The 72,089-nt window shown below is 33.0% G+C and overlaps 3 protein-coding genes, 2 long non-coding RNA genes and 1 other non-coding gene across 10 annotated transcripts in view; 3 read left to right on the forward strand and 3 right to left on the reverse strand.

The window, feature by feature from the left end:
• The first annotated feature begins 24,607 nt into the window (after window positions 1-24,607).
• Window positions 24,608-26,356, forward strand: LOC105803888 (LOB domain-containing protein 36). Its single transcript, XM_012636311.2, has 2 exons — window positions 24,608-24,960; window positions 25,248-26,356. The coding sequence occupies exon 2, from the start codon at window positions 25,272-25,274 to the stop codon at window positions 26,193-26,195; it is 924 nt and encodes a 307-aa protein (XP_012491765.1). The 5' UTR covers window positions 24,608-24,960; window positions 25,248-25,271; the 3' UTR covers window positions 26,196-26,356.
• Window positions 26,357-27,883: 1,527 nt separating this feature from the next.
• On the reverse strand, window positions 27,884-32,403 carry LOC105803887 (uncharacterized). The gene is made up of 10 exons (XM_012636308.2): window positions 32,310-32,403; window positions 32,117-32,202; window positions 31,910-32,011; window positions 31,666-31,711; window positions 31,447-31,522; window positions 30,474-30,837; window positions 29,954-30,203; window positions 29,385-29,627; window positions 29,142-29,261; window positions 27,884-28,745 (listed from the first exon to the last, which is right to left on the reverse strand). The coding sequence occupies exons 2-10, from the start codon at window positions 32,186-32,188 to the stop codon at window positions 28,297-28,299; spliced, it is 1,722 nt and encodes a 573-aa protein (XP_012491762.1). The 5' UTR covers window positions 32,189-32,202; window positions 32,310-32,403; the 3' UTR covers window positions 27,884-28,296.
• A 9,620-nt stretch (window positions 32,404-42,023) lies between these two features.
• On the reverse strand, window positions 42,024-46,791 carry LOC105803885 (upstream activation factor subunit UAF30). Of its 5 annotated transcripts, XM_012636302.2 has the most exons (8): window positions 46,648-46,791; window positions 46,200-46,540; window positions 44,258-44,372; window positions 43,975-44,149; window positions 43,584-43,631; window positions 43,265-43,312; window positions 42,599-42,762; window positions 42,024-42,439 (listed from the first exon to the last, which is right to left on the reverse strand). In XM_012636302.2, exons 2-8 carry the CDS (start codon window positions 46,523-46,525, stop codon window positions 42,320-42,322), a joined length of 996 nt encoding a protein of 331 aa, XP_012491756.1. In that variant the 5' UTR covers window positions 46,526-46,540; window positions 46,648-46,791; the 3' UTR covers window positions 42,024-42,319. The 5 variants fall into 5 exon arrangements, with proteins under 5 accessions (XP_012491756.1, XP_052480044.1, XP_052480045.1 ...); XM_052624084.1 differs by having other exon boundaries at window positions 42,024-42,455; window positions 46,200-46,732; XM_052624085.1 differs by having other exon boundaries at window positions 42,024-42,432; window positions 46,200-46,731.
• A 775-nt stretch (window positions 46,792-47,566) lies between these two features.
• Window positions 47,567-50,275, reverse strand: LOC128034896 (uncharacterized). The gene is made up of 2 exons (XR_008191067.1): window positions 50,015-50,275; window positions 47,567-48,022 (listed from the first exon to the last, which is right to left on the reverse strand). It is a non-coding gene; the product is annotated as an uncharacterized LOC128034896 (long non-coding RNA).
• A 3,886-nt stretch (window positions 50,276-54,161) lies between these two features.
• Window positions 54,162-54,268, forward strand: LOC128035088 (small nucleolar RNA R71). The gene has a single exon (XR_008191492.1). It is a non-coding gene; the product is annotated as a small nucleolar RNA R71 (small nucleolar RNA).
• A 16,216-nt stretch (window positions 54,269-70,484) lies between these two features.
• LOC105801533 (uncharacterized) overlaps window positions 70,485-72,089 on the forward strand; it is a 1,614-nt gene continuing 9 nt past the window's right edge. The window contains exons 1-4 of the long non-coding RNA XR_001135977.2: window positions 70,485-70,663; window positions 70,757-70,829; window positions 70,938-71,291; window positions 71,396-72,089. The exon at window positions 71,396-72,089 is cut by the window's right edge and continues 9 nt beyond it. This is a non-coding gene — a long non-coding RNA (uncharacterized LOC105801533). The remainder of the gene's footprint in view (window positions 70,664-70,756; window positions 70,830-70,937; window positions 71,292-71,395) is intronic.

Here is a 72,089-nt window from a genome sequence, read left to right on the forward strand (position 1 = left end):
TTTACATTAGTATTGTTGAATCACATGCGTAGAAACCAAAAGCTTCCTAGTCCAAATATACTAATTAGTTAGCATGACCAGTTAGATCATCCCGATCAATAATGATGCGAAAAAATGAGAATTTAGATTAAGCTTATTAAAGAACCCGAAGATTCTATAACTTAAAGATCTTTTTAAGTGTTGTTTGTTTTTAAAGAATATGAATTAATAAAACTCCACTAACAAAATTTGAAATTGAATCTCTATCATTTCTACAAGAAACATTGGCCCATTTATCCAACAAGTGAATATTTTCGATATATTTTGGTGGATAAAAAAACAAATTAATCACATGTGAGTTATTAACTCGCAACTTGTAGTAAGAAAAATTACTTGTTTAACGATTTGCTGGTGAGTTTATTTCTCAGGCGTTAAATGATTATTATATGCTAGATTGCATTTTGAATAACTATCACAAAGCCTGTTACTTATATGTAAAAAATGATTAGCAAAATTAATTATTAAATGCCTCCAGATAGTAGCTAAATCGTTATTTTTGAGAACAAAACTTTTTTATATATGTATAAGGATATGATATTTTACTTGAACCGATACTTGTACACATCATATCAATAAGTTATGATAAATACTCTCCATTACAATTGGCTTTTGGTCAGAAGCTAAATACAACCTATTTTAGAAGTTTTGAGTATGCAGTATATGTTCAAATTGTTCCACCACAAAGTCGTGAAATGGGTATTCAAAAAATGTAGGAAATATATAATAATTATGAATCTCCTTGTATTATTAAATATTTTGAATTGGAGATTCAATTATAGTATGATTTGGTGATTACAACTTTAATTTGACAAGTTTCCCCAACATTAAGGGGAGAGAAACGATAATAGTTGAATGAACCAAATTACTTAGAATAATTATCATTATCCAGATTCTTATAGAAATTAATTTGAACCAGAAGTTCAAAAAGATAATTCACTTATGCAAGTTAACTGCCAGGTGTATTTACTGACCTGATAAGAATAATCAAGTATTATATACTAGTTGATATTTTAAAGACCCAGTAGGACAACATGTTAGAATAACTGGAAGTATTTCATGCGTGAAGCATGGTAATTTGATTGGTTGAAAAGATAAAAATTCTCGTAAAAGAAAATAAAAATAGAGATGGTCATATAGTGGAGGCGAGTGCTTCAAAAGAGACCCAAGACATGACTAATTATTAAAACTCCAAAAGAGATTCAAGTACTTGAAATTGAAGATGGAGATAGTGAAAATAAAAAGATCTTGATAAATTACGTCAATAGGAGAAAAATATAGATGGTCATATTGTGGAGGCGAGTGCTTCAAAAGAGACCCAAGACATAACTAATTATTAAAACTCCAAAAGAGATTCAAGTACTTGAAACGGAATATGGAGATAGTGAAAATAAAAAGATCTTGATAAATTATGTCAATAGAAGAAAATATGGAACCCCGAAAAAACTTGTTAACAAAATTTTTTCAATATTGATATAGTGAAATACAATGAGGATCTTGAATATATCAAGAAATATAAACATGGAATAGATTGGGAAAAATAGAAAGACACAATCTAAGTATAATTAAATTTGTGAAATTTCTAGACCAACAATCCAAATGTTTAACGGTTCAAAGCAGTGAGATACAAATGAAGTAGTTTTGTGAAAACAAAATAAGAAATATGAAGTTTTCGCTAAGTCTTGGCATTGATTATGAAAAGATATTCTTTGTGATGGACTATAGTTTTCATTTAATAGCTTGTTATTTAATAGCACATTTGAAGCATGAAAAGTTAAAAAAAATTATTTGTACTAAGTCCTCATCGTAATATTCTCTCACACAATTTTAATTGAGAACTCAATATACATATTCAATACTAAATTATCACTTTACCATTTCTTATATTACTAAAATACCTTTAATTACATATTCACTACTAAATTCAATATACATATTCAATAATTTAATAATATCTTATTTAATTATTTCATATTGAAATTTAAATACTCAAATATTCAAATTAAAATAAATTAACTTGAATTTAATTAACTTACCTATTTATTCAACCTTTCTCTTCACTTTCCCAAGCTTTCCCTTCACACTCATCTACACCTAAGTTGTTTCCATGATTGAAAATATTTCCATAGCACTCTAGGATATTAAATTAGGCTATGGTTTTAAGGAAAAACTCAAGAAAATTGCATGAGAGATTTTCTTTTCTTTTTTTTCTGTTTTTCCTTTTTCTTTTTTTTCTTGCCCTCTTTCTTTCCTTTCTTTCCCTTTTATTTGCTTCCCCAAGCTACTACCCTTCAACCTTCCAATTGCATAGAAAATTATTAACTATTCTTTTTTTTTCAATTTGGTCCATTTATTCCATCATCCAATCAAATTTCAACACTTTTCAACATTAATTTCCATAAGTTTCCACAAACTTTCCACCTTATCAGCTATGGGAATTTCATCCCATCATTATGTCTCCAATATCAATTAAATAAGGAAAATTTCCATTCAAGTTCCGCTTCCATAAAATGGGAAAATTGCACATTAGTCATTGTACTTTTCCACTTTATTCAATTTAATTCATATCACAAGTTTCTAACTCCACATATCAATAAATATCCATATCACATTAATAAAAAATATATTCAATTTCAACTCCTTTCCAATAATGGTCAATTTGTAATTTTAGTCCTACAACTTTAAAAATTACATTTTAGTCCTTACTAAATTTCATTATTCATACTTTCTCTCAAAATACTTAATTCACCTTTAAAATACTTATCTTTTCTCAAATACTAAAATTTTGGGGTATTACATAATTACCTTGTGCTACCACACTTATGTATTAATTCATTAGTTAAACTTCTTTTTCTCTTAAATGTAATGCCTAGAAGCAATGCCCATTAGTGTCTAGCACTGCTTACCTTAGAAACTTGTCATGTTTAAGTTGAAAAATTATGGCAACAAAAATCTTTGGGATATGATTCTAACAGATACTTTGGGCGGCAACAAGCCCGTATTTGATATCCAAACTACTTAGTGCAACATATCTTCAAAATTGGTTTGGATGGAATCAAGGCAATCGACTTCCCAAAACTTGGAAGTATATCCTAAATATTCTAGACTTATCCTAAGCCCATTGAAGATATTATTTATGCTTATTATCTTGCTAGTTTAATGGGAAGATTGTTTGTAATTGATGTAGTATGTTAGCAAGTCTCGATTCATTATAAATTGAGGAGACTTGTATATTGTAACCTCCCTAACCCGGTCCAGAAGTTATGGTTGGGTTCTAAAGGCCACAATGGCCATCGACATGCCCCAGTAAGAAAAACGATCAGATTCTTAGAAAATTTATTCTTTAAAATACTTTTGCTTACATTTTTCTGAAAATCGGTAGTGAGCATCTCTTTATCTTATAAAAAAATTAGTTCGGAGTTTCGAAAACCAGTTTTCCAATGGGAAAACTTGATGTGTTGAATTTGTTAGTAAATCCACAATTTATAATTTAAACGTGACTTGTTATTAAGTCGGTCCAGTTGTTTAACGTCCATGAATGAAAATACTAAAAATATCACAAAATCAAATCTCATGCAACAATTTGTAAAATAAATTATTACAAGCCAAATAAATAAAAATATAAAATGAAAATACTTTATTTAGCAAAATCGAGACGAGACCTCCAAATTTCCAAATCCTAGCCCCAACCTTAAGGATTATCTAAAAAAGGTTAAACTAATGGGATGAGCTTTACAGTCTTAGTAAAAGTTTTAATCATAAGTAAACAGTGTATCAAGACCATGCAATCATGCTTGCACACAGCTAAAAACAATAGCAGTCACCAATCAATATATTTTCAGAGATTACAGAATGATGAAATTCCAGAATTTAAATACATGATCATGAATGACAAAGCAATTCCTACCCATCCATCTACTATACATCATATCAGAAGAAGTCGTAGCTCATTGTGGTTTAACCACCAGTAATAGTAGATAACCGTAGTTATACTACCAGTTAGATTTTGTGGATAAACCACCAAAATAGTGTTGCAGACGAACCACCAAAACTTCGAAAAAAACTCATAAAAGAATTACGAATTTACAACTAGAACTCAACAAATCTCCTCTATCTCTGATCAACCCAATCCGAACACAATGCATAATTTCATTTTTATCATAATAGCATAATCAAATATGGTGCATTACAAAAGCAAGTCATATCATGCAATCAATAAATCAAAATAGTGTCATGCTTTACAGTCATGCCAACAACAGATACAAAAAATAACAACATGCTTATCAAGCATGCAATAAGACAGAATAGTGGGCATGCATTCATACATTCATTAAAACATGTGATGTCATTATAGTGGGCATGCATGTTCAAACATAGCCAATAGACAATTCAACCAACTTTTTAAAATACATGTAAACATATTCGGTCAACTATACTTACTTGAGCATAATCGGCCAACCATTGAAACAACCACACACACTAGACATGCAAGTAAACACATCCCACACTTCACACTTGGCTAGTTAAGTAACCACCTTCACATGTGACCAAGCATCTAAAGATGCTCTTACGCATTTGGACCCTATTGAACCAATTAACACATTCGAGCATAGGCTAATTAGTCATTTAAGCATTCAACCATAAGCAAAAAGGACCATTAACACATAAAAATAATAAAGACACACACATACACCATTTACATTAGATTAAATCCCATACCTTGTTTCGTTGATCGAAAACACTAACAATTGACCAGAGCACCACTACAACTCGAATTCACCTTAGATCCTTCTTGATCTAAAACTCGGACATGATAAACATATAATAAAATGATTAAAAAACAACTAAAGAAACCCTTATTCATTCGGCCAACAAAGATTAAAAGAAGATAAGTATAATCCAATTTTAATGCATCAACTTAATCTACCAGAGATCAGAAATGATGCGACAATTGAGATTTGAGCAATCAATACATTCGGCCAAGGAAAAATGGGTGTAAAAATTCCAAAAACAAATAAAAGGAAGAAAATGAGGAGATGAGGGCTTCATTGGACGACAAAACAAGTGAGGAAAATACTGTGTAGGGAGCAATGAGAGAAAAACGGCTAGGGTGGATAAATGGGTAGTAGAGAGGCGGAAAAGATGATAAAAAATGGCAACAATGTTCAACTATTCAACGAATAATGTTAATGGAAATAATGGAGAAAAAGATTAGTAGAAGGCTATAGGAGTTGCGGCACAATGGAGAAACAAAAAATGAGTGAGCAAAGAAAGGTGATATGCGTCAAGGATGAAGCAAAAATTAGTACCAGTTTTTCAACAATGATGGAAAAATCAATAGAAAGGATGAAGAAAGAAAGAATGTGAGTAACAAAAATGGGTGAACAGAGGGGCGACAGAAATGAAAAATAAAACTAGTGTTTAAGGGCTTCAACAATGGTGATAAAGGGAAGAAAAATGAAAGAAATAGAAAGGGGAAATAAAAGGGGCGAAAAAGAAAGGAAAAAGAGTGAAAAAAACCTCAACAAAAATTTAGTTTAATCTCTTTTATAAAAAACTGATAGCCTTTTTGATAAATTAGATAAACATTTTTTATTCAAGTTAATCAGGAGATTTTAATGTTTGATTCAGACTCAAATCTAAACAGATTGGCTAGAATATGGACGACACAAAGCTCAACTGAAAAAATACGAGCCAGGGGAATCAAACTCCGGACTCAAATCCAATTACACTATCTCCTTACTCACTCTTAACCATTAAACCAATAGCTCACTCTTATTATAAACGCACGAACAAAACCTTAAAAGTCATGGCGTGAGAACTTTCAAGTCACTAACCTAATTTCTTTTAACTCAATTTTTGGGATGTGACATATGTAATGTACTAGACTGAAAACACTAATTCTTGTTCATTGAGTAACATTTTTTACGAGTGCATTGAGTGGAAAATCAAATGTGCTACTTGGTTAATGTCTTAAGTTTTCAGGGGGGAAACTTAGAAGAGAATTGTCTAAATCTTAGGTACAAAAACAAATAGTCTAATATGGTGAGTGTTCGAGGTTGAAATCACTTGTTGTACAAGTTGCTAAGATAGTGAATCATCTCTATAAGAAAGGTCCTACAAACATAGGGAAACCAAATTGTGTAAACATATCATGTGTTCTTTGTTTTTCTACCTTGTTTATACACAATGCCAGAAGTTGTTGGCACTTGTCTTATCACTGCTTTTAGCATTGCTTCAATTTGCTTACAATTATCATGTGAGAACTTTCAATTGGTATTAGAGCCTCTCACTAAACAGATTTAGTGGATTTCTTGGTGTTGATATTGTTGAAAAATTTTGGTTCAAAAACAGTTTTCTTGCACAACAAAAAATAAAAATTTTAAAAATTGACTCGGTTTGTGATATCTATGGCTATAAATCCTGAATAAAATTCTCACCTGTGTTTTTCGATAGGCGAATCCTTTTCTTTCCCGAGTTTCAACCAAACAATCTTCTCCGCTATTCTGTACCACGATCTACTTCGAGTTTGGGCTTAATCCAATCGAATGAAACACAACCAAAAATATTTTCTTTACTTTCGGTGGGAAAGTAAATCTCTCTTAAATAGAAATTGGTAGAATTGCAATTCCTAAAAAATAGAACTTATTCTTAAAATAAATTTTCACTACTTTCTGTCAGAATAGAAATACTAAAAACTTCAGAGAATCTTGTGTTTTTCTTTTTTTGTTGGTGTGATTTGAAGCCTACTAGTTCCATCTATTTATAGATAGAGTTGCTAGAATCCTGCTTGAAGTGGTAGAATACAAATAATAATACTTTGATAGAAAAAATCTTCAAGTGATGCATGTTGAGGATAAATGGCTATTCATGTTATTGTGCTTGTGATTTATATCATGTATGCTAACATGTTTGGTGCAAATGCTTAGGCTTTGGCCAAGCTTTGGTTGGATTATGTCATGTTAAACTTAATTATTATGTGATGAAATGGTAAGTTAAGTTATACGTTATACGAACTTACTAAGCATTTATGCTTACTCTATGTTATTTTCCATTTTTTTAGTGAATTGGAAGCTCACTCGGGTTGGAAGCTTGTCGGAGTTTTATCACACTATCCATCGACTAAATTGATAGATTTTTGTATTTCTAAGTTTTGGTTATAATGACATGTATAGGTGTTATGGTTGATGTTTTAGCCATTATGTTTTGGCTTGTAATTATGATATTTTGAATTATTGAAATGGTTGATATGTTGATATATGTATGTGGCCTTATGATGGCTGATTTTATATTCTTTATGATGCTTAGATGATGGAAGTTGAACATGGTCATTTTGGTGTTAAATGTTAAATGGCAAATTTGGTACTTTTAGTGTGAATTTGATAGGTAAACAAAGTGGTAAGTTTTGGCATAAACTTAGTTATAAGTTGGTTGAACTTTTGGTTAAACTATGCATATGATTATACAAGTTTAATTGTTATTATTGAGATGTCTTTTGGGCATATTAGTTGTACGCACATGTTCCTTAATTGGATAGCTTGATTATATGTGGAAAATTTGTTGTAGGTGTGTACATGTTTGGGCAAGAAAATTGGATTGGAAATGACCTATTTTTCATCCACACAACCAGAGACACGGGTGTGTGTCTGAGCCGTATGTGACACATGGCCTTGAAACACGACAGTGTATCCCTTGTAGCTTACAAAGGGTTGCATGTCAGGCATTTACACGGCCTGGCCCATGGGTGTGTGAGGCCATTTTGAAGGTACACGGCCTAGCACACAGGCATGTGGCTTGGTCGTGTAACCCAAGTTAGAGAGTTACACGGGCGCAAACACGGGTTGGGACACGGCCGTGTGTCCCTATTTAGAATGTCCACAAGCCTGAGACACGAGCGTGTGTCTCAGCCGTGTGACCCCTACAGTTTGAAATTTTTCATATTGTTCCTAAAATTATATATGTTTCTGATTTAGTCTCAATTTGTTTCTAATGTGTTTTTAGGGCCTTGAGGACTCGTATAAGGGACAATATGTATGTTATTGATTGATTTTGCTATGGTTCATGTTGTGAATTAAATTTTTTTAAGTTTTGATAGTTTTGAAATGTAAACTCCAGTAATGCTCTGTAACCCTATTTTGATGACGGATACAAGTTAAGGGTGTTACATTTATAGTAATACTAGGGTTTTTCGTCCCATGTATTCCATATAAGGGGAGTTAGGCCTCTCCTGTACTAGGTTCAATTATATGTGGTTCTTATACTTTAACCTAGAACTTTATAATTTATTCCAATCGGTACATGTTTTTTCTATTTCCAAAATTAAATATTATTTGCTCATTTAATTTAAATAAATTAATTTCTCAATTAAATAATTTTCTCAATGCAATTCTAATTCTGTGAAAATCATGACAACTTTACCTTAAAAGAATTTATGAGAAAATATGATTAAGAAGCTTGGAATGGAATGAGCCAAGCCTACAAGCACCCAAAATGTCTCTAAGTGAAAAGATCAACAGATGTAGGAGAAACGCCCACTTCCCCTAGCACTTATAGGATTATGATTGGAAGCTTATTATATCTGACTCCTAGTAAGCTTGATATGAGCTTTAGTGTGGGTAAGTTTTCTCGATACCAATCTAATTCCAATGAGCCACATGTCAAATCTTTAAAACACATCATAAAAAATGTTCTTGGTATAGTTGATTTTGGTATATGGATGTCTACAGATAATACTTTGAGCTTAGTCGGGTATAGTGATGTAGACTTGGCAGGAAATATACATTATCAAAAGAGCATTTTTTGGGGATTTTTTATGTTGGATCAGTTATTGCATCCTGGTGTAGCAAGAAGAAAACATCAATCACTCTTTCAACAGCTGAGGCAAAGTATATTGCACCAGGAAATTGTCATGCTCAACTTCTTTGGATGAAGCAAATGATGTCGGACATTAGATTGGCAGTACTAGTGGCTCGGCCTACAATGACAAATCAAATGAAATGAACATATCGAAGAATTATGTGATGCGTTCAAGGAATAAGCACATTGACATTCAACACCATTTAATTCATGAACTTGTGAAGAGTGGAACAGTCGAATTGCACTATGTAAATACTAAAAATCAACTTGATGGTTTGTTAACAAAGGCCCTGGATGTAGGCTCGAAGCATTGAGGAACTTGGTTGGTGTGTTCTGAATCTAACGCTGGGAACTCATCTTAGAAGGCATCTGTACGATGAATTTTTGATGTTGTTTTACTGGTTTGAAGACCGATGGTTCTAGTTGGTTCTCTTCCACACACTATTGTTATTTTTTTAGGGAAAGTATAATGGTAGAGATTAGGTTGCATTTTCTTGGATGGAAATTAAATAGGGGTGGTGATATAAGGAAACCATGCTCTATAAATACCTTGGTTGAATTACAACCTCTCACAAACACTTCTATATGATTTTTTAGTAACCTAGCTTTTCACAGTTCTTGAGTGTCCAGTCTCTTCTATTCTAAATATCTTGTTGTTTCTTAAAGTTTCTGCATCACTTCCTATGAAAGGTATGAGAAGGCACAACAAGCCCGGCAAACGGGGGAGTCCTCTCAACATCCTGAAACCTCTATTGAGACTCTAATACCAAAACTAGTTGCCACTGTTGCTGACACAAGTTAAGTAAAAATATCTAAAGCATTGTCCCAACGTTCCAATCCATTTTCTACTGTTGATGAAGAATTAGTCAAAAAGATGCTCCTAAAGTAAGTAAGTAAGGGTTCGTAAACCTTAACCTTGATTCTAAGCCTTTTACTGACATCAAGAAGGAAACAGTTGAAATCAATGATCTCCTGACAAATCCATTTAGGAAACTATTTGATAAGGTAACTCTGATATTGCTCCAATTGATAATGTTGGAAATTCTGTTACAAAGGAAGAAACATGTTCTTCTTCCTTCATTGATGATCTTATCAATAATATTTCTGAGCCTGTAACTAATCCCACTATTTTTTAGAACTTTACGGTTGAACCAGTCGACATTCCTAAAGCCGATGAAGATGAAGTTGCGGTTACAAGAGTGTCCACTAGTCCAAGAATTGATCCTGTCACTGCCCCCATTGGAACGAAAAGACTCAATCAATGTTGACCAAAGAAATTGAAGAACAACATCTCAAAGAAAATAGAAATGTTGTCCTAAAAAGGGGGAAAGAAACTTTGTTCTATTCGGCCTTAAAAAAGAGGTTAAGTTTGGTCTTAGACCTTCTTCTTAGACTGAGTTTGATAATAATGTACCCTTCAAAAAGTGGTACTCTTGAAGGGATGGATCACACCAAGAGACCCAACATTCCTTTGTCTCTACTGGCCATGAAATTTTCTACCAAGAAAGCTTCTATTGATCCTCAGTCCCAAGAAGAAGACACCCTGTTGAAGAAGAATGATCGAGCTTTTCTCTCTACCACTTGCACAAACAGGTATTTTCTCTTTGCTAAGAAAATTTTTATAAAATAAAAAATATAAATGAGAGAAGCTTTGGTGATAAGGGTATTTATGTTATTCTGGAAAAAATGACCTATTTTTGCTTATTTCTTTTATTTAACCGTATGTAAAACATGTTGCTTATGAGTTTATGAAAACCTCCTCAAGTTTTTCAATGATCCTTTTAGCAAACTGAACCACAAAGCATATGTTCGAAGTAAGTGGTACAAGTTTTGTCCTAAGCAAATCAAAGAGCTTTTGGTTCAACACTATTATACTAAACTTGTGCTAGCAACTGAAAAATTATTTAAGAAAGCCTGCAGAGTTAAATTTCTCATACAAATAGCTTGAAGAGAAGCATTCTGCTACCAACCCTAAATCCATTCCTATTGGTGAAGCTCAACCTGTAGATGCAAGGCCTATACTAGTTAGCACTAAAGCTGGCACCCTTATAAAACTCTTGGTGTTTGAACAGAGGATGTTGCAACATCTTAATGTTGAGGTTGCCTCCTAAGATGGATGATTTGTTCGCCAAGCAACTCTAATAACTCCTTGGCAAACTTATTTAACAAAAAGGGGGAGTAGCAATGCGTAACTAGAGTTGCAAGTTTTACTATAATATAACTTTTAGTATTTTGATCATTAATTTGATTATTATTTCTTATACATTAATGATTCATTTTCTTGATTATGTTAATAGCTGAGTATGATAGATCAAGGGGAGTTACTTAAGGGGAGAATTTGTATATTTTTTTAGTATGTTTTATTATGGTTTTGTTCAAAAATTTGCCACATAGAGAGATTGTTGAGGCAGTTTCTAAGTAATGCCCACTAGTGTCTAGCATTGCTTAGCTATGAAACTAGTCACGTTTAAGTAGGAAAATTTTGGCAACAGAAATATTTATTCTATGATTATAGCTGATACTTTGGACAACAACAAGCCCATCTTTGATATCCGAACTTTTTAATGCCACATATCTTCGAGATTGGTTTGGTTGGAATCAAGATAATCGAGTTCCCAAGTATGGCGGATCAAATAATTGGGTTAAACTTGGAAGTATATCCTAGAGATTCAAGACTTACCCTGAGCTCATTGAAGATATTCTTTACACTTATTATCTTAATAGTTTCATGGGAAGATTGATTCTAATTGATGTAGTATGTTAGCAAGTCTAGATTCATTGTAAATGGAGAAAACTTGTATATGTAATGTATTGAACTGTAAAAAATTATTTTTGTTCATTGAGGAACATTTTCTATAAATGTGTTGAGTGAAAATCAAGTGCGCTACTTGGTTAATATCTTGAGTTTTCAAGGGAAAGCTAAGAGGAGATTTGCCTAAATATTATGTACAAAAGTGAGGAGTCTAATATGGTGAGTGTTAGGGGTTAAATCATTTTTTGTACGAGTTGCTAAGATAGTGGATTATCTCTCTGAACAAGATTTTGCAAACGTAGGAAATTCGAACTGCATAAACATATCGTGTGTTCTTTGTTTTTCTACCTTGTTTATACTCAGTGCCTGAAGTAGTTGGCATTAGTCTTCAACAATGCTTCTGGCACTGCTCGAATTTTCTTGCAAGTATTGTGTGAGAACTTTCAACATCCAAGGAAAAAAGTTAGTAACATTAAGGGCTTATGTGTGGCTATGACATAAGAAAAGAATATGATGTGGATTAATTTAATACGTTAGGCCTATAACTTAAATTGTAATAAGGGTTCATATAATAATTTAAAATGTATTGACAATGTTTACAAAGAGCCCATAATTTTTCATACGACTTTGAATATCCAATATTTTCCTAAACCTTAAAATAGATTTGAATATAAAATACTCAAATTTTATATCAAAATTTACTTCAATAAATACCAAATACTAAATCTCACATTTAAATCCACTATATTTGAATTTTTTAAAAATAAAATCATATTAAATACTATCAAATAAAAAAATTTTATTACGCACAATAGTGAGAATGAAAACAACTATAACAGTTTTATAAGGCAATGAAAGTGATTTATAAGGTGTGGTTAGCCTATTTTATTAATGATATTAAATTCAATAATAAAACAAAAGGAATGAAACCCTAAATATTTTTCTCTTTTTTCTTCAAGCTATATACGTCTTCTTTTTTATTTTGCCTAGCGACAGTGCCAGCCTTTGGGCTGGCTACTACCCACCTTTTTTCACCCTCCCAACAGCTTTCTCTTTCTTTCTTCTCTCCATGCACTCCATGTGCCTTCTTTCTTTCCAGTTTGTAGATCTATTTTTTGGGTATCTTTATTATGTTCACAAGTTGTGATGGGCATCTAATATGGTGCCTGTCATCATTAAAACTCCATCAATCACCAACCATTTCTTTTGGAAAGTGGGTGGATCTTCCTCGGCTTCTTAATCTATTTCTATTTTGAGAATATTTCAAAATAATAAATTATTTCACGAGTTACTTTGGACTTATGGTGTCTTAAGTTTTATATTTTTTTTGTTTGTTTTCCATTGTTTAATAAGTTTTCAATTTTAGAAGTTTTTGTCTGCTCTTGTAGCACATTCTTTAGTCTTGCTTATGCACGTAGTCTTTCTTTTGCAAGTGATTTTAGGGACGATTTTATTTTCATCCTCTCCAATTTGGTAGATTCTTGGTTCTTTTGCCGATTTCTACTTGTCACTTTGCACCATTCGGGACTAATTTCCTTATTGTATTATGTCACATCCCAAAAACTGGGTTAGGAGAATCGAGTTAGTAAATTGGGGATTAGTGAATTGGAAACCGTATTTGGGATAAATAATTAAAATAATTAGGAATTAATTAAATAAAATATTAAAATTAATAAAATTAATAATTTTAGGTTAAGAAATTAAAATTGAGTGTTCGAGAATTAATTTGGTTAAAACGGATTTTAAAAATGAGATTGGATTTGAAAATAATTTTGAAATTGGCTTTCATTAAAAAATAAGGATCAATTTAGAAATGGGAGAAAATCGAAGGTGGTTAAATGGGCAATGGCCCAAATTTTAAAAATTTGGTGCCTATTTAAGAACCCCCCACGTTTTCTTCTTCCCTCCCATTCTTAATCTTCTTAAAAAAAATTTCCAAACACCAAATCAAAGTTTTTATTCTAAAATTAGTTCATCCTTTTTATTCCTAAGCTCTCTAAACAAAAAATCTATTTTCAATTTTGAAGAACACTCATGTTTTCATCCTTAAAATCCTCAAGAGTCATTCACATGTTTTAGCTCGAATTAGCTTCATAGCTCGTCGATTTTGAAAAATTAAGGTGAGATTCTAACTTTTATGATTAAACTAAGTGAGTTGTTATTTCAATTCGAGATTTAAATGATTTAATTAAGATCTCAATATATTACTTGATTTTAAGTTGATTTTTGGCTGAAAAATGATAGATCTCATATTTCTTGGCTAAGTTTTGGTTTTAAAGTGATTTCTAACTCATTTTGATCTAATTAAAAGGTATTTTATCTTAATTTAACAAATCTTTAATGACTTTAAGAAAATTAAATGTTTTGCCCTTTTAAATGATCACATAAGCTTGATTTTTCCAAAAACTTAAATTGATGAAATTGTGTAAAATTGATGGTTTAGATTTGTAATTAGATGATATTTAGGATGTATGAAGTTTAATTCTAAGCTTAGAAGTGAGATTTGAGTGGTTAAACACCTATTTCGATAGAACTATTTAAATTTTCAATATAGAGGTTAATAGGCTTTGATCTAGGATTTTGGAATGATTTAATGGTGTTTGTTGATGTTAGTAATGCCTTTGTAATGTGTTTGATGTGTATGAAAAATGTCAATTCATTTGGGAGTCTCTACAACCATGGACAAAGGCAAATAGAAACTTACTTGAGCATGGTAGTTGAAGCGATGGTTGCTGAGGTGAGTGGTTTGATAAACTACATTTAAACTCTAGTACACAGGCTAAGGTAACATATGTGAATCCCTTGCTTAATTAGTATGCGAACCTTGATTTCTCCTAGTGCAAACCATTGCAATTTTGTTGAGTGTTGGGTATGCATGTTGTGTGATTTTAATGGTGCAAAATGCATGAACTTATAATATATATACATGGGCTTTATTTATATATAGTATATGTATTAATGGGTCTTGGTAATATACATATATATAATCGTGTGGGGTTGTGTATATATATTATATGCATGGGTTTTATAATATATTATATATATGTTTATAGGTTTTGTTTTATCTAGTATATATAAACGTATATGAGACTTTTAATGTATGCTAAAATTTGGCGTGACAAAGGTCACTAAATAGGTATGTATATATATGTAATATATATTCGTATATGGTTATGTAATGCTTGCGAACGAATATAAAAATAAATATTATAATATAGATTTTTATAACATATGAATTCTATTGATAATACAAATTTACGCATGCACGAACCCGTAAGTGAATTATGAGTTTTACGATATTGTGAGCTTTACGATCATGTAATGCTAAGTGCAAGCTCAACTGTAGTTTGAGCCAATTATATTTGTGTAATGTGTTATATTGTGAACCATGTTAACTTGGTGAATTCTATTATTATGGCGAATTGTGTTAATTTTGTGATTTGTATTAATATGGCCAACTGTATTAATTTTCCATTGTGTGCCCTATGTTAAATAAAATATGCGAACAATGATTTATGTGAGCTGTGTCATGAATAATATGTGAACTATGTTATGCGTGCAATATATGTTGCATGAAAGTGATATTATTCCATGATTTATTATGTTTTTGTTAAATATTCCATGATTAATTGTATGGTGTGATTGGTCAGTTGGTGTGTTTTATGGTGGTTTAAACAGAAAGTTACTATGATGGCTAATGTGAAGTCGAAATTCGGGTTAGATCATCCCGGTCGGGTTTGGGGAACCACATATTAAGTGCTTCCAATCACTCCAGATATGTCGTGCTTGAGTTGTGATAGAGCCAATTGTTAATGTGGCATAATTTTCTATTGATGCTAAGATTGAAGCCTTTGTTGTGTTGATGGAGCTTCTCCTTCACTGCCTACGACGAGTATTTGTTGTTTTTCCCTTGAATTGTACGGTCACATTCATGGAATGAACTAATAAATTTTTCTTTTAAAAAAATAAATAAAGGTTCAATATTTTTTTTATCATTTGTACTACAGTGAAATTTTCACTTTAGCCTTTTTACTATTTTTTTCAATTACTTTGTCCCTTTTACTTTCGATCCGTGTGTCACTTTAGCCTATTGCCCATTTCTATTAAAAATCTCGCGTGGTTGTTTAAGCCAATCAAATGCGAAGAAAATAAAATTAGTAAAAAAGTGTAACATCCCGGAATCTGGGGTTAGAAATTTTGAGGTTTGTAGTTAGGGTCAGTGAGTGGGTTGAACATTTGGGTTCAGTTTCACGTTTTAATGTTAGAATGGGCCTGCTAGTTTAGTGGTTAGTTGTGTGTTAGTGTATCTTTAGGTCTTGTGTTTGAATCCCTGTAAGTGTTTTTTATATTTATGTTTTTATGTTATTTTATTTTATTTTAAAAGGGGAAGTTATTTTTTTAAATAGAAAAATAAAGTTCACGTTCTTCTTCACTTTTTCTTTTTTTTTCCCATCGTTCCTCTTTTTCTGTTCCTTCCAATTTCAATTTTGTTTGTTCTTGCTTCTTCTATTTTACACAATTTTTATTTATCTTTTCGTCAAAGGAGATTGCTCTTGTGTGTTTCGTGTAATCGGATGTGAGTCAGAATAGTTTTGTGGAGGTGAAGCAGTTAATCCTTGTTGTTTGTAATTCCGATTTAAGGTGTGTTTCTGAAATTGTTTATTTTAAGTGTTAAGTTATTGATGGATTGCATGATATTCTGCATATTTCAGTATATTTTTGGATTTCCAAGGGATAGGGATCGTTTTGGTGTCAAAACATGAATTTCAGGTTGTTTCGGTGTGGTTTGTGACCACACGGGTGGCCACACAGGCGTGTGCCGCACACGGGCAGTCCACACGGCTGTGTGCAATTGGGAATTTAGGGTTTTCGATGGTTTTTGGTTCCACACGGCCTGGCCACACGGACATGTGAGATCTCCACACGGTCGTGTCCCCTCTGCTCTTTATTTTTGGCATTTTTAGACGATGAGTTACACGGGCTAGACACTTCCACACGAGCGTGTGTCTCCTCCACATGGGCGTGTAGGCCTCCACACGGCCTAGACACTTCCATACGTCCGGGGCACGCAGCTGTGTGGCCCTATTTTGTAGAATTTTTGTTTTGAGTCATAAACTATCTATTTTATGTTTCTGTGTAATCCAACGCTCGGTCAAGCCTCGGTAAGTGTATTTAGGGCACGATTTAGTTGGTTCGTGTATATATGTGCATTTATGGGCTTTAATTTTATTGCTCGTTTATGTGATAAATAAGTATGAGTTTATTATTGTTGTCGTAACTGAATATTAGAATACAAGTGTAATCAAATCTGAATCTGGTCAGTTGGAAATGTTAATGTCCGTTTTTGTATAATGTATGCATAATGTGTACATTATTGCATGGCATGAAAATTTTGGGATCTGGCTATGAAGAGAAGGAAGACAGAATTAGTAGTTTTAACTGCGACACTTTTGTATAGCGGTTTACCGCACTATCCTATACGTATACCAGCTCAGCTGTATACAGTTACTCAAGTGGCATAGGTCCACGTTGTGGTATGTAGGGTGGATAAACCTATTATGGTTCTATGTGGTGTGCATGGTGGACAGGCCTACCATAGCCCTTATATGGTGTGTTGGATGGACGAAGTGGTGTTTGGTTGGTGGGGGTGAGATTTTGACTTGTGCATCCGTTCGCATCTACATATACGTCTATTTGTCAGAACATTTTGTCTGTTTGTCTGAACTTTTGGTTACTGACAATATAGTTAATGTCATGTAATATGTTCTGATTTTTGTGTATGGTTGGAACATCATTTCTTTGGTTTGATTTTGTATTTGACATACCGATTGAGACTTTCGTAAGTGATATTTTTATACATATGCTTGTCTGAAGTATTTATGGTGTCACTCCGTCTTTTGCCTTCTGTTTATGTTTCGGGTTCACACTAAGCTCGCGTAGCTCATCTCTATAGTGTCTTTCTTTTCAGGTACTTTCCTTGTTTTGGAGCTGGACTCGGCATACCGAAGGCCTTAGAAAGATATGGTTTGATTCGATTTAAGTAAAATCTCATAAGTTATCTCATAAGTTTTATACGATTAATTTTAAGTCAGTTTGTAAAACGATAATATAAATTGTGGTCCAAGTTTTTATGTTGGACTTTCGTAATGTGTTATTTGGCCTAAACTTTAGAAACTGTGGATTTTATTTCTGAATGTTTGACGCCGGTTTAATATTGTTTCAAACATAATGAACAAATTTTTTTTCTTAGTTTGAGTTAAAGTTTTTGTTTCCACCACTTTTGGTGGACAATGTAACCTCCGGGATTTGGTCTAAACTTCTAGGTCGGGTTTGGGTATTACAAAAAGCCAAAGAGAGATGAAATGAACAAAATGAAAGTAAAGAGGACAAAATTATCGAAATATAATAAAATGGCAAAAGTGAAATTTTCATGCAAAACATATATTAAGCCTAAAAGAAATATTTTAAGTAAAACACAATGATAATCTGTGAGATAAAATATACAAAGTGAGAATCCATTTTATATTGTAATAAAATTTATTAGATAAAATAACAAGAGGGAAAAAGTCTTCAATTTAACCTAATCTTGAATAATGAAGATATCTTACAGGACAAATATTAAAACTATACATAAATTTTGATTCAATTTGCATTATTATACATAAAATTTGGTTGTGTAAGATTTTATATATGAAATTTTAATTTGATTTAATTTTCATAAATCATTAACATTATTGAAATTAGCACCATTTTACATTGATATATTGCATACACAAACCATGTTATCTCCAAGGTTCGAGCCCTATTCTTTCTTTGAAAGTACAATGTGTCTTGCCACAACATTCGATGCTTGTTAGTAAAAGCATCTAATTTCTAACACTTAAGTCATAGTACACTGATAGTAAAAGTATGCTTATATTTTGTCCCATCACGTGAGATTGCCAACAAGCGAAGTGAGAAATTTCAATTAGGAGCGAGATAAAACTATAGAATTTTAAAGACACCAAAGCTAAAAAAAAAGTTCCCAAAAAGGTTTAAATAGAAATTGTTAATCTTTTATAGGAAAAATGCAATTGTTCCATTTAATGAAAGGGAACAAAAAAGACATAAATTTAATGTTTTAATTTATGGGAAGAGCTAAAAAGTAATTCTCCCATCTAGCCAGGGGGCCAAAGCCCCTACTTGCCTCTTTAGGCTACTCTCTGACTGTCATTTGAGTTTTCAATTTCATCATACATAGTTATTATTGATGGATTTTGTTCGATTATATTTTGATTCTTCATCCATTTATGCTATATATTACTTTTATTCTACTTTATAGTTGTTCAAACATATATTTACAATGGTTTAATACATAATTTTGTACCTGAGTTTGACACTTTTTGATGTAGTACCTATGTTTTTTAGGTCAAATGTGGTACTTGTACTTGAAAAAGTTATACATTTTGGTACTTAAAGGTACCAATGTTAACTTTTAGTGTTTAATTAGGTTTTAGAGTTAATTTGGTGAAAATTCAAAATTAGCTAATAATATTATCAATTAACTTTCATCAAATCAATCCTAAAACATAAATTAAATCACATACATACTGTATTTGATAAATTAAATGCAAAATTAAAACATTCACATTTAACACTAAATTTATTCTATTAACAAAATCATGAAAATTTTAAACATAATAATAGTTTATCAACTTTCATCAAATCAACCTTAAAACTCGAATTAAAAACTAAAAGATAAACACCTTTACCTTTGAGTACTAAAATATATAACTTTTGGCAAATAAATGTACTCAATTGAACAAAAAAAAACACAGGTATCATATCATAAAAAGTGTCAAACTCGAGTACCCGACTTTTGCCAGTTTCAAAACCTCATTTACGTAAATCGAGTTTGTATGAATAAAACAGGAAGATGTACAAAGTTGGTATGAAAATATATTAAAGATCGATTAAGTAATTTAACTGAAAAATTTTTTAATTAAAACTTAATGACTAAATTGTAAAAGTCTAATTGCTATTGAGTTTTAATTCGGAAAATGCTTGACAACCTATTTAGTAATTATTCAAATGGCCAAAATTATTATTAAACCATCGTTTTTCATATTTACAATGGAATATGATTATAGTTCCACTTAACATGATTTATAATTAAATTAAATATAAAATTCCTTAATAATTAATTAATCATTCTTAATTAAACTAATTAATCTACTAATCATCCTATATATATTAAACTAAGTGAAAAAAAAGAAGAAGATGAAAACATTATCATCTTCTTCAACCCGTAGCCATTAAAAGAAAAAGAAAATCTTAAGTTGGTTCAAGCATTTGACCACAAATTAGCAGAGGTAACCAAGCCTTTCTTCCTCTCTTTTGTTAATTTTTATAGATTCTTGATCATAGGAGCTTGATTTAGTTAGCCCATGTGTTAATTTGATCAATTGTTAGGTGTTTAAAAATTTTCCATTAGAGAGAAATTGATGAATTAGGCTTGAATTTGAAGAGATTTAGATAGTGAACTTAGATTATGTCATCGACTAAGTTAGAAGTTAAGTTAAACTTGTTAGATAATTTTGTGACATTAGGAACTAAATTGGTTAAATTAAAAACTGTCATGAAATTATGTTATAGGTAGAAAGTAAGGTCCTTAATGAAAGAATGTGAAATCAGATTTTAATTCGATGTTAGATATTGAAAAATATGTGTATCCCGAGTATAGGGACTAAACTGAATAAAATGCAAAAATTATTAACTATGAATTTTAATGTGATTTGGATGTAATCTGACACTGTACTTATTATTGAATTATCGAACGTAGCTAAAGACAACGTCAAACTATTGCAAGAGAAGGGAAAGATGAGAGTCGTAGACGAGCGATTGTTGCGTGTGAATATGAAATGTGAATTGTGCAAGTATACACGTCAGATCAAGTAATAAAGTGAAAAGTGAGATCATCTCCACAAGGATTTGATAGGTTTGAATTGGTTAAGTTATTATAGTAAAACGAGATTAATGTTAAGGCAAAAACAGTAATAAAAATGTAGTGGTAATTAGGAGAATAATGATGTATAAAATGTACAGAACAATCAAGTAAACAATTAGAGCTGTGAAAATAAAGATGCTATGGCAAAGATTAAAATATCTATGATGTTGATTCGAAAAGCTGGGATTACTAAGATGCTACCCTTATTAACCAATAATGTCTCGGCAATATCAATCTTATTCTACTGCTTGGAATAATCCTACTATGTTCTGCTTCTTTTGAGAGCTAAACCTTGAGTTACCACACCTAGGGCATTATATGTCTATAGGCTTTGAGTATGGTTCCTACTTCTATTCTTCTTCTTCCGTACAAAATGCTACTCTATGTATAGAGTTTGCTACAAGTATTTGATCAAACACTCACTCATATCATTCAATTTCGATCTAACTAACCTAACCTTGTTAGTATTAGATTAATTTCATAAACAAGCTGCATATTCATCTATGTCTAGATATTATACGCATGCAATTCATAAATATCGTTGGATGAAACGGTAAATTAAAACTAATCTAAGCTTTAGCCATTAAAGGAAATAAAGGTTTCATCAAGCAATCCCAACCTTATGAGATTAACTCATGAGCTGGAAAATAACATCCAAATTCAGAATAACATTCAACATTATTCTTTCTCGATTCAATTCACAAAGTAATAAATAAATAAGTAAAAGAAGAACTTTAGGAAAATGGCTTTTGCCTATCCAGCTCACAACTTCGACGTCGCAATATCTAATAGTGGCCAAGAAGGACTTCCTACTTCTTCTCCCTTTTGATTCTGCCTTGTTCTTAACCATTATCCTCTATTCTCATCCAATGATCTTTTTTTTTCCAATTGTCTCTCTAATCGTACACTCTAAAAATTCCCCTTTTCTCAATTTTTATTTTTGGGTTTTATATCTCCTCCTTTAGGGTAGACCCATTATCCCATTATCCCATGATCTTTTTCCTCTTTTTCAGGTTGATTTTTCCAGTACACGTACAGCAGGGCTGATAATTGTTAAATGTTAACTCGGTCTCTTTCTAGCATTACCACGGCATTCGTGTTGGCAAACTGTCCAACCTTTTGCCACGACAAGTCTCACTTCTTTACTTTTTTTCCTCATTTTGCACTTGCCACTTAACAAACAAATCACTCTCGTAAACAATTAGAAGTAACATGTAATAACATTTAAGCTCAGCCCAAACCTTTTAATGCAATTTCCTAAAAACACTAATGGAAAATCCTAAAATGCAACTAAACTTACCTAAGTACAGGCAATTAACCAAGTCTAAAGGCATGAAATGTAACTATTTTCAAAAGTTATCAGTGACAAATTCGGTTTGTACTTTTATGATTCGAATTCAATATATATAAACTTTTATACGTACATGTTTGTACAAAGCTAACTATTGAGATAAGCCTATACTTCTCATATGATTTATTTGTATTTTATGATAATATGTTGAGAATTAGACTAAACTGAATATAGTATAAATAAACATGATATAAACCGATAAATGATATATTATGTGAATTGATGATGAAAATGTATAAGATCATGACATGTGAATTGGTTTATAACATTTAATTGGAATATTGGTACCATATTAACTGTTCGGGCAGAGTCAGATATAGTTAATATGCCATAGGATTAAATTGTGTACAAATTTATACTTTGGTTTATCAAATGATGCACTATGTGTGCCAGTATATTTACTTTGGCTTATCTAATAATGCATTGAGGTGTCAAATTGGTGTGTTGGTTGGAAGATCCGTGTATTTGTCTTAAGTCTGAAACTGGTTAATAGATATTATAATATATGAACTTGATAAATGAAATTGAATTGAAATGATGATATGAAATGGTATCAAATGTACATATATGTGAAACGCAACTAAAGATAGCATATGAAAGATCATGCAAACTAATTATTATGAGCCATGAGGGCCGATATGAAAATGGAACGAATCAATAGATTCGAGAATGAAAGGTGTAGTTGGCACATTATGGAATAAAAGCAAATATACCTTATTGTTAGATAGCATGATATGATATGTTTATATGCAAATGTCAAATGAATTAGTATATAAAATTGGTATATGAACTAGAGTTTGAATGTGTATGCATAAGTGATATGTTGATTGAATTTTTTTGGCATAGATCATAGTATATGAATCATAATACACTAGTTGATGATGTTGGTAGTTAATGGTATAATGAACTAATCTTATGACATGTTAATTAGATTCCATTATTGACTTGAAGCATGGAAGTATCGCTCAGCATACGATTTGTTTATTCCATGTGCAAGTATTAGGAGATCTCGAGGACTCGAGGGGTGATTCAGCATTCGATCTACAACTCTCAACTCGGTAATGTTTGTATAGTTCCATTACGTTTTGATATATGACATGTACCTAGGGTTTGGAGTCAGTTCTATAATGTAAATGATCATTTTGAAATCTTGAATTGGTAAATGTTAAATTGAGCTTAACCAAATGAATTGTTTGAGTAATTATATAGATGGTCTAATATCCAAAATGGTTATGTCATACAAATGGATGTATATGTGTTGAAATGTAACATATTGAACTTTTGAGGACTTTGAATGATATTGTTGATTGAATATAAGTATATGTAATGGAAGTATGCATATAAATGAAGCATTTGGCACTATATGAACTTGGATAAGTTAACAAGTTTTACAAGCATGTTGTTGTGAACTTATGTTATTAGGTATTATAGAAATAGTGAGTGACGTCACAATAAGAAATCAACAGTGAGTGACGTCGCGTCCATGGACCTCCGAAGTCGCGATGTCAATCTAATAGTTTTAATATTTTACAATTTAATCTTCAATCAACCTCGATTATCAAAAGAGCTTTTGTAAGCTCATTTAAACCCCATAAATGTTTATGTAACATGTCGTGATTACATATGGATCATGATAACATGTATAAATTGTTGAATTGTGTGGTATTGAGACCGTAGTTGCTCCAGCAAAGAATATGACATCCTGTAACTCAGATCTGACGATCGAGTCGGGTATGGGGTGTTATAAAACTCCAAATTGAGTTGGTGTCATAGGTTAACCGAGTACCAACTCGGTTAATAAATGACTAATATACCCTTTTATTAAATGACTATTGTTATTATTTTAATGGCTTTTTTGTCTTTCATACTTTTTTATAGTTTTAAAATAAAAGAACTAAAATTAGCATGTCTAGAGATTGAACCCATATTTAATGGATTTATAAACAAATTCTTTATCACTACACCAATAACAATTCTTAAGTAAATTATAAAAAATAAATATAAATATAAAATAATTTTTCTCACCAAAGTTGTGTGTAGGTAATGTCACCAATTGAGTTGGTGTCACAAATCAACTCAATACTAACTCACAATTAATGATAACATCATGATAAACAATTGTAGTGCATTTAATATTGTTAATCTAATGTATTTATGTATTTAAAATTTGTTTTACTCACAATTTAATCTATTTTTATTTTAATATCATATTTATTTCATGTGTTATTATGATCAATTCGTTTTAAACTGTACGTTTCATTAATTATTGTATATTATTCATACATATGTATTCTAAATTTGTGATTTTCAATAGAAATTCTAATTATATTTATATTTGTAAAATGTAAAAGAAAATTTACCTATAATTAGTGCAGTTGAGATTGATCCATAAAATTAAATCATAACTAATTATTTTCCTCATCTGCTAATTAATTGTAATTTTCTCATAATAATGTTTCCATTTTAATTATCTATAAAACTAAAAGTACATGCAAGAAAAGGGTAATTTGGGAAATAAAGGCAGAGAAGGCAGGGACAAAGAGGTAACTCAGAGACGCATTTAATTTTTGCTCAGAGGAAGAAGCAACCTTTTTAAGGTGATACTGATGATAATAAATTTATTCTCATTTACTTATTTATATTTATCAAAATTTTGGAACATACCAAAAATTAGAAACCTAAGATTTTGATTTTGAAAACGATTCTCTGTTTGCTCTAGTCTTTAGGATTAGGTTAAAGTTCTGTTTGACCATCTATTTTTGTTCTCTTTGATTTTCCAATGACACAGTGAGAGAAGAGAACCCGTTTGATCATTTTGGAGAAATGAAGATTTGCCCAGAAACCACCACATGATTTGCTTCTCGTTTTAAGGTTTTGATCTCCATGTTTTCGAAGATGAAGGATCGGTCTTGCAAATATGCGATTTGTTCTTAGAAAACTGCCTGCCTACTTTTGTTGGTTTCTCTTGTTTACCAAAGGGTAAGCTTTTTCAATCATCCAAAAATAGGAGTTTTTCTTTCTTTCTTTTTTTTTTATGGGGGGGGGGGAGGGGGGGAGGGGGTTTAATGTTCTTGATAGTATATAAAATTTATATATTATTTTACCTTGATTATGGAAATGAAGAACCTTCCTTGAATCCAACTCTCATTTCAATACACTTTTAATACTTGTGTATTAAATCTCGTGTAGATGGCTTTTTAAATATTTTTGGGTGTTTTTAAGATCTTGCGGAACATTGATGATCTGAGTTCATTTGATGGTTTCAGTTGAAGAATAAGACAAAAAAAAAGATGTCATCGTCAAACTCACCTTGCGCAGCGTGCAAGTTTCTTCGTAGAAAATGCACCCAAGAATGCGTCTTTGCGCCTTACTTCCCACCTGACAATCCCCAGAAATTCGCCAACGTCCACAAAGTGTTCGGTGCCAGCAATGTCGCCAAGCTTTTGAACGAACTCAACGCATCTCAACGCGAGGATGCTGTCAACTCCTTAGCCTACGAGGCCGAGGCTCGTCTCCGTGACCCCGTCTACGGCTGCGTCGGCCTCATCTCCATCTTGCAACACAAGCTCAAACAAATGCAACACGATCTTAACAACGCCAAGAAAGAACTCGCCACTTACATTGGCCCTCAAGCAATGCTCCCTATCTTACAACCGCATGTTTTTTTGCAACAACATGTTGGGAACGCTTCTTCAGCCGTGATGCAACACAATATGATGCCCATGATGGGGATTCCTACGGCCGCCGCTGCTTCGGCTTCCCATGGGGGACAGTTGGTGATTAGGGAACCACCACAACAGCAGGCTCAGATTTTCGAGGCGCAACAGCAACTGGTGGCGGCGGTGGCGGCAAGGGAACAACAAGAAATGTTCAGGGGATATGAACATCAGCATCAGCATCAACAGGGTCAGCAACAGCATGAGATTGTGAGGTTTAATGGAGGAGGGTTTGAAGGGGGTGGTTCAGTTACTGCAACTGGTTTCAATCAGATAACACCCGGATCTTCCATGTCATCCTCTTTGGCTTTAGGGAGTTTTGATAACCCTTATCAGATTCAAACACAACCACAGCAACAACATGGAAGCCATTCACTTCAACCACACCTTCTGCTTCAAACACAAGAAGGTCAACCCCAAGAACATCCACAATCACAGCAAAATCAACCGCAAATGTCGGGAAGCGAGGAGGGTAGGAGTATTGGTCCTTCTTGTTGAATAACACAACCCCCACCCCCCAACAAAAAAAAAAAATATTTTTGTTTTTTTGTTCTTTGTTTTACTTTTGCAGCTTGAGTGCCTGCCTCTCCGCGTTTTGATGAAACCAAAATTTGATTCAAGGTAAAGTATTTCTAATATAAATATTAATAGTTTTTTCATGTTTTTTTTTTTTTTTACTGAAAACAAGATAAGCTTTGCATTAATGAAGGAAAGGGTGTTAGATAGTTTTTTGTGCAATGTATGTCGTAAATGGGGGAAATTGAGCTTGAATTACTCTTCTCGACTGTATAAAACGAAATATATATGTCTGTTTATTCACAGTTGAGAGATAGGTATAATTTGATCAAAGTAGCAGAAGCCTCATATGATGGAATATTGCAAGAAAATTCTCATTTTTCTAAAATTTTATTTCCTTTTCTACAAATATTGGATAAAATGATGAGGAAAATTCTGCTACCATGAAAACAGTCAAATGAGTGAACAGTTAGTTGTTAGCTTTTTGGCTTTGATTAAACTTTTAAAAAAGTAACACTAGATTTTTGTAATAAGCATGCATGCATGAATGAATGAATTAGAGAAATTAAAGGAGGTAGATAGAGAGTTGGTTTTCTGGGGATTTGGTGCTGTTGGTAGATCAATACATTGACCTCTTGTCCTACTCCATTTTCATAAATATATATATGTACATAAAAATTAGAATGCAGTGGTATTTATTAGTAATGCTGCTGAAAGAGTCGTGTTTAGGTTTCATTTATAGAACCGGTGGGTATGAGTTGAGTGGGGTTGAAATTTCCAACCCTAATAGGGCACCCATTGGGGTACATCTTCTTGTCTTATAATAAGTTATCACAAATACAATAGGAAATGTTTTGATGTAGTTTCTCTATGGCGGCCGGGCATGGAGCTTGTATTTTTTTGTCTTTATTTGAAAGGAAAGGCCGCATTCGCAATAACAAAATGATGGAGTTCCCTGAGGGGAATTCGCACTAAACCAGGTCTTAGCCTATGTAGTTGATCTTATTGGTAACCTTATTACCCGGCCTACTAATAACATGAAAGAACTTAAAAATTAAAAGTTCGAATACAAAATACGGGCAATTGGCCATTGTTGGCGTTTTCTTCCCACCGCACTCATATATAGGGGATTAAACAACTTTTTTTTTATAATTATTTACAAAAAAAAAAACTATAAACATTTAATAATTCATAATCAAATAAATTAAAAAAATAAAACAAGTAATGCATGAGTAATATCTTAAATTGATATTAGTATTTTATTTTAAAATGTGTAAATATATATAATTTTAAAAACGAGAATATATAAATTAACAGAGATGGAAAGGTATAAAATAGGAGAGAGTACAAGTGCCATAAAATTGACAGGTTAGCTTGGGTGTCTATGTTTGTTAGTTTAAGGAAAGGCGATATGCCAATGCCATCTGATGTCAACACAGACAGAAAGGTTTAAAACTGAAATAATAAAGACAAGAGGATCCTGCCTGCCCTTATAGACTTATAGCATGCTAAACCAAGCAGAAATGGCCTGAGATGTGAAAGGTCATGTAAGTAGCCTCTTCATTTCAGACTTTACAATTGGGACAAAATGAAAGAATATTTCTTTTTATAATTTCGGTTACCATTGAAAACAAAAATAAAATAAAATAATAATGACAATAAATGACGCAGATTTGAATATTTGTAAAGTTTATATTAGAGGAAACATTTCTGAAGGTTACGGATATATTAATCCAGGGGGGAAAAAATCAATTGCTGACATCTAGCAGCGAAAAGTATATGCTTCTCCGCCACTCTATCAGTAATCGGTGCATAAAATTACGTAGGCAGCAACCAATTGAAAATTTATGAACCAATTCCATTTTTTTCTCTCTTAATTTTACTGGCAAGTGACAAGCAAATAATCTCCTTCATTACCACCCATACAAGTATCCCTTTTTCCATCACAAGTCCAGCAAAATTCTCTCTTTCCAGATTAATCGATTTGTGAGGAATAATTTTAACCCAAACACTATGCAGGTGAACTGATCAGAGACAACATAAAACAGGAAAAATGTACGTCATCTTCTCATCCACGACGATCTTAGTCAGAATCGGATGATATATCGGAATAAGGGTCAACTGTCCTAACCATTTTAGACAAGGTCTCACCCATATCTTCCAGTTCATCCTTTCCAAATCCCCAACTTCTAAGCAACTCTGTCCCGGGACATCCTCGCTCAATACCAAATTTACGAAGATTAGCCAATCTGTTCTCCAAAAATGGCATGATAGCACGGCTGGATCGAATTCTAGCAGCCATGGGGATAGAATGAACATCAAGTGACCCTCTTGATGAAGAACCTAAGATTGGGCTTCCCAGCAGCTCACCATGCTGGCCGACAAGATTACCAAAGATTGAAGGGAATGGCAAAGGAATTGGGAGAGGGCAACGAGCCGCTGATAGATGGCAGAACATTGGCCTTGTGGTTGCACATTCATATACACCATGGATTGCATTCTTAACTTCAGAAACTGATAAGCGATGACCTCCTGCAATAATACAAATAATCTCAGTTATCAGAGTTGACAATGCCACATCAGAGTGGGAAATTTTCAGATAAAAATCAATATTTCATACACAGACATAACCCTCACCGCCAATGGATGCTTTTAATTTATTATCTATACCAAGAAATGATTTGTCACTAAAATACATATCCTGCTAAGGTATTATATTTGCACCTTCCGGCTTCTGCAAGGTTTCCTTACCGACTGTCAAATGTGTAAGCTTAATTCAAGTGGAAAAGCATTTAATGAGCAAGAGTTTTCAAAAAGTTCGTGGTAATGTGCCTAATGCTTCTGAGCATATTAAGAAGACTTTAATAAGAGAATTATTTATAATAAAAATATCTTAATCTGAAAATATGCACAAATCCTAAATGGTACCTGACCCAATTGCTCCATGCACGATCATTGATTCCACAGCCTGCAGATCATCCACATCCTCTGCAACCTCGGGAGTCAATGGATGCAAATTCCCAAGCAAGGATTGCTTGTCTTGTTTCCCTGGATTTCAGAATTTGGAACAATCAACTCAGTTTTCTTAAGCAATACCTAATTGATTTTACTAAAAAGGAGCAAGTGAAAAGCAATTCATATCATAGGTTGAGAGAGGCATTCACAACATGCCTGACAAACAGGGGCCTGGCATTGCAGCATCCAGAATGGCCACCATATTCTGCCTAGATTGTCCAGCTAGCATTTGTACAAACCCATTAACATCCACAGCACCAGATACATCAGATAAATCTGCAGTAGCACCAAGTGGCTCCATGCGGAATGGGAGACTTGTAGAGTGTAGCGCCGCAGCATACACAGCACTGCAGTGGTAAGGATTCTCATCTTTAATCTTGAGGAAAGTTGAAGTTTTACCTTCAAAATTAGGTGAGCAGAATCTTTAGTCCATATTAGTTAAGATCAGGGCCAGGATAATTTTATTGAAGTGTGTCATGCTATCAGCATAACCAAATTAACAAGTGACTTACGTGTTTTGACAGAATATGGTTCAGCTGACAGCTGAACATTATAAGGTATGCTATATGATCAGAAAGAAAACAATATGCACATATGTACTCAGAAAATCCTTGATATATTATGAGGATCAAGGTTCTAAAGGACATCCAATTTGAGACCATGTACAACCGTATGAAGCAAATACAAAAATGATAGAAGACAGCCAAAATCATAATTTGACTTACTCCTGCTCAATGAGGGCAAACCAACAGGCACAATCATTTTACAGAAAGATGATAATCTTGAGAAAGATACTGCATCATGAAGATCTCTTACAACTGTCTGCTTCCTGCTACTCAGGCTCATATGAGAACTAGGACCCCTAACAGCATATAACAACACTGGAGTGTTCGTATATTCATCAGAAACACTTTCCAGAAAATCAGCAGCTAAAGGGGAGAAACCTCCTGAGTCATCAACAATGAATTGAAAGCCCTGTAGACATCACCAATGATTGACAAACAAATTAAACCAGCAACATTAAATCTGAATATAAATGATGTTTAAGAGGTGCACAAGGTTAAAATGAAAGGGAAATGACGAGGGCTTTCCAAACCATATTATCCTACACATCGTTATGTTAAAACCTCTAGAAAAGTTCATTAACAAGACCCCGTCATCCATATTCAGTTGACAACAAAATGTCTTAAATGTTGTCCTGCAAAAGATTTCTGGAAAGAATCATACCATAGGTCAAAGTTTTACCTGGATATGATCACACTCTTCTATGAAGAAACGAAGCTTATCACATATTTCTTCTCCTCGTAAATTCTCCATGAAGACATCCCGCCCAATTCCATAATTGTCAAATTGTTTAGCATCCATCCACAATCCATTTACTTCGTACAAACTCTGAGGATGATAATGGACTTTCGAGAAGTCTGTCCAAAATTGGACTCCTTCATCTAAACAGTTGACTATATCTGTATCCTGAATTTCATGTTGAGAATCCTTAGCCTCACCATTGATACCATTTGTCAAAGGAGCATCCTGCTCTTCCTGATACAAACTTTGCAAGAATAAATTCTTCTTTTGTGGTTCAGATGCATGAGTAGAAACATGTCCTGCCCTGCATATTCTTTCAAAGAGGATCAAGTTAGTGCACGTAGAAATCTTATGCACTCAAAGCTCACACAAGGGTAAAGCACATAGTCCCGAAATTCAGAAGACATACAACTGTGAACTTTATGTAATTCATTACAAGCTTGTGATATAAAGTGCTGCAATAAAACAGGAGCCGCTTCAGACTCATTACAACATATTTGTAAGAGTTCTAAGACTTAAAGTCTTAATCATAAGCATTTCTCATAAGTAGTGAGTAATCAAAATCAGATGCAGCTCTTTTTATGATTAAAAGAGAACACTACTCATATTAGTAAAAATGAGGTTGAAACAACATTATGTTTGTTACATTGCAAGGAAAGCATTCTTCATAGAGAAAAACAGTAAATATTTTACTTAGAACAAGAATTGTCGATAAAAAACCAGCTTGTGCCAGATATTGAACTCTGACACTCAACCATCTACATGTCACTGAAAAAGGCAAAAGCAACATACTTATTACAGTTACTTTTGTATGCTATTTTTTTTAAGGGGTAATACACAAAGGCCAACAGAAAACAAAATAAAAATGTACACCAAAAACACCGACGCAATTAGTTGAGAAGGAAGCTCTCACCAAGTAACAACTTCAGATGGTTCATTAGAACCCTCGCTATACAACGTCCCCTTTGAACTCACTGATCCAAGGGATCCTGCGATGTATTATAAAGCTCCCATCAGTAGAATATAAATTAAGGATATACAAATCAACATCACTGTTCATGCAATCTAGTTGAAAGAAAAGGAACCAGATATAGGATAGAAAAATCAACTTTGCAAGTTAAAAATTAAGCACCTTGGAAGTCGATAGAGAGAAGACGAGGAGTATAAGTAGTAGTTCCCTGCATATATACAGCATCTTAAATAACTATAGAAATAGCAACAACCAATTAACTACTCCAAAGCATTCTAAAACTAAATTCATATAAGCCTTGCAATAATAAAACAAATTTTAAGACAATATGGTGAATCATTTACGGTATGAAAATAGATTTGTCTTAGGCAATAATAATATCAGAAGCAATTGGTAAAAGTTGCACCTGATGCGTTTCACCCGTACGGTAGATAACATCCATGTTTAGACTCTGAGTTTTGAAGGCTGGATCACCATAAGGATCCGCGGCTAAGCCAAGCATTTCATCCTTCATTTTTAGTTAAGGAAATAAAAAAGAAAAAAGCAATTCAACAAGCTGAAAAAGAAATATAATCAAATTAAAAGAAAGGAAATAAGTAAAGATAAACTGAACCTGGAAGTTCCAGAAGTGAGAACCGATGAAGTTAGCGAAACTTCCAACTTGGACAGTAACAATTTCTCTCATGATTATTTATTTACCTAAAAGAATGATATTTTTAAGTCGAGTGGGTACCTTAATTTGCTAGAAAGTATTTTCAGAGATAAACAATTCGAATTAGATAGAGGAGGGAATTTTAGATGCTTACCAGTGATCTAGGGTTTGCAGCAATGGAGAGAAAGAAAGAACGAGCTCGCTCGGAACACGTTTCGCGCCGTTTCAATAGTGCGGGCGTTTTAAGATACTAGCGAATTCTTATTCTAATTTCTAAAGGCTTATTTATTTACTTTTGGGATAATGACAAAAAATCCCCTTTACTTTAACAAAATTTTTAATGTGGTATTTTTATTTTCAAAATGTCCAATGTGATACCTGAATTTAATTTCTATCTACCAATCTAGTATCTCTTTCTAACGATGTCAATTACTGACAAGAGTTACCATTAGACCTGTCCATGGGCCAGGCCACCTGGCCCGACCCGAAGGCCCACTCGAAAAGTAAGAAGGTTTGGGTAAAAATATAGGCCTAAAAAATGAGCTTGGGCAAAAAAATGAGGCCCATTTAGAAAACGGGCAGGGCCTTAGGTAAGGTTTTTTTGGCCTAAGCCCGTCCCAGCCCGAATATACAAAAAATACTGCTACTTTTTTTACTGTTCTTGCTGGTTTTTTTCCCTTTTTTTGCTATTTTCTTGTTTTTTTTCACTATTTAGCTACCATTTCACTACTATATTCTACTATTTTGTTGTTATTGTTTGGATATTGTATAAATTTTGTTTTATTGTTAATTTTGTTACTATTTTAGAGGCATTTGCTTGTTAAGTTTCACCTATCTTGATGTTATTTTAAGTGTACATATTGTTTTTTTACTTTATTTTCAATTTGTTGGGAAATGTTTATTTTAATGTTTTTAGTATTTTTTATGTATTATATTTTTTAAAATTATAAAAAATAATGTAAAAAATTAATATGGGCGGGTCAAGCCCAGGTTTCAACATTTTTATTCGGGCTGGACTTGGACAATTTTAAGCCTATTTTTTGAGCCGGGCTTAGCAAACGGGCCTAAAATTTTGGTTGGGTCGGCTCGGTCCGACCTATGGACACCTCTAGTTGCCATGTGGATTAATTATATACTGCCACATGGTATTTTTTTCAAAGAAAATCAACTGTTAAAGTTAAGGGACTCTAAATCAATTAAACCATTTTCTTAAAAGTAAAAAAATACACCTTCTAAAAAAGCTATAAACACCCTTTTTCCTTTACCCTAAAAAAACATTCTCAACTTTCTCTCATTCAAAAGAAAACCCAATAACTACAAATATTTCAACTAAATTTTCCTTTTCCTTCATTTTTTTTTCAACACTTCATCTATTGTTATAGCTTGTTTGATTCCAAGTTCTTGTTGTCTTTTTTAAACAAGGTGAAAATTTTCTATCAAATTTAATTAAAGAGAAACGAATGAAGAAAAAATTTCCAATAATTTGGAAGATTTGTGTAACACTTCTCGCCCGACCCGATCACTGGGTCCGAGCTACAGAATGTTATATTCGTTATTGGAGAAACAACAGTAAATTTACAGTAAAATATTCATACGCACTTGCAATTCAATGTCAAACACATTTAGTTATGGTTAAACAATCAAAATCTAGTCTTATTCGAGCTTACGAAAACTCTTTTGTCAACCCAGACTTGAAATAAGACCAAATTGCAAAGTTTAGAAAGTTTAAGGCCGACGTCATGATGTCACCTCCTCCACGCTGTGACGTCGCCAAAACAGTATGTCACGTTGTGACCTCAGGCTACTTGACGTCACGACGTGATTCACTATTGACCGACGTTGCAACGAGAAAATTACACGTCAGGACGAAGACCCTATATTTAGTTAAAATGAACCATTTGATACCTATTTCAAAGCTTCCAAACATACCTATCAACATGTTCAACAGTTACCAATTTCAATTGATTCAAAACATACCTAACACATATCAAAACGCATAACATTTCATACCAAAACAAGTCATTTAACTATTTCCATTCAACCATGTTAACATAGCTTCAATCTATTACCAATTATTTATTTCCATACATTCCATCAAATACCATTCCAAATAAACCAACCAAACCATTCAATTATCAATCTTTACCTAAGCCAAGTCATATAGAATCATGCCATTTCATTTCCATTTCAAGCACTTAAGCATATATGCACATCTATTCATTCAGCTTACCAGTTCTTTAATACTCAACTTTTAGCATATCTAATGGCAAACATTAGTTAATTCATACACCATTTGGTACATACCAACTTTTCAACAACTCAATATTTGCCACAAATATCAAACATACCAAATGATCAAGAGAGTGACCACTTTCTTAGCCTCTAATCCCTATATGTACCACAGTCCCAAAACTCAAGTGATCAAAAAGCTACCAATTTGATAATAGGTGTGAGCTTCAAAATGATTCGACTTTATGTGTTCCGCAAGGTGACGATCTACAAGGAAAAAGGAAAACAAACTAGGTAAGCATATAGAATACTAAGTAAGTTCATAGGCATTAAACAAAAGCTTACTTTAGCTTTCAATTAAGCACAATAAGTTACTAAGCTTGGGATAGTTGGCTAGACATGGCAAACCACATATCAATAATGTGAGTTTTAACTTGTAAATAAAACAAATAATGTTATAATCGCATATCATGTCTATTCATGTCATTTAGATTAACTAGTTCAAAACTTATCCAATCATGAATGAAACAATTGCATACATGCTAATATCATTTATTCAATACCTTGTTCAAGTTCAAATTTAACATTTCACAAATGAATATCAAGATCATTTTATCTCAATTCATGTAATCCGTTTCGCCCAATGAACCCTAGAATATGAAATCAGATATACATGTATCTATGTCACACCAATTGCTCGTCCGAGCTAAGTATATTCGTGTCATGTTACCAATCTAGGTTAAACCTTTTTAATGACACATCATGTTGCTTGTCTAAGTTGAAAATGTACATGTCAGGTTACTCTTTCGGGCTAAACCTTTAAAACGACATCAAGTTACTAGTCCAGGCTAAACTTGTGTCACATGTATCTTCGAGTTTGCAACAAATGTTGGATCTCGGTATCATTTATAACCAATCTCGTACAAGCGCACAGAAAACCCTATTGGTATGCTAATCGTATTATAACCTTTACTAAGTTCACACAGGGATCTATTAAACATATAATAATCACTTTTCAGTTTAGTCAAATTCTGACCATTTTGTACCAATTCACAAACAATTCAATTTTAAATCAAGCATACATATATATAATTCAAATACATATAATCTAAGTTATAAATATCATATGAACTTACCTGGAAAAAATAGAAAACAAGTTGAATCTTCAAGGACTATTCAATAATTTAGCTTTTCCCCGATTATCCCCGGTTTGATTCAATTCTTGATCTAAACAATTCACCAATACCAAACATTGTTATATCATTCCATGATATGTATTGTAATAGCCCGATTTTTTTTTGGACCAAAAATGCAGTTTTGGAACCCCGTTTTCAATGTCCTAGTTCGTAAATATTATTATTTAATATTTATGAGTATAATTTAATAATATATTGAACTATGGCTTAGTAATTTTGTTAATCGAAAAGTTAGTTAAAGTACAAGTGTATTGACCTTAAAGTCAGTGGTTTTGGAAAATGAGGTATTGGGACCTCATTATCTTAAATCGAGATAGTAAATATTTTTATTAAATATTTATGAAGTTATTTTATAAATGAATTAGATTTTTATAATTAATTTTGCTGATTTAGTGGTTAATTAAGGTATAAGGACTAAATCGTAAAAATTGTAAAAGTTAATCGTTATATAGTTTTATTTAATAAAAGGTTAAAAAGGTAATTGAATAGGATTTAAAAGTGTAATTATCCAAATTTTAATAATAGTGGATGGTGGGTGATTGGTTAAGGTGAAATTATATGTTAAAATTTTAATTAAATTACTAAATATTAAAACATGACCAAAGTGGTCATCTTAATTAATTATATGTTAAAATTTCAATTAAATTACTAAATATTAAAACATGACCAAAGTGGTCATCTTCTTCATATTTCTTTTCTTTTCACTAAAACCACCATTGTTGAAGGGAAGGAATTTGGCCAAGCTTTCCATTCATGCATGGTACGCCAATTGAAGCTCGTTTTTCATAAATTTTATATTTTTGAGATCGTTGTAGCTTGATTTAGCTAACCCGGGTATTAAATTGTAAAACTGTTAAAGTTTTGAAATGTTGTTATTGATGATTTTTGGAACTTCTAGTGTTAAATGGTTGAAACCTTAAATGTGATATAGGACTAATTTGTAAAGTGAAATTTGTTAGTTTTGAGTTTAGGGACTAAAATGTAATTATTTCAAAATTATCATGAAATTTATGTAATTATGAATTCTAGAGGGTTTTAAAAGGATTAAATTGACAATGGATTGAAAAACGAAGCTTAAATGTGAAAGTTATAATTGTTTCGATTTTAGGGACTAAATTGAGTAAAATGTGAAACTTTAGGAAACTATATAAAATGAAATTAAGTTGTCATATGACTTGAATAAGAGGCTATAAGGTAATTTGCACTAATATTTTGAAATGAATTACCGTATAAATCAAGAATTGAATCAACCAGTAGATAATCGAGGAAAATGAAAAATTACAAATTAGTCCTTAGCACTTCAAATGTCTCTAATCTTACTCAGTAAGTTCATACGATATAGTTATGTATATTTATGTAATGTTTGTGGTTGAACTATGAAATTTTAATATTTGAATGTATTTTAATTTGTTTACAAATTGGTACAAAATGTGGGAAAAAAAGACTGAATTGTAAAGAGTTGTTTTGATATGTGTACTGAGCCTTGATGAACATAGGATAGGATACAAGTGGCATGCCAATAGGGCTATCCGCACACTATACGAGATTTATATGATATGTGATATAAATGTACGGGAAATTCATTGATTGTACCGGAATCCAACATTTGTTATGGATTACCGAGTTTATCTCTATGGAGATTCAGGTGTGTTTTTGGAGGGATGTGTAGCCTACAGGCTTGGCACTCAGTGCCCAGGTGTGCATATGGGTGATATAGCTTATTTGAGCAATCAAGTGTTCTTTTGGTGGTTTCTCGTGTATCTGTATTTGTTTATTATAGTTCATGAGGCTAAATGATTAAAGTTAAAAGAAACTGATTTATTTGATATTGTATATTGTGATTGGAATTGGTTATTTGAAATTGGAATGATGTAAATGTTGTTTTTGATCAAAGGTTTTGATGGAATAGTATTGATTTAGATTGAATTATATAAATTGAAAATGTCATATGACCTGAAATGATAATATGTGTGTTCAATTGATATGTTATATGATGATTGAATAATGTAATCAAGTATATAAATATTTGATGATACTGATTAAATGATTAAATGAAATTGAATTGAGTTGAATTTAAATGAAATTGAATTGAGTTGAATGGCACTATATAAACTGAATTGCTTTGAGACTTGCTTATGATGATCTCACCTTATTGTTGTCAAATGCAGAAACAAGAAAGTTGTATAGTAGCTAATTTGTTATATTAATAGTAATTGAGGCGAGTTTACTATTTTAGTTCCTATGAATTTACTAAGCATTCATAATGATTACTCTATTTCATTTTTTTGTGTCTGTAGTTGGCATTTTTGCGGAACATGTCTGTCGGACCACTCCAAAGCTCACACTATCTAGCTTCAAACTCGGTAGACTTTCAGATTGTTCTTGAACCGATTATGTGGCATGTGTCTAGGTTAAATATGATTAAGTGTTTATTTTAGAAAATGATGAAATGATCTATGTTTATAATGTTTGTTTTGAATCTTTACATGATATGAGTAAAATACTGAATTATATGTGTGTGTGCTTAGTGTGTTCATGAGTTTGAGCAAAGAATGATGTTGGGTTTGAATGCTTTTATATGAGGTTTAATGTGTGCATAATGGCATTGGGGTAAGATGGTTTTGATACTAATAGGTGATAGTAACATAAGTTTAAGTACATGTTTGAATGGCATAGAATGGTATCAACTTATTTGAGTGACAAGTAATGCCTTTATAACTATGCTATGTGTTGGTGCTATTTGAGGCATATTGGTATGATGCTTGAATGTGTTTAGAATGTGATAAATTGGAATGTTTTCTATTAAGTTTATGTAGGTTTTGAGTTGGTTTAAATGTGCATTGGGTCATCAAATAGGCTATTGATTTAGTTTGGTATGAAGTAGGCATTAATGACATATTTTGCACAACACGGCTTGTCCATACGGCCGTGTGTCTACTGGTTAATAGGAAGAATTAGAAGCACACGATTCCCATTGCCACACAGGTTGGCCACACGCCCATGTAAGTGCTATAGATTTGGGTCATTTAGATTTCACATGGTCACAATTTGTTACATGGCCATGTGACTTTTGATGCAATTTTTACAATTTGATCCACATAGCTTCAGAGAGTTACACTGTCTGAATACACAGCCGTGTGACCCCTGTTTTACATGAGTGCCTTTATCTTTTGAAACTGTTGCAATTTGATTCCTGTTTGTTCCCAGGTAAATTTTTGAGCTTTCATAAGCTTGATTTAAACCTAGTTTTGTTTGTGATGCATGATATGTGTAATAATTACATGTTTATTTGAAATTTTTAAATTAAGATTTGTATGTAATTGTTCCGTTGACTGTCGTAACATCCTATAACTCAGGTCTGGCGACTGAATCAGGTGAGGGGTGTTACATACATTAACCTATTAATTCCATTTTCAAATCCCCCTTAAGTTTTACATTTGATTCAATTTAGTCTTTGAAACCGAAATAACAATATCTTCCAATTTTGAGATTCGCTTTGAGAAAAGGTTTCAATTACATCCCTTAGGGACCCTTTAATATCTATTATTACATAAATTTCACATAAATTTCATAATTTATTCACTTTAATCCTTATGTACAAAAACTAACAATTAATCCTTAAAATTTAGTCCTTTTTCATATTTAAGCTTAAAATCTATCAATTTAACACCAAAATCTTTAAGAAATCAACAATGACAACTTTCAAAAACTTCAATAGTTTTACAAATTGGTACATGGGCTAGGTAAAAAAAGCTCTCATGACTTCAAAAACATAAAAATTACAAGAAAATGACTTAATTCAATACCTAATTAGTTGCTGAAAGTTGAAACCCTTGAAGCTTCGAAGAAGAAGAAAATTCTCTCTTTCTTTCCACCGAAAATGGCTTTTATACCATAATTAATAATTTGTTTTATTTTAATTAATCTTAATTTTTAACTTGATAATCACATTTTAATATTTTAATCCACCAACATCCATTAACATATATTAGAAACTAGTTTAATTGCTATTTTGGACCTTTGGCTAATTGTAACTTAAGCCCCTAAGTCTTTGGCCAATTAAAAACTTCTAGCGATAAAACTTTTACAATTTAGCCTCCACACCTTAATTAAGCAATTAAAAAACAAAATTGAAGGACTAAACTTTGATAAACTTTTATACCAACACCATAAATATTTATATTTAATATTTATGGACCCGATTTACGGAAATGAGGTTCCAAAATCACAAGTGCAATTCGAGGCAAAGAAGGGCATATGTCGAAATTGGGCTTATCTGTTGTTGAAACTACAAAATCGAAATTTGAAGAAGCCAAAAATTTGGGAAAGTTTTGAGGTTGCTTTTGAAAAATCAAGTTGCGTAAGAAGAAGAGGAGACTTTGGGCTATCTGTCAAAGGTTTCCGTCATTCGACAACAAACGGTAACAGTAAACAAAAATTTTAATCAAGTTCTATAAAAACAAAATAAAAGAGGAAGAGAAGGGATACAAATGATTTTTTTTAAAAAATTTAAGTTAAAAGTGTATAATTAATTAATTAATTAATTTTTTTTAATATATGTATTTTATTTATGTTTATTTAATATTTTTGCCTTGAAAAAAGGAAAATTAAATGTAGGTCCCTCTTTCATGCTCATTGAACTTTCCTTTTATCATATTGACACATGATACTCCTTAAGTGGTCCACATGGCAATTTTTGTCAGTACTTAACACTGTTAGAGGAAGATACTAAATTGGTGAACAAAAATTAAGTTCAAATATCATATTAAACATTTTAAGAGTAAAGATACACGCATTAAAACTTTTATTATTAGTCATCATTCCTTTATTTTAAATAATGTTAATAATTTTTATTTTCCCTTAAATATGAAACCACGAAGTTTGGTAACTAACATCCTTCACCTAAGAGAAAGGGCAATGGTTATTGAAGTGGATAATGGTAGCCAAGAGAGGATACAAGGAGGAACCTACCTGCCTTAAGGAATTGTTCCCAATAGCTGATTATTTTTTTCATGTTTACAGTAGTGTATGCATTAAGAATTTAGTTAAATTTCAAACATTATAAAATTATATCACATTTCTTTTGGATAATTTAGTGACCAAATTGTATTTTTTTAACTAAAGGGCCGAAATAAAAAATTTACCTATAATTTAATGACTAATGGTGCAGTACTAATGGTGTAGTTTATCCTAAAATTTAAAATAGGATGAAATGGTGTTAGATAAAAGGGAGGGAAGGTTTTATGTAGAAAGTGAAGGGAATGAAGTGAGATTTGAAGCCTAGGAATCTAAAAGCTAGAGATGAAAACGAAATGATATAGGACGATTTTTTTTTCACCCTGACCTGACTCTATATAATGGAACCATACGTTGAAATCGACTCAATCTCAACTAAAAAATAAATGGTATACCTCGATTCAATATGACATGATTTTCAAATTATATATGTTATTAAATAAGTAATGATATAATTCAATAAACATTAATTTCTAAAAGTTCAAAAAATTACACTCAATCTATTAATAAGTGGTTGGGTGTAATGGTAAGGCACATTGCACTGTCAAGTGGAGGACTTAGGTTCAAACCTTGGATACAACATTGTTGGGAGGGGCAGCCACCAACTTCGAACATAAACTGTAAAACGAACATAAAGAATATATTGCACTCAATCTTCTCTCATTCTCTACTTTGGCAGCCTCGTCATTGTTATTTGATTGATATTGTTGGAACATAATTTTATGGTTTCAATTCGATTTGATCTCCTCGGGTTAGATTTTTTTTTTTTGGAAAATTAGGTTTAGGGTGGTTCGAGTTGGGTGAAATTAGGAAAATTAGTTGGGTTGGGGTTGGGATTGAGGTAAATCCACCTCATCCTAAGATATTTACAAAATTGCTCTTAATATATGTATATATTAAGTTTTTGTTTTCAATAAATAAATATTTAAAAAAATGTAATCTTATTTGCTTCAGAATAAAAATAAAAATAAAACAATTAAAGTAAATTAAGATCGGATCAGATCTTCTATTAAAATTCTAATTAAAGTTCAGGACATATTTTTTTATTAAGAGTCAAGGTCGAGGCATGGTTGAAACAATTTAATTAAGTTTAGGATTTGAAGTTTAAAATATTTGGTTATTTTAAAAGAATCAATAATACCTAGATGCATCATATTATCAGAATTAATATGAAATACAAAAAAAAATACTCAAGAAATACTTTAACCCTCATGCAAAATTGTAACTCAAACCACCTAAACTTATCCAAATTTTTGCTTTTAATAAAATTAGTTTTGGTCCCTCAAATAACAAATTTTCAAAGAGTGAGCAAATGTAATGGTCGTACATAATGATAATTCTCTTACTGATATTAATATATGAATTAATTCGAGCTCCAAATCTAAAATTATTCGTATTTTTATTATTTATTTGATGCCTAAACAAAATGAATTTAACAGTTTATTTCCCTATTTAAATCTGAAGCAAGTTAATCTTATAAACCTTGAGCTCTAAACAAATTGAATTTGACAGTTTGTTTTCCTGTTGGAACTTTGAAACAAGTTATAAAAACTTCAGCTGTAGCTACTGATCGGTTGTATGCTTGTCAACCAAACAACTCTGTACCTAAAATTAATAAAACGCAAGGCCTCAACTAATAAAACAATTAATGGAATCCCTTGTTTCTCTTACAATTACAAAAACCCCGCTCTGGTCTGGTCTGGTCTGGTCTGGTCTGGTCAGCTCAACTCTTGAGAAAATGAGCAGCCAAGAGTTTTGTAACTGTGAACCCATGGAAGGTTTCAACCTCGAACAGCTCTTTCAGCTTCTCGTCACATATTACTTTCCTCTTGTCAGCTGGATCCTTCATTGAACCCATGCTATGTTTAGAATATAAATTTTCTTGTTATTTTACAAACCTAGTATTTTAATGCATTTATGAATGATGACTAGAACATTGCTACTCACTACTGTGGTATATAAATATTGCTATATTTTTTTGCTGGGTGGGCAAATGATATACCTGGAGGTTATTTTCTTTTATGTAATCCCACATTCTCTTGATCACGACAGCCCGTGTAAGCTCATTTTCTCCAGTACCAAGAAATTTTACCAGAGCATCTGAAAGTTGAAGAGGAGCAAGAAATCCCTTCTGTCGCTTTTCCTTTCCTTTTGCTTCATCTGGATCTGAAACGACCAAAATGGACAGTAACGGAAACAGTAAGAACCAATAATTTTGAAAATAGTGAGATACGTGCATGCACAAGAATGAAATGAAGGTTACAGGGATCATCACATTGCAGGGTTAAGGATTAGACAAAACATGTAATAATAACTGCTGGAAACCTCATTCAAAACGTGTTTAGGACGCATATAAAGAAATACGTGAACAAAAAGGGCATACAGAGCAACATTCTGACTCTGTATCTAAATGGATGCGGCAAAGCCAGAATTAGCTGCAAAACAGTATATCTGGCAACATCACTTAAAGAGAGCATTCTTTTGAGAAACAACAGTAAAAAGACCTTTTTATGAACCGTGCAATAGTGGGGAGCAAATGTTGAGGTGAAAGGTATTGCTAATGGTACAATGGTAGACAAGATGCAAGCATAAGGCATTCTAACTCCTCGTATCAATGCAAAACAAGTCCTGTATAGAAGACATTAATTTAGTCATTTACTATCCATACCTTCTTCTCTCTCATGCTTTCTTGGCTTTTCCTTCTCCGTTGACTTGACTGGAACAACAATAACATGAAAGCCGATATAGGTAAATTTAGTACATATATTAGATAATAGGTAGGTTCAAGTTATAGCAGCATATTGCACAAGAAACAAAACTATTTTTCCTCAATTTAATTAAGAAAAAGCAAATCCTGAGGTGCAAGTTATTGCTAATAGTACAATGGTAGACAAGCTGTGAGCGTCAGACATACTCCTCACATATCAAATTATCAATGCCAAATAAGTTCTTGAGAAGACCTTAATTTAGTCATTCACTATCTATACCTTCTTCTCTCTCATGCTTTCTTGGTTTTTCCCTCTCCATTGACTTGACTGAAACAAATTCAGCACATCATATTAGATAAAAGATGGGTTTGAGTTACAAGACATTTGCAGCATATGGGTCAAGAAACAAAAGTATTCTTCCTTTATTTACTTATTCAAGGCCCTGGTTTCCTGAGAAAGAGAGAGAGTGACATTAAAAATTTACAATTAATAATTGTTTTTTCTGATTTCCAATACAATTCCTAGTTACTAGCCAATTCTGTAGGAGTCGGCAGTTTTTACTTACAAGTTTCAAAAGAGTAAAGTTTGAGCCCAAAATCTAATATAACTGACATTATCTAAAATAGTTTAACAAAAGCAAAATGGTAGAAGGGACAGATAGGTTATTTACCTTCGTCTGAATCCAAGGGCAAGATGTGCTTTGACAGGGCTTTGTTCATTTGAAACATGTCAATGGATTCAACACCAAAAAGTGCATGCAATGGCTCGTCACAAATTATATTTTTCTTGTTAACTGGGTCTTGCAAATTTTTCTCTCTAATATAAACCCACATTTGCTTAACCACCTAGCACCATTATAAAACAGAAAGTTTAGAACAAAGCAGCTCCTTGACTTAATCATGAAATTAACAAAGAAGAAAATGAAAAGAAATTTCAAGATATTTTCAAGTTACCTCAGTCCTCGCCATTTCAGGGACTCCTAAAAGTTCCCGAAGTTGTGGGGAAAGTCTGCTTACTTTGTTAAAACCACCTCCTCTTCTCTTACCTTCACTATTGACTCCTTTTGACCTATATTATAGAATGCAACAATAATAAATTCATAAACTAACAACTATAAGATTGATGGCAAATGCAATCACTGATTAAGTGAGTGCCCTACTAAACTCCAAAGCTTGCAAGACAGCGTAAAACAGAAAGTCTTAGTGTAGGTATATTCTACGGATGCTCTAAGTAAAATCTGAGAGAGACTTTAAGCTGCTGGTGCAATATCAACAATTCACGCAAAACTCACATTAAAATATGCTCACTGTTCCACATGAAATGAAAATGTTTAAGCTTTATCAAAAGCCACTCATTGAGTCCTGCCACTCAGGTGGTAGAGCAGCAATTGTTGTTAGCTAATATTGCAAAACAATATATTATTGGTTCAAAAGCGAAGCAAGAAGTCTGTCCAACATGTAAGACTTAATGCAACTTACATAAGAAATCATTGAAAGCAACCTGGAAGACATCCTTAGGAAAAACTAACCTTATCCTGTTAGAAAGGAGAATATGGAGTCAGCATTTGTTACAAGTTCAAGCTCACCTATTTCCTTCTTCCCAGCCCCAAAACATCAAAGAATGAGAACATGAAAATTTAGATTGTCGAGAATCTTCAAGAGTCTAATTAAACAGATTAAGTCACGAAAAAGAAGGAAGGAAAAAACATACTGCAACTTATGGGCATAATATTTGTATAACATAACCTGAGCTTAAACACACATACCACTAAGCAGAAAGGGACCCATGTTTCTTGTTCTAGAGGCCAAATTTAAACCACAATGAGAGAACATATAGTAGCTTGCACTTGTTTTAAAGCATTGCAGTCAACACAACACAACTTTCTTCTTTAAAATTTATGTAGCAGCACCACAAATTGAAAAGGATTGTTTCCAGGTGAAGAGCAAATATCTTACTATAACTTATAAGACAAAGGGGGACAAGAGGAAAAAAATGTTTCCATAAGATCAATTGCGTCAAAGGGCAAATAAGAACACATGAACTTGGAAATCAAATTGCCTGGTGAGATCATACTTAAAGCATTTTCAAACAATTTCACTGTTAAGCAATTCATTACAGTTGGTCAAAGCTCCAAAACTTTTTTTTTTGAGAGTTTAGAAGTACAAATAGAGTACATCTCAAGTACAACAAATACATACCGAGCAACTATAGAGTAGAATTAAATCAACACAAAGCACAAACGGAAAAGAACTAGTATATAACCAGACAAAACCCACACATGGCAACTGTGCATGGTGGGACTGGAGACTCAAACTTAGGTACTCAAGGACCCAACACCTCAGCCTTTGCCAACAAGGCCTCATTGGCAAAATATATTTGCTTAAGCTTTTTCCAAATCAAAATTGGGGAAATTTTAAGAAATATCATGTTTCTAAAAGTAAAAATAGAATCCGAGACACATATGTCTCCTTCACTTTTTTGAGACATAAAAAAGAAGAAAAAGAAATCGCATCATTATCGTTATTATTTTTCTTTTATTTACAGAACTATGATTAATCAACCTTGTAAGATGACTTCCACGGCAATGACTCACTGAGTTGGATTTAAATTAAAAACCTGTTCAGATTAAATACAAACAGCCTCTGTCAAATTTCTCCATTCAAAACATTTTCTCCGATTAAACATGCATTGTTAAAAAAATTTAAAAAATCTAAAAAAAAAAAACATAGCACACCATTAAAGCTAAAGCATAACCATAAGCAACGTAACCTCACAATTAACTTCTAAACAAAGCATTCTCTAAATCTTTTCAAAAAGAAAAACAGTAACGTGCATTCCCTTTAATTACTATTGCGTAAAATTTAGTATAATTACTAAATCATTAATAAAACTGACCGTTTCTTTGAGGTAGCCTTTTTGTTCTTCGCTCTTTCGTGCTCCTCCTCTTCGTCGTCCGAATCAGAGCCGTCGGTTTCCTCTGATTTAATCTTAGCCGTCTGATCATCTTCATTTTGTTGTTGTTGTTGTTGTTCTTCGGCATTTTCGAACTGGTTTTGGAGATATAAATCGACCTGTTCCCTAATAAACTTCTTCCTGTCCGTCAAATCAATACCGAAATCTTCCTCCAATCTCCGCCGCACGATTGCTGTAGTTGTGGTGTTGAGGTCCGATTCACCCAAGAACTCCCAGAGTCGGGCGATTAGCTCCGAGTCCAAGACCATTTCAGTTATTGTTTCCTTCACTCAGTGAGTCAGGTGGCGTAGAAGAATTTGTATTATTTAAGAGCGGAAACCGAAGAGCAAGAAATGAATGAGATAAAAAGATAAAAAAAAGGTTGGCTCACCCGTTACTCGTTTGGACTTTGGAGCGAACTGAAAGTTGAGGTGTGAGGGGCGTTCTCCCAAGGATCTTTCTATTCTTACTGATTTGCTATTTTAATTTTTTCTACAAATATGGCCACATTGTACACGCATCACGTGGGCTGGGCCTACAACGTCCACCGCAATATTAAGATAACTAGAATTCTTATATTTTTAGACAGCGATATTTATCCATTATAAATTTTATATTTCCAAAAAATATTTGTAATTGATGGTCATGAAATTAACTAAAAATTTGATTAAGTCAATTACATCTATCAATTAATATTATTTTTATGATGAGTAAATATATCATTTCTACGAAGACTACAAATACTAGTAATTACTATCTTTCTATTACTTAACCAAATAATTTAAATGATCGATTAAAACTAATATTAATTAATTTAATTAACTAACGAACGCGACAAAGAGCAAAATGAGAAAAAAATCGAATAACAACCAAGAAACGAAACAATACCCAAGAAAGAATCTGCTTAGATTTTATTTGTCACTATTAATCTAAATTACACAATTTCCTTACTTAGCACTTGAATCCGTAGAAATCCCTAAATTATGTTAATATCTCTTTTGAGTATAAGAGCAACTCACTCTAGGTTGATTAATTGAAATTTCTTTCTAATTAAAACCTCTATTATCACACTAACTCGTGCTATGGATTCCCTTATTATTATATTTGATTCTAATTCGGTAGATTTATGTCGTCCTATTTCTAGGATTGTATGCAATTCCACTCAATTATGTATGATCTAATCTTAAACTGGTTTTCTTCAACCACCGATTTAAGCACATCGAACATGAATTAGTACTCTAGAAATATCAAACCAAGAATTATGCACACATAATTGAGAATAAGAAACTAAGTATTTATCGCGTAAAATAGAAATTAAACAACATAATTCATTGTAGGGTTTATCTCCCATATGTATTCAGAAAATTAGTTCATGCTTCAAAAGAGAAAAATCAAATATACAGTATAATCGAAAGAATAAAAGAAACTCATGATAACTTCTTAAGAAATCAACTAGGAATCTTCAATCTTGATGGAAATCTGCTTCAAAGTCGACTTCAATGATATTTTTCGAGTTGTTTTCTTGAGTTTCTTTGACGCCCCTCTCATATCTTTTTATTTTTGTCATATATACATATTAGAATGCCCGAAAAACCTAAAAATTGTGATTTTTTGTTGTTCAATGCACAATCATGTGAAATCGACATGGTCTATCACACACCCGTGTGGTCTGATTGTATGAAAAGGTGTAGCTTGTGTGGCTCCTTCAACTTGCTTCGACGCTTCGATTTTTGATCATTTTTTCGCTCATTTTGCTATCAAGTGCTCTATTAAGCATTTAAATATGAATTTAAAAGATTAGGAGTATAAAATTCACAATTAACATCAGATAATAACCCAAAACGCGTTAAGAATGAGGTTAAAACATGTTACTTTTAGCACTTATCAAATATCCCCAAACTTAAATGTTTACTTATCCTCAAGAAAAATTCTCAACCCACATTGATGTTAACTTCCCTTAATTTATTGTTTTCATCAACAATGTCTTAGGGTAATCTATAGATAATTATGCATTGGAAATTTTAACTAAAATGACACTACAAAACACAAGCAATCCAAGTAGAAAATTTTAAGGCTTAAAAATATAGGCGTCTCTCCTATCTCAATAATTATCTGAAATTCAAACTCAACAAGAATTAACACCTTCACTAAGGTTCACTCAAAGCACTCAAAGTGTTTAAAGTTCAAGTAATGTGTACTCAATAGTCAAACAAGAAAGGTTATTATCATAGACTTGCTTAAAAATCAAATCTCCACAACTATAGAAATGAGATTACACACCAATCAAGAGATCTTTACGAGATTGTAACGGGGCTTAGGTTAAGGGTACAAATAAAGTCATAAAAGGTGTTTACAATCGAGAGTCGAATTGATAGGTTACCAAACCAAAAAAATCATCTGTTGAATTAAAAGAATTTACATCAATTTGAAATAAAGAGCAGATGTGAGCTTTTATACAAAAGGTGAGAGTAATGATTCAAGCTTAAATAAGATAGTAAGGTTTATAACCTAAATGTGAATTTCTCAATTGATCAAGATCACTCAAATTTTTTTCCTATTTTTTTTTGGTTTTTCTAGAAAAAAGAGAAATTCGACAATACAAATGATAAATCATAGTCAAGCAACTAACCAAATTGAATCTAAACAAAAAGGGAGTCAATAAAAAGGGTGATTTGCAAAATTAATGTGGTTTTTGGGTTAACATGAATGATTGATAAGTAAAAAAATGGATTAGGATCAATGGGGTTTACTAGGGGATAATACAATAGGTAAATTGTTTAAAGGTTAAACCCTAAGGGCCTTTATCATCTCCGTATATTAAATCGATAATTTGGTCTCGATATGTATAACCGAAACAAGTTCTAGAATAACAAATCTAGTTGATATACTCACAACCAAAATAAAACGAGCATGAAAAAGTAGATGCTCTATAGGCTAAAAAGCTCACAAAAAAATTTATGGTTTTGATGTCAAACTTATAAATTTAAAATTTAAGATAATGCTGCAGTTCAGAGAGACAATCTAAAATAATAGTTTTCTGAAAATGACTTATCATGCTTGACTCTCTCGTGTCTTAAAGTATAAATAACACCAAGCATAAAAATCCACAAATTAATCCCAAATAGAACAATAAAAACTCCAAATTTAGAAAAATTAACTCCAATATAAGACTTAAGGAAATTATTTAAACACAAACAACAATTCAATGACTATATCACATAACATACAAAATTCTCCCCACACTTAAGATGTACATTGCCCTCAATGTACAAACAAAATTAATCACAATAAGCAAAGTATCATAAGAAAGGGAGGAAGAAAATTGGAACTGCCCTAAATTTGGATGAATGGGCCGAGATAATGAAATCTAAAAATATAGGAGATCCTAAATTAACTACTTGATTCCATGCATAGTAATAAGAAAATAGACAAAAGTAAGATAAGATAAAAAAGAAAACAGAATAAACAGAAAAACAATTGAAATAACAATAACAATAACAATAACAATAAAGTGCATAAAAAATATAACAATCCGGAAAAGAAGAAAAACAAATAACAATAAAAAAGTACAAATAAAAATAAAAAGAACGATAAATAGAAGATAAAACTAGGTAGAATCACTAATCGACATTGCGAGGAATATCATGATCGAGAGGCTCTAGGTTAGTAGTGCGAACTGGTGACGAAAGATGAAAGTTCTGGCACAACTGCAGTAAATATGCCTTCATACAATCCTGCTATTATTGTAAGTGACTGACCTGCTTTGACTGCTATTGCTGTGTGCAATATATGTCTTCAAGCATGACAGTATGTGCAGCTACAGAATTACTAAGAGAGGAATGGGTCAAGATGGGTCTGCATGTTTAGGTGGGTTATCGTCCAGAAGCTCCTTATGCTCATCTTGCGGATCCAGACAAAGCAATGTAAACCAATTTGGACCAACTTTGGGATGACGGTGGATCATCTGCATGTGGTTCATAATAATCAATCCCTGAGGGACCATCTATCCGACCAGACTCAAGGAGGAGGACTACTCTGGAGTATCGAGAAGTCCAAAATACTTTGCTAGGTGAGTCACATAGAGACCCATACAGATTGGTCCCTTCATGTGCTGGTCCAACTTGTGACGATAAAAGTGAGCCACAAAATATGCCACATCAATCGGGTGACGCTTATCCATGTTCCATAAAAAATATGTGTCCACGATACTTATGACCCCGTGCTTTCTTTTCGTCTAGTCATTGTGTGTGCCAATATGACATAGATGTATCATAAAGCAAGGGTTAAGGATGTTACCTTCGACTGACTTAGGTTCTATGGCGAATCAATTTTGGCAATAACGAACCAACAACGTGGAGTCGATCGATGGACGTGCCTGGAAATATAGACGTGGAATCAATTTTGGCAATATGACATGGATGTATCATAAAGCAGGGGTTAAGTAATGCATTGTACCCCCTAGTTAGAATAAAATAGTACGTGGCTGATCCCACCGTGATATAGTCAGTTATAAAAAAAAGGTTGAGCAAAATTCTAGTGTGAGTTCTGCGTAAGTAGGCTCCATAATGGTAAAGAACCAGTCTCATGGTGTTGTGTTAATCAACACATAGATTCGGACAGAAAAATTGACTACCTATAGAGCATCCCAATCAATGCATCAACCCACTCCTAAGGGTCGCTACTTCAATTGTTGGTATTGGTCCTCATATGGACCTGGACTGAATTGGAAAAATAGGAATTTGGTGGTCATGGTCTAAGACGAAGACAAATGCACCTACTGTTTTTCGCCTTTTAGAGGAGAGGATAAGTACCTTAGTCTTACTTATCGTATTTGTCATTATGTACCTGAAATAAGAATTGCAATTAATTAGAATGATGTATAATATATATATATACAATATAAAACAATATAAAGAGAAAAGTAAACATAATAAATAAAATAAAATAAAATAAAATAAAATAAAAATACAGATGAGAATGGTAAAGAACAAAAGATTGTGGTTTGTTTGGACAACGACTGTGTGAAAGGAGAAGTCAGGGGAGGATGAAATGGTGGTCTTTGGGCGGTGCGATGGGGGTTTGGAGGGTGATCTACAGTGTAAGTGAACGACGGTGGAAAGAAAGAAGGAGGAGGAAGAAAAAGGGAAGGAATTGTCGGTGTTAGTGGCGAACAATAGACAATGGGACAAATAATGGCAAGAAGAAGACGACGTGGAGTACTAAACCGATGGCGAAGGTGTGGAGAGGTTTGGGGGGCATAAAATAGGAAAATGGGTGAGAATGGGTGAAAATAAAAGTTATGGTATCAGAAAAGGATGGCACGATCATCTATTTAGCTTGTGTTAGGTTACACGATCGTGTCGTTCAATTGTGTACGTCATTGAGGTCGTATGACTCATAATAATCCAGTCAAATCATCACACGACCGTGTATTTGGAAACACATGGGCGTGTTGCCAAGCCTTGTGACTCTCTGAACCCGTATGAGTTATAAAATGTTTTTAAAAATTACTCTAGTATTTACACAGTGTGTAATAAGCTCGTGTGTCTAGGTTGTGTTTCTTTACTCAGATCGTGTGGATTTGTTGTTTGCTTCTCCCACGATCATGCAAGGACGTGTGGGTCACATGGCCGTGTCGCCAAACCATGTGACTCTCTAGAGCTGTGTGGCTTCGATTTAATCCATTCCTTGTATACACGTGAGTGTGTGCCCATGCCGTGTAGGCCACATGACCATGCCACTAGGTTGTTTGGTCTACCTCAAACCATGTGGTCTTTTTTTTAGAATTAATAAAAATAAATATAAAATAATAAAAATACAACACAAATAAATGAAATTAAAAAAACACTCAGGTTACCTCTCGAGAAGTGCTTATTTAGAGTCTAAGCTCGATTTCCCTTTTCAAACACAATTAATTCAAATTTTAGAGTTGGAGCTCCTCTCTCTCGTTATCAATATCACCATTTAGATAAATTTTAAGTTGATGGCTGTTTACCTTAAACATTCCATATTCAGGGTGTGTTACCTCAATTTTTCCATACGGGAGTATGTGTTTTTACCATAAATGGATTCGACCATCTTGACTTAAGATCTTCAAAGAACATTCGTGGATCTAAATTGTCTAGCAACATTTTGTCTCCAACTTTGAATTGGTTTGTCCTTTTTAAATGCACACCATTATGTTACTTTGGTACTTGTTTATACATTCTTGGGTTCTAATAAGCCTTTATTCATCATTCATCTAATTCATCGACCTGTACCATTTTTCTTCACATGTCCTTTGACTTCTATCACCTTGAACATGACACGATTTTAACATGTCTTCATGAGTAATTTCCTATAAAGAATGTTGAGCCACATGATTAATAAAATCAACAGAATAACGAGTATCGTCTCGCTAACTAGAAACTCTCACAACATTACGTGCTTGAAGAATAACATCTTTATCACCTACCCTAAACACAAATTCACCATTATCCACATCAATAATAGTTCTAGTAGTGGCTAAAAAGGGTAGACCTAAACTCATAGGTACCTTAATATCCTCATTCATGTCTAGTATAACGAAGTCAATAGGGAATATGAATTTATCTACTTTCACAAGTACATCTTCAATAATACCCCTAGGATATTTAACAGATATGTCAGCTAATTGAATATTCATCCTAGTGGGTTTTGGTTCTTTGAGACTAAGTTATTTGAACATTTTATAAGACATTAAATTTATACTAGCATCTAAATCAGCCAATGCTTTTTTAGCAGATAAACTACCAATAAAACAAGGGATAGTAAAACTCCCTATATCTTTCAGCTTAGTGGGTAGTTTGTTTTGGAGAATGACTGAGCATTTAAGTCCACAGTGGATAGCTCTTTTAACTTCCTTTTATTTTATAACAAATCCTTTAAAAATTTTGCATATTTGGGAATCTGTGAAAAAGCTTCAACAAAAGGTAAGTTAATATGTAATTATTTAAAAAGTTTAAGAAATTTACCAAATTGTTCGCCCATGCAGTTTTTCTTCAAGTTTGTCAGATATGAAATTTGTGGTTTGTATTATCTGACCACCGACTTATGTTCTTTCTTGCATTTCTCAACCCCATGATTTTTCTCAATAGCTTCTAGATTCAACTTCTTTTTAGGCTCAGCTAACACCTTTTCACTTTGTAAAGTGATTGCGTGGACTTGCTCTTTTGAGTTGGTTTTAGTGTTACTAGGTAAACTGCCTTGTTGCATCTCTGAAACCAATTTAGCAAGCTAGCTAATCTGATTCTTGAGACCCTAAATAGATGTCTGCTGATTCCTCAAAGTTGTTTCAGTGTTTTGGAATTGATTTTTTTATACTAAAATAAATTTAGTTAACATCTCTTCAAGATTCAACTTCTTTTCTTGCTAATAAGGTTGCTGAAAACTCGGAAGGGGTTGTGACCTTTGATTTCCTTGACTGCCACAAGAAAAATTTGGATGATTCCTCCAATCTGGGTTATAATTATTGCTATAGGGGTTATCTTGAGGTCTATAATTATTACCCATAAAGTCGACTTGCTCATGCTCCATGTTAGGTTTGAAGGGTAAACATTCCAAATTGATCATCTCCGTTCCAGTCGCATCACATTGCATTACCGAATTCACTTGTTTACTAAAACTCAAACCATCAATTTTTTTACTAAGAGCTTCAACTTGACTTGCCAACATAGCAACTGCATCTATATTAGAAAAATTGGCTTTCTTGGTAAGCTTTGTTCTCATAACTTGTCACTGATAGTTATTCGGTGTCATCTCCTCAATAAATTATTGGGCTGCCTCAAGTGTTTTATTATTCAGTGTTCCTCTAGCTGTTGAATCAATTATTTTCCTAGTCGAGGATTCAAACCATTGTAAAAAGTGTGAACTTAAAGCCACAAAGGTAGTCCATGATGAGGACACCTTCTCAATAGATCATTAAGTCTTTCCCATGCATCATACAATGTCTCAAGCTTAAATTGAGTAAAAGAAGATATATTATTCCTCAACTTGACTGTTTTGGCTGGTGGAAAATACGTCAACATAAATTTTCAATCATCTGAGCCCAAGTAGTGATGGAACCCCGTGGAAGTGAATTCAACATCTGTTGCACTTTGTTCCTCAAAGAGAATGGGAACAACTGTAGGCATATGACATCATTAGTAACGCCATTAATCTTAAATGTGTCGCAGGTCTCCAAAAAGTTAGCTAAATGAGCATTCAAATCTTTATCTTACAACCCACCAAACTGAACATACTCCTGCATCATCTGAATTGTGTTCGGCTTAATCTCAAAATTATTTGTAACAACAGTCGGTTTGACAATACTCGATTCAGCCCCAATCAGAGTGGGCTTAGTATAGTCATACATAGTCTGAGGAGAAGGGTGTGTTGGAAGTTCCGAATTACTAGAATTAATATTCATCTCCACAGTAATGTCTTTTTGTTCTTGATCATATATAAAAATCTGTTGTTGACCTTGCCTTGCTTCTCTAACCTCTTTCCGATTTTTGTGAGCAACATTTTCAATCTCAATATAAAAAACTAATGGTTTTGACGGGTTGCCTCTAGTCATAAACCAAAGGAACTTGTAAGGATCAAACAAAAGTGAATCAAGATCTAAAATTAAATTAAAAATAAAAGTATTAAAATAAAAAAAGGGTTAAAGTAATAAAAATAAAGTTTTCCTAATATTTTAGTCCCTAACAATAGCGCCAAAAACTTAATGGTCACGAAACTAACTAAAAATTTTACTAAGGCAAGTGCACCTCAATTAATAGTATAGTTACGGTGAGCAAATATATCATTCTCACGAGGACTACAAGTACTAGTAATTACTGTCTTTTTATTATTTAACCGCTTAATTCAAATAATCGATTAAAACTAATATCAACTAATTTAATTAACTAACGAACGCGACAAAGAAAAAAACACGAAAAGAATCGAATAACAACCAAAAAATGGAACAATACCCAGGAAAGAATCCGCCTAGATTTCATCTGTCACTATCAATCTAAATTACACAATTTCTTTACTTAGCACCTTGATCTGTAGAAATCCCTAAATTATGCTAATAACTCTTTCGAGCATAAGAGAAACTTACTCTAGGTTGATTAATTGAAATTTCTTTCTAATTAAAACCCCTATTATTACATTAACTCATTCTTTGAATTCCCCATTAGATTTGACTCTAATCTGGTAGATTTATGTCATCCTATTTCTGAAATTGTATGCAACTCCATTCAATTACCGAAGATCTAACCTTAAACAGGGTTTATTCAACCACCAATTTAAGCACATCGAACATGGATTAGTACTCTAGAAATATCAAACCAAGAATTAAGCACACATATTTGAGAACAAGAAATAAATATTTATTGCGTAAAGTAGAAATCAAACGACATAATTCATCATAGAGTTCATCATCTCTATGAATTTAAAAAATTAGGCCATGCTCGAAAAGAGAAAAATCAAATATACAATATAACTGAAAGAATAAAAGAAACTCATGATAACTTCTTAAGAAATCAACTGGAAATCTTCAATCTTGACGGAAATCCGCTTCAAATTCGGCTTCAATGGTGTTTCTCGAGTTGTTTTCTTGAGTATTTTCTAACGACCCTCTCATATCTTATTTTTTTGTCATATATACGTATTAAAATACCTGAAAAACCTAAAAATCATGATTTTCCACTGCTCAGTGCACAATCTTGTGAAATCGACACGACCTACCACACAACTGTGTGGTCTGACTGTATGAAAAGGTGTAGCCCGTGCGGCTCCTTCAACTTGCTTCGACACTCCGATTTTCACTCATTTTTCTCCTACGTGCTCTATTAAGCATTGAAACATGAATTTAAAAGATTAAGAGTATAAAATTCCCAATTAACATCAGATAATCACCTAAAATGTATTAAGAATGAGGTTAAAACATGATATATTGAGTAGCTATCAAATATTTGTTGGAAAAATTGTAATTTTGGAAACTTTAAGACATATTCTCGATTGATAAAGGTGGAGAGTTGAATCATAAAATTATGATTTTATATTCTACTCCATGAGACCTTTACAATGGTATATCATATGCTCAAAATGGTTGAGTGATGAATGAGAAATTGATACTCAAAGTATGCTACTTGGAAATATTTGTTGAGGAAAAGAAAAGTTTAGATCCCACATTGGTTAAATACCAAGTGTGAGATATGTATATATATGAGAGCTCACTTGAAATGTAATTGAATGACTAAGCTTGAAACCTTTCCTCGCGTGCAGGGGGTGCAGATTCAAACCCATCGGGGTTGGGGCGCACTCGCATGACGTGGGTGATGCGAAATTTCTAGATTTGGGCTATATTTTAGCCCAACACGAAAATATTTTTTTCCCTCAACAAATAAACAAAATCTGATTTAAAATTATACATATCCTGATTTTATTTGATTCCAATCAATTTGATTTGATTTTAATCAAATGAATTTAATTGCTCATTTAATGCAGATTTTGTATCATTATTTCATGGATATTTCCAAATTCCTCTATATTGAATTCCTATAAAGGGCCAAGACTTCTTTAGAATTTGCTACTGAATCACAGTCTCTTATTTTGCTCTCCAAAATTCTACTCTTTTCCTCTCCATATTTTCCAATGTTTCGGTGATAGAAAAAGGCAATGTTCGTTCGTTGATCACTCCAGAGGTGCTATTGCTTCGATCATCATGTTGTTGTATCCTGGGAGACAGTCGACCAACGTTTCTCCAAGTACCGTAGGAGTGGCCAAATCTGTCTTCAGGAAATTGTGTTAAATAGGCCTCAACATTTAGTAAAACTCGATTCTTCTTTTCGATTTCTGATTTTTGTTATGTTATTTATTGGTTTTTCGTATTTGACAATTTAAATATAAATTATTTAATTTATATTTTATATATATATATTTATTTATATTTATATAGTTTGTCCGCTAACTTGTTTTGTCAACAATATTTTAGTGTTTCAATATTATAACACCAACACTTATCACTAAAAATTATATTTTCATTAACATTCAAAATTTAGGTTAGTTAAAAATCATTAATAAAACTGAATTGCATTATCATTTTCATTATGATTTTAATTATGGTTTTTTTCCTCTATCGGTAATGATTTCTCTAGCTTCTCGAGGTTCCCACCCGTATTTCTAAATTGAAAACGAGTTTCCGGTAGCTCCATTTCGTGAAGATGATTTAAAGCAGCAGTGATGGCGATGCATTCGGTTGGATGGTATGAAGCCGACTTTTTTTTCAGCGTTGATGGCCAATTTTCAGTTCTCTTATTTTTAGCCAGTGTTATGAATGGCTTGATTAAATGATACGGTAATTGTTCTCATTCCTAAGAAAGACAAGTTTAACTGTATACAGGATTTACGTCCGATTACTTCATACCATGTTTTTTATAAGATCATTTTTAAGGTTAAGAAGATTCTGATGGACATTATATCTCCTATGCAGTCAAAGTTTGTACTCGGTCGGTTAATTACTGATAATGTTGCTTTTGAGATTATTCATCATATGAGGAATAAGGGGATAGGGAAAGTCGGTAAAGTTACTCTCAAGATTGACATTAATAAAACTCATGATAGAGTTGACTAGAATTTTTTATGCTTTCTCCTAGGTAAAATGGATAAACTGGATTATGCTACATGTGAGTACAATTTCCTACTCGATTTCTTTTAATGGACGAAATGTGGGGCCAATTGTTCCAAACTAGGGATTGCATCAAGATGATCCACTTTCTTCTTATTTGTTTATATTGTGCACTAAGGGGCTTAATTATTTAATCAGACAGGCTGAGCTATGGGGTGATCTTCACGGGAGTTCAGTTTGTAGACGAGGCCCTAGTGTCTTGCACTTGTTTCAAATGACAATTTCCTCTACTTTCGAGCTACTAAATACGAATGTAGTACAGTGAAGGATACTTTAGCATGTTATGAGGCTACCTCGGGACAGGGCATCATGTTTAGTTCGAATACTAAGCTACTAGTTCATAATTTTGTCATGACGGGTTTGGGAGTGTTCAATTTGATTGATCATGGGAATTACCTCAGGCTACTTTCATTAGTTGGGTTTAATAAAAGGCAAAATTTCTCATTTGGTAAAGAACGCCTGAGTAAGAGACTCCTTAATTGGAAGAACAAATTACTGTCAATGCTAGGTAAGGAGGTAGTTATTAACACTATTGCTCAGTCTATTCCTGTTTGCTGTATGAGTTCTTTCTTGTTGACTCGTAATATTTGTGATGAGATGCAGAAAATGATGAATTCGTTCTGGTGGGGCGTTAATAGCAACAATTCAAAGGGGATTGGGTGGGATGCCTGGGACAAGTTATATGCACCAAAAAATTTGGTGGGATGGGATTTTGTAAATTAAACTTCTTCAACCTGGCGATGCTCAGTAAGCAAGCTGCCCGTTTATTTCGCATCTTAATGATTTTGTTAGTCGTTTTTCGAAGCTAAATATTTTCCTAAAGGTAATTTCCTTGATTTTAGGGAAGGTAGTAACCCATCTTTTGTGTGGTGGAGTATATTTGCGGCCAAGCAACCGATAAATAGAGGGATTCGTTGGCAAGTGGGTAATGGTCGGGACAATGAAGTTTTTAAAGATCCGTTGCTCAATGATGATAACAAATTTTTTTTATTAATTCACTTCCTTCGTCGAGGTTGGAGAGTTTGAAAGTTGTTGATTTGTTTAATGTCGATGAACATTCTTGGAACAAAGATTATGTTGAAGGGATTCTTTCCCCAAGCGTTGCTGAAAGAATGTTACGAATCCCGGTTAGTTTCCATTCTCTAGCGGATCGGTTTATATAGCTCTTTAATGAGAATGGGTAGTATAGTGTTAAGTCATGTTACAGAGTAGCTTTATCTACGTATTCGAATGTCTCTTTTGCTCCTATGGTTGGATCTTGGCAGCCAGTTTGGAATTGTAGAATCCCTCCCAACGTTCAGGACTTCATTTGATGATGTTTACGTCATTTTGTTCCAACAAAAGCTCGGCTGATGGATAAAGGAGTTATGCTAGTACCTTTGTGTTCGAGGTGTGGTGGTACTAAGGATTTAGATCATGTAATTTTAATGTGTCCCAAGGCTCAGGATGTATGGTGAACAGCAGGCTTGTCTCCAAGTCGTTCTTTTCCTGTTGATCTTCTAAATTCTGCTGATATTAATATTATGAAGAGAAGCCTTGTACTTCTGTGGAATCTATGGGTGCATCGAAATATTTTTGTTTGGAAAGGTAGGGATATGAATGTCTCACATGGTGCGGTCTACTGATTTTTTTTCTTCTTCTTGCAGAGTTGGGTGCATGCTAATTGTGTCTTTGATGCTGCCCAACTAGCTACTGTCGTTTACCACCAGCCTTCCTCAAGAATAGTTGCTGGGGATTTGAACATGATAGTTCATACAAGGGGCCGATTCGATTGTGTCAAACAAGGTTGAGCAATGGTTGCCTCCTCCCATGGGTTTCTTTAAATGCAATGTTGATGCATCTCGCTTGGAACATGAAGGTGTTATTGGCTTTGCGACAGTTATCCGAGACTGTACTGGCTATATGGTCATATGTTTTTCCAGGTTTGAGAATGCTCTTTTAAGTCCTCGTTTAACAAAAGCTTATGCTATTCGTGAGGCCCTTTTGTAGTTAAAGTCTTTGCGCATGGATACTGTGATTTTATAATCGGATTACCTAATGGTTGTGAATGCTTTGTTACGCCGTTTTGGAACTTGGCATTTTGATTTATGATTTTTAGTGCAGGCACAATTTCAGTCGTAATGCTAATGCAAATAAGGTAACTCACTCACTTGCTCAGGTGACTTTATCAAATGGGATGTCATTCTTCTTTATTATTTTTTGGATGTTTCGTTAATTATTCGTGCAAGCTCTGCTAACGAGGACATCAGACATTAGAATTGAGTATATGAGATGAGCTTGTTAGCTTGGGATTTAGTGGTTTGTTCCTTGTTGGTTTTGTTGTTTCTTTTAATAAATGTTTTCTTCTCTTAAAAAAATACGGTTTAAAATTATTATTATTATTATTATTATTATATTTTAATTATCAAAATAGTTAATTTATATTTATTTTAAGTATTTTACTTAGTTGATGTTTTAATTATCAAAACTTATATTTTTATATATTAAATCAATAAAAAAGTCATAATTAGATTTAAACTTGGAACACCATTCATGATTAATAATTAATTTTACCATTATAATCAAATCATCAATTGATTTTTACGTAAATTTTAATAAATATATTTGTTACATGATTTTTTCATTCACAAGTCACAATCATGGGTGTAGCATAAATCGGGTCTATGTTATTTATGTTCAACAAATTAAATAACATTATTCTATATTAATTACATGGAATAAAAATTATTTGATGAATTAAAATAAACATGTAAAATCTATACTATATGTAAAGATTTTGAACTAGTTAGTGTCCCAACCCAGTTATTAAATTATTAAAATACCTTGATTTTTAACAAAGCAATAAATATTAATTTAAGGATATTTTTCTTTGTATATAAAATTTAGAAAAAATATAAGCTTATGATGGAGATGAGACTTCCAATGACACAAAACATACACTTTCCCAACTTTACCATTTCAACCAAAGTAATATTTATTTCTTATATTAATTCTTAATAAATATATTATATAATTAATAATATTGTTGATTTAGTTGGTGTCACAAGTTAACTCGACACCAACTAAAGTTTGATGACAAAGCCAGGATAAACAATTGTAGTGCATTTAGTATTTTTAATTTGATGTATTTACATGTTTAAATTTCGTTCTACTCACAATTTAATATTTTCTTCTTTTTAATATCATATATATTTCATATGTTATTATTAATTATTTTTAATATATTATTAATTAGTTTCAAATCATACGTTTCACTATTTATTATATATTAATTGTTTCTGAAATAAAAGTTGGGCTTATAAATTATTGAAAACGGTAACGTATTACACAAAGACATAGTCAGACTGCAATTAAAAAAACCAAAGAAAGCCCTAAACAAGAAAAAGATAACAACTACTACTACCCACAACCAAAGTAAAAATGAAAGAAAAACCCAACCACCTCTATAGAGCCCCAATATCAAAAATCAAATAAACCGTTGAAATGCCCAGTTCCGGAGGAAGAAAAACCCTGCCGTCATTTCCGGCAATAGACTAGATAGAGGTCCACGTCTCCAGTGACGACCTGTCTAGACCGAGTTACGCATCCACCAAAGAACTAATCTCGGCTCCCGGTCATACTGTTGCTAGTCACCCAGATTTGAATTACCAATCCACTCCACTATCTTGATTGTGGAGAAACCACCCGTCTAACATGTAAGAACTCCACATGCACCACATCGTGGATGGTGACGGGACCATCCTCGACCCACCAAGAATTACACTGCCAATGAAAGCCTTCCTTTGCCATAAGGTGACCGGCTCTATTCCCAAGGCGACAAATATGCTAGAAATGATATGTTGTAAACTCGGTGACTTAAAATTTGGCTTCCCAAATTAACATGCTGATGTCAAATCTATCAGTGACGGTGGACTTCATCTTTGTAATTACAAACAGTGAATCACCTTCGAATTCAACCCTCCGAAAACCCATCTCCTTTGTAAATTGAATCGCTTCAAGAAAAGCCCAAGCCTCGACCACAAGTGGAGTCGGGACATGCGATTTCCAAAACAGGTCGCCTCTAGCAATAACTTGCAATTATCTCGGATGACAACCCCATCACATGCCACACCAACCCCCTATAAAAACCAATATCAAAATTGGCACATACAAAGGGTTCTACCGGTGGCATCCACATTCTTATCCGAGGTACTGCCTAATGTTTCGTAGCACCAAAAATCTAATCCAATTGTCGGGCATAACCCTGGATAAAGGTAACAATTTCTGTTGTGGACTACCTTTTACTGTCATAGATTCGCATATTTCTAGATAACCAAATGGCTTAAACAGTAATAACGAAAAGCTATTGTTGTTTTGGAGTAATGGTAGGGAGCAAATCTCGAACCCACGTAAACATAGAAGTACCAACTGGATCATGCGGCCAATAGAAGTCCATCTCTTGCCAGACACAAACCACTAAAGGATAATCGCGACTACATGCAAAAAGGTCTCAATGATTGTTCCACATTAGGGACATATCGAGTCCCCAAGCAAACGCCGTAAGTATAAATTGGAATAGGTAGGTACATAATTATGTAGAAATTTCCAAAATGTAATTTTAGTTTTTGCCAAGACATGCATATCCCATAGAATATAAAATAGGTATTCCGTAGTTTGGTCAACTGTTATGTATTTTTCCTCCGTCGATCCTGGGTATCCTGGAAAAAGGAGTTGATAGCCACTCCTCCCCAAATACTCCTTGTTACTTTCAAGGCACCAACACAACTGATCAACCAATCCATGTCTCACCAATGGGATACTGAGAATTTTCTGGGCATCATGGTAAGCAAAGATTGATAGCACAAGTTCTGTTTTCAACGTACCTGTATGAGAGTCGATTAAGTCAGCCACCTTGAAGAAACTAGGAACATATGCAGTCTTGAAAGTGCAAGGTTTGTCGGTCGATAACCAGGGAGTGTCCCAAATAGATATTGAATGCCAATTCCCCATCAGCCAACTGTAGCATTTGTATAACAAACCTTTAGCAACCCAGCTGCTTCTCTACACCACTGAAGGTTGAGTTCCCAACTCAAACTTTAAAAAATCAACATGCGAAAAATACTTGCCTTTAAAAAATTTCACCATAAGAGACCCCAGATCACACAAAAGTCACCAACCTTATTTGGCAAGTAATGCAACATTAAAATTAGCCAAATTATGGAAACCCAAACCTCCACTTCCTTAAGATCGCATAAAACCTCCCAAAAACACCAATGAATTCCCTATTTAGCGTGAGATTTTTGCCATCAATATCTAGAAATATTTTACTCTAAGTCCCTGCAAAAGGGCATTAAAGTAAAAAAAATGACATAATGTAAGTAGGGATCACCCCTAGAATAGCGTTAACGAAAACTTCCTTCCTCATTGCGATAGACAACATGTACACAATCCATCAACCTGTCTTTGAATTTTCTCTTTGATGTGCCAAAAGCCCTTCTTTTGTGTCTCCTAACCACAATAGGAATTCCAAGATACTTTTCCAAATCAGCTTACATGCGTACACCCAAAGTCGAGACGATGCTCCCTCGAGTTGCCTCCACATTCGGACTAAAATAGATAAGAGATTTATCAAGATTAATCAGTTAACCCGAGTAAACCTCATACTCTCGAAGAATCCCTCGTATCCGTAATCTTAGCCTCACCAAAGACCAAACTATCATCTGCAAAAAGTAACTGGGAAACCACTGGTCTAACTTTAGACTCCTTTGTCCTTATCACCAAATCGTCTCTAGTCGTTATATGAAGTAATGAAGAGAGGCCTTCACTGCAAAAGAGGAATAAAAGAGGGCTTAATGGGTTACCCTATTGGAGCCCTTTATTCGGCAGCACATGCCCATGAGCCTGCCCATTAACCACTACAGAATAAGTAACTAATTGCACACATCTCATTATGAGATCCACCTAGGTAGAAGCAAAGCCCAATTTTGTCATGATGGCCTCCACAAAATGCTACTCGACTTGGTCATATACTTTGCTCATATCGAGTTCTAAAGCGAACGAACCCTTATGACACCCTTGTCATTGCTGAAAAGAATGAATCATCTCAAAAGCCACAATCACATTATCAGTAATTAATTGACCAGACACAGAGGCACTCTGCTTTTTGCCAATAAAATGAGGCATAATGAATTGTATTCTGTTCACGATCGCCTTCAAAATAATCTTATACAATACATTACACAGTTTGATGGGACGAAAATGAGTCATATTAGAGGGATTGCCCCTCTTCGGGATTAAGACAATATTAGTGTGATTTAAAGCAGACAATGACCTTGCTCCATTCAAGAATTCCAAACAAAATCTACAAACATCAAAACCATCGATATGCCAATATGTTTGATAAAATAAAGCCAGTATGCCATCCCCTCCAGTTGCTTTGGTAGGACTCATATCTTTGAGGGCATTAACAATCTCCTTTGTAAAAGGCTTACATAAAAACACATTCATATCCTTAGTCACAATTGGATGAATATTGGACAAAATATGGTCCAGGTTTGTTCGTCCATAAGTAGAAAACAACTTAGAAAAATACTAACATGCGATCGTACCAATTTCTTCATCACTTTCCACAATCGCACCCTCTCGAGTCTCCATCCTGACAACCTGTTTCAATCTGTTTCGATGTGTGGCAAAATGATGGATAAAAATGGTGTTGCGATCACCATTACAAAGCTAATTGGCCTACGCCCGCTGTTCCCAATACTGTTCACCCTTATCAATCTCCAGATTTAGTTGCATCTTAAAAATGATCAACTCTTCAATTGTCTTATCAATCAGAATGTTCATGCTCAGTTCTTCGATCCTTCGATCCTATTCTTAGTAATACATCAATGACGTGCCCATCTTATCAAGCCCTGACTCACCAAAGACAGTCACGTTAGAACATCACTATCAAACTCCATCCAAAGCTGTCGCACATTCGCCTCACAAGAGACATCCATGGCCCAAGTGGCCTCAAATAAAAAAAAATGAGGATGCAACAAAAATAGATTCCTGTCATAGCCTAAATCTAGAAGTAGCGGACAATGATCCAAAATTGTGTGAACCCAATGTGAGATCTTTACGTTCAGAAATATTTCACGCTACCCTGTATTAGACACACCTCGATCCAACCTTTCCTGAATATTAGTGCGCGCAAATCAACCTTGCTCCCAAGTGTACCACCTTCCTTCGAAACCCAAATTTAAAATATCACAATATTGAATAACAGCATGAAGAGCCTTCATACAACGTTCATCCCGCAATTAGCCTCCTTGTTTCTCATGGAAAAAGAGAATCTCATTAAAATCGCCCATAAAAAACCAATGAGTATGATCATCATCCGAGAGACCTCGCAACAACTCCCAAGACAATGGTTTGTTAAATTCTTTTAAATGACCATAAAAACCCGTGAATCTCCAGGAGTGACCATCAGTTCAATCAAAACATCAATATGATTTCCTAAAAAGGAACGCTGAGTAACAAGACATCCTTCTATCCAACAAAGTGACAATCCTCCAATAGTACCCACACTACCAACTAGGGGTGAGCAAAACTCGATTCGACTCGAAAAAATAGAAAAAAAATTCGAATTTCGAGTTAAACGAATCGAGTTATTCGAGTTAATCGAGTTATTCGAATCAACTCGAATTTTTTTTCGAATTTCGAGTTCGAATCGAGTTAAGTTTTCGAATTCGAATAATTCAAATAATTCGAATAATTCGAATATCAAACTATAATATTTTACATTTTTACCCCAAACTCCCAAACCTTTTTACTTTTCCTTCAAAACTTTTACTCCTTCCCACTTTCCCCCCAAAACTTTTACTCCCCTCCCTCCCAACCCCACAATCTACCCAAAATCTATTTCCCACCAAAATTTTACTCTCCCATTTACTTTTTCTCAAAATTTTAATCCCAAAAACCCTCAAAACCTTTTATTTTCCCCCAAAATTTTTACTCCCTCTCACTTTTCCCCTAAAACTTTTATTCCCTTCCCATCCCACCTCCCATCTATCCCAACCCTCCCCCCTCTATTTTTTTTAAATATTTTCCCTCCAAAATTTTACTCCCCTATTTACTTTCCCTCAAACTTTTATTCTCCAAAACTTTTTATTTTTCCTTTAAACTTTTACTTCTCACCCTTTACTCTCAAATAAAAAATCAAAATTATCCCAAAAATATCATTAAACATAAATAGTAATAATTTTATTTATATCTACTATTTATATTATTAAATTAAATTTCATATTTTATATTATTTATATTATTGAATTGTTTAGTCATATTAAATATTTATATTAAAATTGAATTATTAATTATGCCATAAAATATTCGTGTTAAAATTTTATATTGGTATCAATTTCACATTTTATTTTTAAAATAACTTTTATTAAAAAAATTATATTTTTACATTTAATATATTTTTAATTCCAAATTACATAGTGACAAGAATCAAAATAATTGAAACAACTAAGCAAGCAAAGAAGCTAACCAGTATATAAAAATTAATAAATAAATTATGAGGCGATGAAAGTTAATAAAAAATTTGATTAAGGTGGACAAATTTTATTACGATGGGTGACAATGGTTACAAGGACCCAAAATTATTTTTTAAAATTTAACTTAAACAAATATATTCGATTCGATTCGATTTGAATTCCATCTCACTCGACTCGATTCGAGAAAACTTCAAATAAAGTTAGGATGATAAAATGATATTCAAAAACTCGATTAACTCGAAAATTTTCGATTCGATTCGATTCGATTCGATTCGATCGAATGCTCACCCCTACTACCAACTTCCAAATTGTGGACATATCCCTGATTTTGTCAAAATTTCTCCATATTTGAATTCTGTAGTTTTGTTTCTATTAGAAAAACTACAGTGGGGTTTGTCTCCTTTAGCATATGCTAAAGGTGTCAAATTGCCTGGGGATTTCCCAAACCCCAGACATTCCAACTAAGGATTTTCATGGCACCCGACTGCTCCACTAGACAGGGCCAACTGATGAATCAAAAGCTTGAATAGTATCCTACTTAGTTGAGGTTATCGTCGAATTCGATAACATAGAAACTGAAGAAAATCGTGAAGTACACAATCGTTTTTTCCCTTCTCCAATCTCTATGGGAAACTTTTTCACAGTTGTCATAGCAATAACAACACCAGACTCTCTAGACGACCTGTCTCCTATAGCTGTGCCATCCAAATTTATCCCTAGAATTTCACCTACTCAATCATGAATACCCACATATAAAAAAAAGCCCTGAATTTCTGCTTGACTAATTAGACCTTCATGTACCTTAAAGTTTTCTCTCTTGATTAGTCATGTGACATCTCCCTTCTCTCTGAGCCAACATTTAGTCGCCACCATTGACCATTTCGGCAAAGCCTTTAACAATATATCCCACTCAAAAGGGATCACCTTTTTATACACAATTTGGATGGGGCAAAAACCTTCACCATGACCCAGTCGCCCATTGATCTGCCACAAATTGATGTGGCAAATTATATTTTCTCAGTATACTTAAGGAGCTTATTCTCGAGCAAAATGGTGTCTTTTACATAGTTTTTCATTATTTTTAGTTTTTAAGTTAATAAGTGAAATGTCTTGTTTTTGCTCATTTTGTAAACCAATTTGGCCAATAGTGCCATAGGGGGGCCCAATTTTGTAACCCAATTTGGCCAATAGTCTACAAAATGAAGCAAAACACGTAGGGGATCTTCCCCCAATTGTAGTCGATGGTACACCAAAAGATGGTTGTTAAATGTCCAAGAACTACCATCCATCACTCTCTCGATCTCAAATTCATAGTAAAATCAGAAAATATAACACTTTTCGCCTAGTTCAGAAATTGTAATCCTACCATAGGGATGCTACATATTTGCAAAAGTCGTTTGCATGGCTTGGAATTGGATAATGTTGGTTGTCAGAAAACTCCCTACAAAGAATATGCCAATTCCAAAATCTTCTTCCCCTTCGCCTAGAGTGACCTCCCAAGCATCCTCCTCACCATTGTCCAACGACAAAGTTGCTAACTCGACCTCTATTACTCCTTCAAATTGACACCAATTAGACAAGAAAACTGAAAGATGAGAAATCAAAGAAAAGAAACATCATCACAAACCGTTGGGAAACTAAATGATCGTGCAAAAGAATAAACTAAACACGTGCCATATCGGTAGAATTAAAGGCATCCAAAGGTTGCATTTAAATGAAGAGAGGGTTCATTTTCGTTGTTCAATTGGAAAACATAACCTTTCAGAATTTGAAAAAAATTGCAAAATTGTTATATCAATACAAAAGGGTTTGTTTACATTTTATGTTTTCTAAACATAAAACCGTCGGAAAAAAATAAAATGAAATCACACGTTGCAAGTAAGCTACATTTTCTCACTAAGGGGGCGGGGCGAACACAGACGATCCCAAAGTTTTGTATATATTAATTTTAAACGCACTTCTATATTTTAAGTATATAGTTTCCATACGAATACACGTGTGATAGAATAATGCAAATATAATAGGAAGTAATCTTAAGGTAGAAGGTTAGCATTAGAAATATATAATATCATGATAAAAAATCACAATTACTCTATTTTACTTTTGAGTAACTTACAAAAATAGTCACTTAATAATGCCTTTATTTCTATTTTGGTCATTCAACTATTAATTTTTTTGATTTAGTCACTCAACTTTTCGAAATCAAATATTTTAGTCACTCTTCTATTAGTTGCCGTTAGATGAGTGACGAAAAGCTGGTGTTGGCTTTTTTTCTATTGGCTTAATAACAAATTAGCCCTTCAATGTTTACACATTCTATCAAATTGATCCTAAATAAATACAAATTCAATAAATTTAGCCCTCAACATTTATAGATTTCTTCAATTTAGTTATAATTCTAAAGGAATCATAAATATCTCAACAAAAAAAGGGCTAGATCAAGTGGTAGCATAGATGTCCAACAATGCTATGCATGGGCATGAGTTCAAATCCTTCCAAGCACAAATGTTCATATTTTCTTAATAGGTGGATGTGTGCCACGCACAATCCAATCTAACGACACTTCGTGAATTGGACGAGACTTGTAATGGAGTTGAGAGACAAAACTAATACCAAACGTATTGAGAGGTCCATTAGCTCCAAAGAAACAACAGTTTCAATACTTATCTTAAAAAAGTCAGAAAGCTCTCAACAATGTTTATAGTTAAAATGCTTGTGTCAATCATAGGTTGTGCCACGTATGTGTATCTTAAAATATAATATATAATAGTTTTTTATCCGTACGATGCACCATGTGTTTTACAAAATTGTTATTATTTAAATAACAATTAAAATTAATAGTCACAATCATAAAAATTGCTTTAAGACTGTGTATTTTATTTAAATCTTAATAAGATATTATTTATTTTTAAAAACATTTTATTAGAAAATTTATAAAATAAAAATTTTGATAAATTAATTTTATATTGTATTTAAATATATATTTTTTATGTTTTAGCGTTAAATATAAAATAGTTTAAAAAATTTCAAAATAAAAATTTAAAAAGTTTTAAAAAATGTATAAAAAAATTTAAAAAGTTTTAAATAGTGAGTAATGTTGCCAAAGTAGGAGGACGTGAGTGAGTTCGAGTGCGTTGAAGCACGTTATCCTCGTATTTATGGGTTGGAGAGGGGATATGGGTAGTTCTAGGTATTGTGTAAAAAAGAACAAACATGACCAGAACGTATAATGAAATTATTAAAAAAGAACATTTTAATTTAATGTTATTAATAAAGTGATATTTCAATTTTTTAAATATATTTTTTTTCAACGTTTTAGATTTTAAAAATATTATATATTTACAAACATGTCTTCTAAAAAATAAATAAACATCCATGTGAAATTAAAAAATAAAATAAAATTGTCTTGCAAATTCTCCATTTACTCCAACTAAAATGAGGAAAGGTTAATCAATGTTAGATTTTAAAATGGTTAGTCTAATAATATATATATATATATCTACATTTGTAACAAATGCATTTCATATAACTAAAAATTGAAATACACATGAAATTGTTTTGGAATGGTTTACGAGAATGCGAAAAACATACCTTATTTGTGTTGAATAAAATAAGAATTTTATTTTATAACGTTTAACAAGTTTAGAAAAAGATGAGATTTTCTTAAAATTGTGTAGCTGTTAACCTTATTTTTGTTTAATAAAAGAATTCCCATAAAAGAAGGGATTACATTTCTTAAAATTATTGTTTATCGATATTAAAATTTTATTTTATTCATATATACTTCTAAACTAATACTATACGGGTTGAGAAATCCATGCAACTTTAGTTTGATGATTTCATCTTGAAATTAAACATTTTATATTATTTTGTTTTTTATTTTGTTAATTATATTATCTTAATTAATATATACATGTAATTGTTAAAAATAAATTTGATAGAAATTATAATAACAAAACCTCAAAAAAATTATAATAATGAAAAGTATAAAAATATTCTGAAATTAGAACAAAGACCCACTTTCACTGCTGTAAATGGTGTGGGGACTCTGTTATTTGCCATTGTTCTGCAGTTTAAGATCATCCCACTCGAGTCCCGGCATACCATTCTTGTTCCCGATCTGGAATTTTGTTTGTCAAAAGCTCCATCAAAATTTATTTTTATTTCTGTTGGGTTTGCTGGTTTCCACCGTTCGTCTTCCACTCTCTGTCCAGGTAGCCTTTTATTCACCTCTTCCCATTCATTTAAGTATTTGTTTATGAACATTACAATGTCTTCTACTGATTGGGTTTTTTTTTCTCATGCAGGATTTTATTCCTCCGCATCCATATTGCCCAGATGATAGAAACTATAACTTTCCTTTGAGCACTGGTTGATCTGGTGAGTATTTTGCTTAGCCACTATTGAAGTCCTTCTCTTTCTTTTCTTTGGTAATCAAGAAACCCTAACTCCTGCCATATGTTTTTTATTGCATGACAATCTCTGAAGGCGTGTTCCATGGATTCTACCATTTCTCTACAGCATGGGCACAAAGCATTGTTGCATATTCTTTTGTAATGTAGATTTCCCATTGTTGGAATATAGCCATTGTACACCCTCCAATATGTGATTTTTATTTTTCCTGGTAGATGCCAAAGCTATTTGTGGAAGAATGTATTTATATCTGTAATATTAATTGTCATATTGTCTAGGGTTGATCTTTCCTTTGTAAGTCATCTGTAGGCACTTCTCACTATATATTCCTCTGTTTGTTCCCTGTTCCAAATTCTAAAGTCGTCCTGTGGATACTTTGCTAGCGAGGTACTTAATATTGCATTCGCCTCTTCTCTTGAGAATAAGCTGGTAATTATATCTTCTTTCCATATTCTGAGATTTGGGTCAATTAAATCTGCTACTTTCTCATAGCTTTTATTTCTGACCGTCTCCTTTATCTTGTATTCTTCCAGGCCAGGGATCTAAGCATCGTTCCATATTGAAAATTGATTTATTTTTCCCACTCTCCAGGCCATACCTTCTTTCAATAACTTCTTACTTGCCCATACGCTTCTCCAAGTATCTGATGGGTAATTTCCTAATTCAGCTTGCAAAAAGTCACTCTCGATAATATTCAAGTTTTAATGTTCTTGCAAGTAATGAATTGGGGTTTTCCATTAGCCTCCAGCCCTGTTTTTCTAGGAGGCCATTTGCCTAAATTTCGGAACCCCATTCCCCCTTCCAATTTTGGACTGCAAAGTTTTCTCCAGCTATACCAATGTATTCCCCTTTTACCTTTCTGTTTTTGCCACCAATAACAACTAATTATTTGCTTCATTTCTTGACATAATGAATTTGGTAATAAGAAACATGACATTGCATAGGTGGGAATAGATTGAAGAACACTTTTAATAAAAACTTCTTTTCCTCTTTGGGAAGTATTTTAACACTCCAATTATTTACTCATTCTGCCATATTGTCTCTTAAATTCTGGAATGCCCTTTTCTTTTGTCTTACCACAATGTTGGGTAGTCCCAGATATTTTTCAACATCTTTCACGCTTCTAACTTGTAATGATTGGGATACCTTCTCCCTTTCTTGCGCTGAACTGTTCGAGCTAAAGAAAACTGTTGATTTATCCATATTGATACTTTGGCTAGAATTTTG

Source organism: Gossypium raimondii, chromosome 11 (genome assembly GCF_025698545.1).
Source record: "Gossypium raimondii isolate GPD5lz chromosome 11, ASM2569854v1, whole genome shotgun sequence".
Taxonomy (NCBI): Eukaryota; Viridiplantae; Streptophyta; class Magnoliopsida; order Malvales; family Malvaceae; genus Gossypium; species Gossypium raimondii.

What these genes read in the sequence shown, in the direction of transcription:
- LOC105803888 (XM_012636311.2), top strand. Translation starts at nt 25,272, where the DNA reads ATGTCATCGTCAAACTCACCTTGCGCAGCGTGCAAGTTTCTTCGTAGA.
- LOC105803887 (XM_012636308.2), bottom strand. Translation starts at nt 32,188, where the DNA reads ATGAGAGAAATTGTTACTGTCCAAGTTGGAAGTTTCGCTAACTTCATC. An exon ending in CTCACTTCTGGAACTTCCAG is followed by an intron (nt 32,012 to 32,116) that starts GTTCAGTTTATC and finishes CTAAAAATGAAG; the next exon opens with GATGAAATGCTTGGCTTAGC. An exon ending in GCATGGAGCAATTGGGTCAG is followed by an intron (nt 28,746 to 29,141) that starts GTACCATTTAGG and finishes GTATTATTGCAG; the next exon opens with GAGGTCATCGCTTATCAGTT.
- LOC105803885 (XM_012636302.2), bottom strand. Translation starts at nt 46,525, where the DNA reads ATGGTCTTGGACTCGGAGCTAATCGCCCGACTCTGGGAGTTCTTGGGT. An exon ending in AAGGCTACCTCAAAGAAACG is followed by an intron (nt 44,373 to 46,199) that starts GTCAGTTTTATT and finishes TCTATAATATAG; the next exon opens with GTCAAAAGGAGTCAATAGTG. An exon ending in AAAGCATGAGAGAGAAGAAG is followed by an intron (nt 42,763 to 43,264) that starts GTATGGATAGTA and finishes TGGTCGTTTCAG; the next exon opens with ATCCAGATGAAGCAAAAGGA.